Raw genomic sequence first — 72089 nt, forward strand, 5'->3', positions numbered from 1 at the left:
GAATAGAATGCTTTTTTCTGGATTTCCAGTGTCACCATTGTCAATGTCCATAAAGTTTTGGGAAGTTGATCTCCTAATCAAGTTTGCTTTACTAGTACACCAAATCATTTCTGATTTAGCAGCACCAAGCAAATAGATAAGATCATTAAGGGTCTTGTCATAGTCTATTTCATAGGAGTCCCAAAGGAATTCACTATGTGACTTAGAAAGTGATTGAGCCACTAACTCTCTCAAGACTTTGACACCCAACTCTCCCGGATTGTCAGTATGTGAATTCATCTCCAAGATGTGATCACACCTAGACCTTGCCTTGCCAATAGGGTGTGACAACCCCAAATCTATTCCCGTTACAAATCTCATCTTCACTAACGGAATGCGTCACTATACGTTATTTTTTGTAATATTTGGAATCGTCAATAACCGAATATCTAGTTATATGCATGTCTTGATATTATCATAAGTAAATATAACTTGTATGTGTTAACCCCGTTTAACCTAATAGAGTTATATTACTTTTTCAACCACTTCACCCGGGTAAAAAGTTTTAACCCTGTTAACTTTAAGCATCGGGTAGCCGTGTATCGGGTATATTACCCGAGGCATATGAAATGAGTGTAAACAACATTTGAACCCTCTTTTACCACACAATCACTCTCTCTCACTACTTTCTCTCTCTAGACCCGAAATCGACCCCGAATCCGCGAATTTCCGGCTTCCAAACGTAAGGATTCATTCCCTATCTTAATCTAAACATACTTTACTGCATTTAGAGTCCAAAATCATAGAAAACAAAGAACAAAAAGGGAGTTTACGGCCTAAGAAGCCCCTTAGGCCGTAAACCCCCAAAATCATGCCAAAGACCATGTTTTTCCTTCCTTTAAGATTATGGACTAATTAAGGCATATACCTAGGAGAGTTTGGACACTAAAACACAAGAAATTGGAGCTTAAAAAGGAGTTTACGGCCCAAGCTTGTGCTTAGGCCATAAACACCCCAAAAAACCCCACAAATCCTTGTTTAAAGCCCCAAAAACTCATCTAAGGTGTTTGGTAATTTAGACTTGACACTAAGGAAGGTTTAAATGCATCAAACAACTTCATTTGAACACAAAAAGAGGAGTTTACGTCCAAGGCTAAGCTTGGGCCGTAAACACCCAAGTTTTTGTGACAAACAAGTCCCAAAACTCCTCTAAAGCATGTAAGGAATTTAGCTAAGGCCCTTGGATGTGTGTTGTACCATTAAACTTCACATTTTGAGGCCAAATGAAGAGTTTACGGCCAAGGATATTCTTGGGCCGTAAACTCCCCAATATTTATGCCAAAATGTCCCAAAACTCCTTATAAGGCCTTCTAGTATTTATCTAAGATGAAGGAAGGGGTGTTGTACCATTTAAACAACCATTTTGATGGATTAAATGGAGTTTACGGCCTAAGAACAAGCCTTGGCCGTAAACTCCCCAAAATGTCACAAAAATAAGAGTTTAATCCCTCCATTTTGGTCCAAGACACATACCATTAAAGTAAGGAAGTGAAATAAGGCCTTAATCATACAATTTGGAGGACCACATGAGTTTACGGCCAAGCCTAGGGGGCTTACGGCCGTAAACTCCCAAGGAGTGGCCTTTGGGCCGTAAACTCCAAGGGAGTGAGCTCATGGACCCTCCCGTAAATCATTCTTGGCCTTGTACCACTCCCGGGAACCCTTTCTAGGCCCTAAAACCCCGAAAACGATGCTAGAATGTCCAAATACTATAACGAAAAGCATAAGATGATTAACTTCTTGTAAAATACACATTTCATATGACATTAGGGTCTTAAAAGGTGCTCAAGTCGTTATTTGGTACCAAACGCTCAACCGACACTTTTACCCGATTTACCCGATTCACCCGAATTACGCGATTTCAGGTGAGTTCATACCCCTTTAATGAACCTTTCAAACGTTTTAAATGTTTTAGGGGGGAGATACAAGTTGCTTATAAATGTTTATGGAAAGTTTTACAGAACGATTTCCGCGTTACAAGGATTAATCACATGTGATTCACTATCCTTAATTCAAATCACATGTGATTTATCACTATGCCTTATAAACAATTTTTTTACATTCTTAAAAATATTTTTGGACAACAAGCCAGATTTTAAATGTTCTTTTGGAAAACACTTTTATTAAATCAATTTACTCATAAATTGTAACCATTCTGATATAGCTATATAAGTAAGACTTGGAGGACTTAGGACCGATATCTCGCCTTATTTCCTGTTCTTGTTTGATTATGGGCTTAGGGTAGTAGTTATCTGTCCGACTGTCGTTGATTTCTTAATTATATAACTTGTATATTAGTATGGGATACGAATAATTCTTCTTTCACTAAAATACTAAAGTCACTAACAGGTCAAGAACCATCCTCACTAAGATAACTATAATAGGTATAGTTACGGTTGCTTCTACTACTACTCGCTAAAGTCACTACTCTCTACACTATAATACTCACTAATACCAAGCAATACACTAGTAAGAGAATACACGATGCTCAATACTATAGGATTTCTACACTATAACAAAAGAGAAAACTTCAAACAAACAATAATACACTAACTTATGGACTAATTAAGGCATATACCTAGGAGAGTTTGGACACTAAAACACAAGAAATTGGAGCTTAAAAAGGAGTTTACGGCCCAAGCTTGTGCTTAGGCCGTAAACACCCCAAAAAACCCCCACAAATCCTTGTTTAAAGCCCCAAAAACTCATCTAAGGTGTTTGGTAATTTAGACTTGACACTAAGGAAGGTTTAAATGCATCAAACAACTTCATTTGAACACAAAAAGAGGAGTTTACAGCCAAGGCTAAGCTTGGGCCGTAAACACCCAAGTTTTTGTGACAAACAAGTCCCAAAACTCCTCTAAAGCATGTAAGGAATTTAGCTAAGGCCCTTGGATGTGTGTTGTACCATTAAACTTCACATTTTGAGGCCAAATGAAGAGTTTACGGCCAAGGATATTCTTGGGCCGTAAACTCCCCAATATTTATGCCAAAATGTCCCAAAACTCCTTATAAGGCCTTCTAGTATTTATCTAAGATGAAGGAAGGGGTGTTGTACCATTTAAACAACCATTTTGATGGATTAAATGGAGTTTACGGCCTAAGAACAAGCCTTGGCCGTAAACTCCCCAAAATGTCACAAAAATAAGAGTTTAATCCCTCCATTTTGGTCCAAGACACATACCATTAAAGTAAGGAAGTGAAATAAGGCCTTAATCATACAATTTGGAGGACCACATGAGTTTACGGCCAAGCCTAGGGGGCTTACGGCCGTAAACTCCCAAGGAGTGGCCTTTGGGCCGTAAACTCCAAGGGAGTGAGCTCATGGACCCTCCCGTAAATCATTCTTGGCCTTGTACCACTCCCGGGAACCCTTTCTAGGCCCTAAAACCCCGAAAACGATGCTAGAATGTCCAAATACTATAACGAAAAGCATAAGATGATTAACTTCTTGTAAAATACACATTTCATATGACATTAGGGTCTTAAAAGGTGCTCAAGTCGTTATTTGGTACCAAACGCTCAACCGACACTTTTACCCGATTTACCCGATTCACCCGAATTACGCGATTTCAGGTGAGTTCATACCCCTTTAATGAACCTTTCAAACGTTTTAAATGTTTTAGGGGGGAGATACAAGTTGCTTATAAATGTTTATGGAAAGTTTTACAGAACGATTTCCGCGTTACAAGGATTAATCACATGTGATTCACTATCCTTAATTCAAATCACATGTGATTTATCACTATGCCTTATAAACAATTTTTTTACATTCTTAAAAATATTTTTGGACAACAAGCCAGATTTTAAATGTTCTTTTGGAAAACACTTTTATTAAATCAATTTACTCATAAATTGTAACCATTCTGATATAGCTATATAAGTAAGACTTGGAGGACTTAGGACCGATATCTCGCCTTATTTCCTGTTCTTGTTTGATTGTGGGCTTAGGGTAGTAGTTATCTGTCCGACTGTCGTTGATTTCTTAATTATATAACTTGTATATTAGTATGGGATACGAATAATTCTTCTTTCACTAAAATACTAAAGTCACTAACAGGTCAAGAACCATCCTCACTAAGATAACTATAATAGGTATAGTTACGTTTGCTTCTACTACTACTCGCTAAAGTCACTACTCTCTACACTATAATACTCACTAATACCAAGCAATACACTAGTAAGAGAATACACGATGCTCAATACTATAGGATTTCTACACTATAACAAAAGAGAAAACTTCAAACAAACAATAATACACTAACCCACTACGAGATACTCTATTCGCTATCCACTACGCCCGGAGTTTTCCAGCAGGGAGACGACTCTACATGTATAGATCTATACGGGGCAGACGCTATTATATCCCGACTGTTAATTTCAGTCCGCGCCGTACAGGCCCAGGGATGCCACTATTTCACTATACTGTGCATGACTGGGAAGGTCATGGGATCCTCTATTATCCTCACTATTAGTAATATACAAGGAATACACTACAACTACTCTAAAATACTACACTAAATGCTAAACTACATCCCGAAGTAAGTAAGTATCTATCACTAAAGGAAGCTTGCACCTCTATCACTGATTACAGGCTTAACCTATTCTATCACATTTACTATTTGGAGATTTGCTAATATACTTTTACAATAAACTGTTTCAAGAAAATGAAGAATGCATACTTTTCACAGATTTTCACTTACAATGTATTTTCTGGAAAATATGGGATTTTCTAAGTTTCTACTACTTATGAATATAAATGACACATTATTCGCACTAATGCTTTGTATACAAAATCTCACACTAAACTCTTATGAACTCACCAGCTTTATGCTGATATTCGTTTTCAAAATAACTTGTATCTTCAGGTCAAAGATAGACAGGTACAGACGCAACATTTTTGGAGAAGGTGGAGCACGCAAGACCCATCTCTTATTTTTGATTACTTTTGGGTGATTGTTAAACATTACAAAACACACTTGTAATTAAATTCACTATGTAATGCAATGGTTGTATGTTTCTTGTTTTTACTATTATGCAATTGTGATGATACCGTACACTACGTCATCCACCCCGAAACGTATTCCGCCGTTATCGGTTTTGGGGTGTGACAGATTGGTATCAGAGCATTGTTTATAGTGAATCAAGTATATCAACCTATAAAAGATATACGAACTATAAACACTTCGGGACTAAAATACTCTGACCAAGAATATATACTGTTAAGTATCTAAAAGATCTAACTAAGTATATATATACACACATCACTATAAAACACAGGAGTCAGTATTGTCCTAGAACAAAACGAAAGTATTAAGACTGTTGGGCAACACAATTGGGTTTAGAGACATATAGTCACATTCAGGGTGATGTAGCCTGATCAACTACGTTTTCCTGAGAGTGACTAGCATGTGCCTAAGTTTGATTGTGATGTTGCAACAAGTCTAAAACTTACCAACAATACCACAATAACGCTACCATAAGAATACTATAGGAGTATTCTGTATCTCTAGATTATACGTATGTGTTAACTAAAAGGGTCGTTACTAGTAGGACAATAGTTGCTAAGTGGATACACCACGATTACATGTGATTAGGGCGCTATAGACTCAGAATCTGCAGCCTTTGCTTCATTCCCTGTTCTTGTTTGATTGGGGGTCTGGAGTTAGGGTGGTTTATTCGAAGGACTATCTTGCTTCGGTTACATGTAATCGGTATGCACTATGCAAGTATTGGGTCAACTAGTAATGATTCCTCCTATAAGTATCTCAGAATAGTACGTCTATTAATCCTCTTTTTCCCCCCTTTCTCGCGTAGATAGCATGGCTGGCTTCCACCTACCCGGCGATCCGTACTTTCCGAACCAGGGCAATGGAGGATGGCTCGAAGAGGAGTCAGACAACGATCACCCTATTCCTTTGGATAATCATCATGCTGAAGGCTTCTTGGATAGCTCGAGCTCCGAGCCAGAAGTCAACAACCAACCTCCTGAAGCCTCGAGCCCTAACCCCGACCGGCATTTCAGGGCCCCACCCCTATGTGGGCAATATCCTTGCACCAATGGAGCGAGGAGCAAGGTCAGCCCTTGCCTTACAGTGGAGACCGAAGCTTCTACAACATAGGCGAAGGAGGATCAGATGATCGGGTTCTACCCATCATGATCCGAAGGATTGTCGGGAATGTTGAGCAAAGTCAAGCTGCTATTGGTCGAGTTGTAGAAGTGGATGCCAACTCAAATCTCAACACTGTTCGCATCCGTCAGCTCGAAGAAGCCGTGGACATGAAAAGGAGGACCAACGAGGCTCTGCATCATCAGCTGGCTGCATCCCGAGCTGAAGTTAGGGAACTCCGAGCACGCCAAAGGACTCATGAGCGACACCTTCAAGAAGTTATGCGTCAACTAGCGGATCTGAGGATTCGCCCAACAAGCAACCGTCGCCAGTAGAAGACGTCTAGTTACCTCACTCTTTTGTTTAAAGGACTAGCCTTTTATCCCTATGTTCCGTAGGTCTCTTGTCTGTAAACATTCCTAGTTTAAAAAGTACTCTAGTTGAACCTCTAAACTGCCAACATTTTCTCTATGGTATGATGTAAGACCTACTGCTAGGTCAATTTTCATGAACTTGTGTTGCATCATTAGTACCAGTATATTGGCAGTTGATTTCTCTATTGCTATAACTCTCACCCTAATCTTGGATCATGTTGATTTAATCCACGAAACACTCTATTCATATTTGCAATAGGCCCTTACTATTGCTATCATTTCTATGATCTTCCAGTGAAGGATGCCTCCACGAAAGCGTCCCAGCAGAGGAAGACCCGCAACTCAAACCCCTCCTCCACCACCTCCTCCTCCGCAGTTCGATCCGGTGTTATTCCAAACGGCTGTGACTGCGGCTGTAACAGCAGCCATGGCCCAAATGAACTCGGGAGATGCGAGCGGTGGTAACTCCAGGTTCGGTGAAGTCCCTCAGAGGGTGCAGGGATGCACTTATAAGGACTTCATGAATTGTAAACCTGCTTTCTTCGATGGTACCTGAGGAATTCTGGCATTGTCCCAATGGTTCGAAAGAACCGAAGCTGTATTCGAGATGTGCTCTTGTCCCGAAGAGAGCAAAATCAAATTCGCTACTGCTACCCTCACTAACAGGGCCTTGTCATGGTGGAACGGCCATGTCAACGCACTCTCCTTGGTCACAGCCAATGCCATGGGCTGGGACACTTTAAAGGATCTCATGAGAGGAGAGTACTGCCCTAGGGGCGAAGTTCAGAAGCTTGAGGAAGAACTTTGGAACCTCAAGATGAAGGGGACCGACATAACGGCTTATACGGCCAGGTTTTGCGACTTGGCGGCTATGTGTCCCAACATGATCCTCTCTGAAAGCAAGAAGATTGAACGATACATCTGGGGTTTAGTGCCCCCGTATCGAGGAAATGTTCTGGCCTCACGCCCTACCACTTTTGACAGCGCCAAGGAATTGGCCCAGAGTCTGATCAACCACGAAATCTCCTCCACTCCAGCAACAACAACCACAACAACCACTGCACCATCCGGATCGTCTGACAGAAAAAGAAAACGATGGGATAAGAAGAAAGGCAAGAAAACTCAAACCGCCTCCAAGGACCAACAAATTGTGGCGGTCCATGCTGCTACCACCCCAGCCACACCAACTGCTCCAGCCCCACCAAAATCTTACAGTGGAAACTTGCCTAAGTGTCCCAAGTGCCCTTTCCACCACAACGGACCTTGCCGTGAATTGTAGTGTTCCAACTGCGGCCAAAAGGGCCATACTGTCCGATTTTGCAAGGCCCCTCCCAAACCTATCACACAGGTTGCTGGTACGGGAGTGACTCCAACTTGTTATGGCTACGGTGAAGCGGGCCATTTTAAGAAGAATTGTCCGAAGGCTGCAAATGCTGGGGGAACTGGAAGGTTACTCGCTATCGGTCACAATGAAGCGGTAGCTGATCCCACGGTGGTCACAGGTACGTTTCTTCTCAACAACTCTTATGCCTGTGTCTTATTCGATAGTGGTGCAGAAAGAAGCTTCATAAATCAAAACTTTAAACACTTACTCAAACAAACCCCTCAATCACTAAAAGAAACATTCGTTGTAGAAATGGCTAATGGGAAGACAGAAAGCTCTAATGAAATCTATATAGGTTGCACTATCACGTTAGATGATCACCCCTTTTTAATCGATCTTATACCAGTCTCAATCAAAAATTTCGATGTCATTGTTGGTATGGATTGGTTAAGCTTTCACTACGCCGATATCCTATGCTCCGAGAAAGCCATTCGCCTGAACTTTCCGAATCGAGAGACCCTATTGATATACGGAAATAAGCCAAGTACAAACCTTCGTATCATCTCTAGTATTCAGGCTCAGAAATACTTGCGCAAGGAATATCGCGCCTTTCTTGCTCACGTTGTCGACACTAACCAGAAATCGAAAGATCCAAAAGACATTCCTGTAGTATGCGAATTTCCTGATGTCTTCCCAGAGGATCTTCCAGGCATACCTCCCAAACGACAGGTTGAATTCAGAATCGACCTAATCCCAGGAGCTACCCCCGTAGCTAAGTCGCCCTACCGTCTAGCGCCCGCCGAAATGCAAGAACTCTCCGGTCAACTCAACGAACTGCTCAGCAAGGGCTTTATAAGACTGAGCTTCTCACCTTGGGGAGTTCCGGTCTTGTTCGTGAAGAAAAAGGATGGATCATTTCGGATGTGCATCGATTATAGGGAACTCAATAAACTCACGGTCAAAAATCGCTACCCTCTCCCTCGTATCGATGATCTATTCGACCAACTCCAAGGAGCAAGTTACTTCTCCAAGATTGATCTTAGATCCGGGTATCATCAGTTACGGGTGCTTGAGGAAGATGTTCCAAAGACAGCCTTCCGAACCCGCTACGGGCATTTTAAGTTCGTAGTGATGCCCTTTGGACTGACTAACGCCCCCGCAGTATTCATGGACTTGATGAATAGGGTATGTCGTCCATATCTAGATCAGTTCGTCATCGTCTTTATTGATGACATACTCGTCTACTCTCGGAGCGAGGAAGAGCACGGAAATCATTTACGATTAGTCCTGGAAACCCTGCGATCCGATAAGTTGTATGTGAAGTTCTCTAAGTGCGAGTTTTGGATCCGAAGAGTTGAATTCTTAGGGCACGTGGTCAGTGAAGACGGAATCTACATGGACCCCTCCAAAATTAAAGCTATTGAGAACCGATCAGCACCAAAGACGCCTACAGAAATTCGTCAATTTCTAGGCCTCGCTGGCTACTACCGCAGATTCATCCAAAATTTCTCTCGAATTGCGAAGCCTCTCACTATGCTAACTCAGAAGGGTGTATCATTCGACTGGGAAGAGAAACAGGAGAAGGCATTTCAGACCCTGAAGCGAGCCCTATGCACCGCACCGGTATTATCCCTTCCCGAAGGGACAGAAGACTTCGTCGTATACTGTGATGCATCCAATCAGGGGCTCGGTTGTGTCTTGATGCAACGAGGCAAGGTTATCGCCTATGCCTCAAGACAACTAAAGAACCATGAAGTGAACTACACTACTCACGACCTCGAGTTAGGAGCGGTCGTCTTCGCACTAAAAATATGGAGACACTACTTGTATGGGACGAAAAGCGTGGTGTACACTGATCATAAAAGCCTCCAACATATACTAAACCAAAAAGAACTCAACATGAGACAGCGTCGATGGGTCGAGTTACTTAACGATTACGACTGTGAAATTAGATATCATCCGGGGAAAGCCAACATAGTAGCTGACGCCCTGAGCAGAAAGGAATATTCCGGACGAAGGGCCAAGTCGTTGACAATGACTATACATTCACATCTATCCACACAGATCAAAGAGGCTCAGCTGGAAGCCTTAAAGCCTGGAAACGTGACGGGAGAATCCCTGCGCGAAATGGATAAAAATCTGGAGGTTAAGGGTGACGGAGCCTATTACTTCATGGACCGAATCTGGACTCCACGCCATGGAGGTTTCAGAGATTTGGTTATGAGGGAAGCACACAACACTCGTTACTCCGTCCACCTGGGTTAAGATAAGATGTATCTGGATCTCAAAAAGCTATACTGGTGGCCGAACATGAAAGCGGAGATCGCTACCTTTGTAAGTAAGTGCCTTACTTGCGCGAAGGTCAAAGCCGAATATCAAAAGCCATCAGGACTCCTCCAACAACCGGAGGTACCAGAATGGAAGTGGGAGCGAATCACAATAGACTTTATCACCAAGCTGCTCAAGACAGCAGGTGGATTAGATACCATTTGGGTCATCGTTGACAGGTTGACCAAGTCTGCGCACTTTCTACCCATCAAGGAGACGAACAAGATGGAGAAGCTCACTAGAACATATATAAACGAAATAGTGTGACTGCATGGCGTCCCTATATCTATTATATCAGACAGAGATAGTAGGTTCACCTCTAGATTTTGGCAATCATTGCAAAAGGCACTAGGGACGAGGCTGGACATGAGTACAGCCTACCATCCGCAGACTGACGGACAAAGTGAGAGGACGATCCAAACCTTAGAAGACATGCTGCGAGCTTGTGTGATCGACTTCGGGAAATCGTGGGATACACACTTGCCTCTTGTGGAGTTTTCCTACAACAATAGTTATCATACGAGCATCAAGGCAGCTCCATTCGAAGCCCTCTACGGCCGGAAGTGCAGATCCCCTTTGTGCTGGGCTGAGGTGGGAGACACTCAGTTAGCTAAAGGAAGAGTTCCTGACAGCGCCCTCACTGGTCCGGGGATCATTCGAGAGACGACCGAGAAGATTGTACAGATACGTGAACGACTAAAAGCCGCTAGGGATCGACAGAAAAGCTACGCCGACAAACGAAGGAAACCCTTGGAATTCCTGGTGGGAGACCGAGTCCTTCTGAAGGTCTCGCCCTGGAAAGGCACGATACGCTTCGGGAAGCGTGGAAAGTTAAACCCAAGGTACATAGGGCCTTTTGAGATTCTTGCCAGAATCGGCCCTGTAGCTTACAAACTAAACTTACCCCGCGAGCTAAGTAACATACATCCTACCTTCCACGTCTCAAACTTGAAGAAATGTCTGTCTGACGAGACTCTCATGGTCCCCCTCGATGAGATTGAGATCAATGAGAGCCTCAACTTCGTGGAAGAGCCTGCGGAGGTTTTGGATCGTGAAGTAAAACGGACGAAACAAAGCCGCATCCCAATTGTGAAGGTTCGGTGGAACGCCAAGCGAGGACCGGAATTCACTTGGGAGCGCGAGGATCAAATGAAACTCAAATACCCTCATCTCTTTGCTTAGCAGTATTGTAATAACCTATCTGTTTGAATTCTAAATTTCGGGACGAAATTCCCCTAACGGGGGGATGATGTGACAACCCCAAATCTATTCCCGTTACAAATCTCATCTTCACTAACGGAATGCGTCATTATACGTTATTTTCTGTAATATTTGGAATCGTCAATAACCGAATATCTAGTTATATGCATGTCTTGATATTATCATAAGTAAATATAACTTGTATGTGTTAACCCCGTTTAACCTAATAGAGTTATATTACTTTTTCAACCACTTCACCCGGGTAAAAAGTTTTAACCCTGTTAACTTTAAGCATCGGGTAGCCGTGTATCGGGTACATTACCCGAGGCATATGAAATGAGTGTAAACAACATTTGAACCCTCTTTTACCACACAATCACTCTCTCTCACTACTTTCTCTCTCTAGACCCGAAATCGACCCCGAATCCGCGAATTTCCGGCTTCCAAACGTAAGGATTCATTCCCTATCTTAATCTAAACATACTTTACTGCATTTAGAGTCCAAAATCATAGAAAACAAAGAAAAAAAAGGGAGTTTACGGCCTAAGAAGCCCCTTAGGCCGTAAACCCCCAAAATCATGCCAAAGACCATGTTTTTCCTTCCTTTAAGCTTATGGACTAATTAAGGCATATACCTAGGAGAGTTTGGACACTAAAACACAAGAAATTGGAGCTTAAAAAGGAGTTTACGGCCCAAGCTTGTGCTTAGGCCATAAACACCCCAAAAAACCCCACAAATCCTTGTTTAAAGCCCCAAAAACTCATCTAAGGTGTTTGGTAATTTAGACTTGACACTAAGGAAGGTTTAAATGCATCAAACAACTTCATTTGAACACAAAAAGAGGAGTTTACGTCCAAGGCTAAGCTTGGGCCGTAAACACCCAAGTTTTTGTGACAAACAAGTCCCAAAACTCCTCTAAAGCATGTAAGGAATTTAGCTAAGGCCCTTGGATGTGTGTTGTACCATTAAACTTCACATTTTGAGGCCAAATGAAGAGTTTACGGCCAAGGATATTCTTGGGCCGTAAACTCCCCAATATTTATGCCAAAATGTCCCAAAACTCCTTATAAGGCCTTCTAGTATTTATCTAAGATGAAGGAAGGGGTGTTGTACCATTTAAACAACCATTTTGATGGATTAAATGGAGTTTACGGCCTAAGAACAAGCCTTGGCCGTAAACTCCCCAAAATGTCACAAAAATAAGAGTTTAATCCCTCCATTTTGGTCCAAGACACATACCATTAAAGTAAGGAAGTGAAATAAGGCCTTAATCATACAATTTGGAGGACCACATGAGTTTACGGCCAAGCCTAGGGGGCTTACGGCCGTAAACTCCCAAGGAGTGGCCTTTGGGCCGTAAACTCCAAGGGAGTGAGCTCATGGACCCTCCCGTAAATCATTCTTGGCCTTGTACCACTCCCGGGAACCCTTTCTAGGCCCTAAAACCCCGAAAACGATGCTAGAATGTCCAAATACTATAACGAAAAGCATAAGATGATTAACTTCTTGTAAAATACACATTTCATATGACATTAGGGTCTTAAAAGGTGCTCAAGTCGTTATTTGGTACCAAACGCTCAACCGACACTTTTACCCGATTTACCCGATTCACCCGAATTACGCGATTTCAGGTGAGTTCATACCCCTTTAATGAACCTTTCAAACGTTTTAAATGTTTTAGGGGGGAGATACAAGTTGCTTATAAATGTTTATGGAAAGTTTTACAGAACGATTTCCGCGTTACAAGGATTAATCACATGTGATTCACTATCCTTAATTCAAATCACATGTGATTTATCACTATGCCTTATAAACAATTTTTTTACATTCTTAAAAATATTTTTGGACAACAAGCCAGATTTTAAATGTTCTTTTGGAAAACACTTTTATTAAATCAATTTACTCATAAATTGTAACCATTCTGATATAGCTATATAAGTAAGACTTGGAGGACTTAGGACCGATATCTCGCCTTATTTCCTGTTCTTGTTTGATTATGGGCTTAGGGTAGTAGTTATCTGTCCGACTGTCGTTGATTTCTTAATTATATAACTTGTATATTAGTATGGGATACGAATAATTCTTCTTTCACTAAAATACTAAAGTCACTAACAGGTCAAGAACCATCCTCACTAAGATAACTATAATAGGTATAGTTACGGTTGCTTCTACTACTACTCGCTAAAGTCACTACTCTCTACACTATAATACTCACTAATACCAAGCAATACACTAGTAAGAGAATACACGATGCTCAATACTATAGGATTTCTACACTATAACAAAAGAGAAAACTTCAAACAAACAATAATACACTAACCCACTACGAGATACTCTATTCGCTATCCACTATGCCCGGAGTTTTCCAGCAGGGAGACGACTCTACATGTATAGATCTATACGGGGCAGACGCTATTATATCCCGACTGTTAATTTCAGTCCGCGCCGTACAGGCCCAGGGATGCCACTATTTCACTATACTGTGCATGACTGGGAAGGTCATGGGATCCTCTATTATCCTCACTATTAGTAATATACAAGGAATACACTACAACTACTCTAAAATACTACACTAAATGCTAAACTACATCCCGAAGTAAGTAAGTATCTATCACTAAAGGAAGCTTGCACCTCTATCACTGATTACAGGCTTAACCTATTCTATCACATTTACTATTTGGAGATTTGCTAATATACTTTTACAATAAACTGTTTCAAGAAAATGAAGAATGCATACTTTTCACAGATTTTCACTTACAATGTATTTTCTGGAAAATATGGGATTTTCTAAGTTTCTACTACTTATGAATATAAATGACACATTATTCGCACTAATGCTTTGTATACAAAATCTCACACTAAACTCTTATGAACTCACCAGCTTTATGCTGATATTCGTTTTCAAAATAACTTGTATCTTCAGGTCAAAGATAGACAGGTACAGACGCAGCATTTTTGGAGAAGGTGGAGCACGCAAGACCCATCTCTTATTTTTGATTACTTTTGGGTGATTGTTAAACATTACAAAATACACTTGTAATTAAATTCACTATGTAATGCAATGGTTGTATGTTTCTTGTTTTTACTATTATGCAATTGTGATGATACCGTACACTACGTCATCCACCCCGAAACGTATTCCGCCGTTATCGGTTTTGGGGTGTGACATAGGGCTTGAGTGACCTTGAACTTGTGGGCTAGGGAGAATAATTGGAGGAGGTGGAGGAAGTGAAGTTCCAAGATATTTGGGAAGATCATAGATGTCTGAACCAGACATCTTTTGGGAGATATTCAAGATAGTTGATTTAAAGTCCTTAATATAACACCCAATATGAAATATTAAGGCTAGGACCCAACACAGTACTTTTATAACTTGGAAGAGGGATGCCGTAATCCAAGCTATAAAATATTTGAAGGTAGGCGAATGATGATTCACCAATTTCCACCATGAAAAACAAAATAATTTATTAGGTTTTAATTGGATTTGAAACTCCTAGTTCTTTGAGATTCATTGAACTTTCAATGGCATGTTTCAATCTCGAGTGTGCCCTTCAGGTTTTGTGACTGGGATGCCGAGGATCACAAAACAAGGTGTGAAGTAACCATGCAAATTACTTGGTACCCTTAAGTGTTTACCCCTCAATCGATGTGCCGGTTAACCACACACGCTCCATCAATACTATGATAAACATTAAGTTACCCTTTGCCTACCTTGTTAAATACGAGTTAGTGTGCCGGTTAACCACACACGCTACACTAACCGACTTAAACAAAGTGCAAAGTGTAATTTCATGGATTAGCACCTTATTCACATTTTCCTAAGTAACTAAGATTGGGTATTTATAAAAGGTGTAGTTACTTAGTATTTATCATTGATACTTTTAATGAAGGGAGAATTATAATCCTTTTCCTACCCGTTTGGCGAACGACCCTCCACCGGTCAAGGAAGCGGTGGGTGAGAGTGGACACCCATTAAACTGCCATTTTATAGGCAGTAACCTTATGCCCCCTTATAGACCGGCTTCGTGAATGAGGCCTACTAACGGTAAGACTGACTTTACTCTTATACATATATATAAATATTATTAACTTATAATATTATAAAGTATAAGGGTTGAATTTTAACTTTTAAAATTCTAAGGGCTAACTTGGAATTAAAGTATTCATAAGAGAAAACTTTTCAAATTCCAAAACTTGAGGGCAAGTTTTGTAACTTTCAAAACTTTTCTATTCCATAACTTATGTGTTTAAAGTAGTTTTAATTAAAAAAAACTCTTCAAGTTCCATAACTTGAGGACAAGTTATGGAAGACTTTAAACTAATTAAGAATTAACTTTTCTTTATTTTATAACTTATGGAATTAATTAAGGTTATACATTTTATTACTTAATGAAGTGACTCTTGAACTTCCATAACTTGAGGACAAGTTATGGAGTCATAAAACCATTCAATGAGACAAGACTCTTCATTTTTGTAACCTTTGCCATCCTTCATGAGTTTTAACAATCTTTAATGTGACTTTTCATGTAACTTTTGGACAAGTTACACAAACACATTTTAGAATCAATTGTTAGATTAAAATGGATCAAAGACACATAATCAATCAACCTTTCTATTAATCTAAGCAACTCATATGAACAAGATAATTGGAATCAAACTTTTTCATGTAATTAGCATAACACTTAAACTAATACAAAAACATGAATCTATTGACAATTATCTTTGAAATTGGATTAGCATGAACATTACCACATCAAAAACAAGTTTATCAGTCCAAAAACATCTTAGGGTAATGTTCCTAGTCCAATTCCAGCCAAAACAGTCGAATTTATGCTGTCTGGGGGTCCAACTCGTCGAGTGCACGAACCAACTCGGCGAGTCCATCAGTGGACTCGGCGAGTCAACTGTGCAGACAGCATAAAAACTCGATTTTTCAGCCAATTTTGCAAGAATAACAAGAAAACAAACCTGGCACTGATACCACTATTGGGTTTTGAGCATTCTAACACTCTTATGGTGTACATGCAACCCTATAAACCTTGGATCTATGTTTTCTCTATTATACATGCAAATAAGAACTTTACAAGGCTTTAATCCTAACTAGCATATTATGAAGCCCTTTACTACAAAGTATTAGTTAGATGACATACCTTTTGATGTAGCTTGATGTCTTCAAGCTTTAAGAGCTTAGCCCCAATAGTGTGGAAGCCTCAAGTGGAATCACAAATCACCAAAACACCTTGGAAGACTTTAGAGAATATGGATAGTTGGTTCTCTCTAGTGAAATCGGCTAGCCCTCTTAGTGTACCCACACTAGTGCCCATTTCACCAACCAATGACATCTTTATATAGTATGGAGACTAGGGTTAAATCCACGACCTTTCATTTCATATGATCCATGGGTTAAACACTCCATGGACTATCCATGAAAGCTTAGCCCAACCTAAATGAACTTGGCCCATTCCATATATATAAGATTCCATATTTAATTAGTTCATTTTGATCACTTAATTAATTATAAATTAATTCTTGATCAATACTAATTAAATAATATGATTATATATTAGTATATTAGAACTTATAATATATTAATATAAATCATAAATATACTATTCTCAAAAGACTATCCATATAAATTGTGCTGGTGAAGTGCAACCCAAATGGACCATATCGGGTCGGGTCAAGTACATACCAAATATAGTTATGGACTTAGACATTAATCCAACAATGTCAACTTTCGTAGTTTGATTGAAGCGAAAGCCACCCTTATAGCCGTAATTAAAAGATGCCTTTCAATGTTTCTTAACAAACATTTTTTATCGTACTTCAACGGGAAACCACACAGACATTTCTAAGTCTCTCTTGACTTCGAAAGAAGAGATTCATGCCCGAGATCGTTAGTTTCATGTCTCTAATGACATCACTTAAATCCCTTAGATATAATTTGTTTTATTTCTTTTTCTTTGTGGTGATTATGGCACTTTCGTTTTACAAGCTCTTATGATATCTTGCTTCCACATGGATTTATTTAAGCTACAGGCTAACTAATGATTTATGATTGAGAACTGAAGCGTTGAAAACAAGTTATGGCTGACGTGGCAAAGAGGATAAGATTTCAAACTAAAAGGCGCATGAATTTGACTCGATTTGTATCATCACATTGCCTGACACCTTTTTCGAAGTAACACTTGGTACATCGCGCTTTTCCAGGCGTCGTTTTAGAGAAAATCACACAATCGTCATCAACGCTTTTCTCTCTCCTGGTAAATCGTATAAAGGGTTTTCTCAAATCCCTTATTTTTCTTTACCACTCTCAATACTCTCAAGAACTATAAAGGCGATTTCTCTCATTGTTCATCCTCTTCTTTATGAACCTGCAACAATGGCCGATTCCTCATCTGTTCAAGAACACACCGCTCAGTCTTCTTTTCTCACCATCAAGCCCAACCAGAACTTGATCCTCGACTTGGCTCCGTTCAAGTATGACGCATGCATGCTTTCCATTGTCGAGTGCCTGAACTAATCACCTTTGGTTAATTCCTTAACCAAGGTCGAGTGTGTTCCCATGTCCTTGTTGTCGAAGGCCTTCTCATCTGCTAAGTATGTCAAAGAGGAGGAAAATATCATCTTAGAAGTTCAAGATAAGAAACACTCGGTCTCCAAGTCCAGGGTTTCTTCTCTTCTAGGGCTACACTATGTTGAATCAATGGTGAATCCAGAGTCCATCTCCATTACTCAAACCTTCGAGATGTTTTATCACATGGGGTATACCAAAATTCTCACCACAATCACCAAGTTCAAGAATTCCTCTCTACCGCCACAATGGTATGGTTTGTTTAATCTACTCTTCAAAGTCTTTTCTGAGAGAGTTGCTGGGTCAGACTATACCAGGAAATTGTTCATGACAATCCTTTATGGCCTCTACCATGGGATTAACCTTGATTACGGCTCAGTGTTGTGGGCTCATTTGGTGCCGAGTATGAATTCCTCATCTCGACACAACGAGATATCTTGTGCACGTTTTTGGATGATAGTAGTGAAGAGGGCAATTGACAAGTTCAACATTCCGATGATGGCAGACTCATTAATGTCATCGATATCCACCTTCCATACTACGAAGATCATCATCGCTGGTAATTCAAAGTTCTTATTTGTGGGGTCAATTCCGGAGACTATGTACCGAAGCGTTTCTAGGGCTAATAAGATTATTACTGGGTATAAGAAGCGCCCTGTTTCGAATCCTAGGGACCTTATTCCTGAGATACAACACTCCTTAGACGAGGCTGATAAAACCAAAAAGGGAGGCAAGAAGGGAGATAAGAAGAAAAGGGTTTCAGAAGGTCCATTTACACAAGTTCCAACCCCCAAGAAGCAAAAAACTCAAGGTGCAACTCTTTCCACTCCAAAGAAGAAAAAGCTAAGAAAGATGACTCTGCAGCCCAACTCATCTTCTACAAGCGATACCGAGTATGTTCCTAAGAAGAAAACTATAGAAGAATCAAGCGAAAGTGAAGATTCTCAATCTGAAGGATCACTTCGTGGTGATTTGCCTCCAGCTTCTCCACCACACGAGGTACCTTTAAATGATTTTGTTCCAACTCCACCTCCTTTTACTACTCACACTACTATTCCAATTACCATCGCACCTTGATAAGGCGAACAAAGCAGTTGAAGGTTCTACTCTATTAAATCAGCAGGCGACCGAAAAAGTCGATAAACTAATCACAGAAATGAAAGTATTCATGATAGATCTCAATATTGTTGCTGAAAGTAACACTATCAAGGTGAATGAGGCTATTTCCAACCTTAACGATTCACTAAGGTCTGAACGTGAAAAATTAGAGAAGCTTCGCTCCAACATTGCCGACGACAATACTACCTTCCATTATTTTATTTCGACAAGGCCCACGAAATTCCAAGATGATTTGGCAGTCGAAAGTAAGATCATGGACGAGCTCGCTCTTCGCACTACTCAACTTCGTGCTCAAATAATAAAGCTCAAGCACGCGAAGTCTGAAATCGATGAGCTCAAGTCTGAGAGGGCGGTTATGAAGTCATGAGTTCGTGATGTTAATTCTCTCCTGTCCAATCTAATTGAAGCACACGATTCAATCTTGACCATCACCTTTCGAAGGAACTTAGCTGATAAGGTTCGTCCTGCCTTCGCTCTTCTTAATCAGATTGAAGGTGTTCCTGAGGCCCCTGTCCTTCCGAAACAAGGGGCAGAAGAAAACGCTGCTAAGGCAGGGGAGAAACCAAAGACATACGAACTGATGGTTAATGTAACTTCGAGTTCTAAAGGAAAAGGGCCAATAAGTGTCGATGATGATGAAGACGAAACTGAAGAAGCTCAGCTAAAACGAAAGTCATGAGAACATGAAGTTGTTGAAAATGAAAGAATTGAGAGGGAACTACAGGAGAAAGAATGATTAGAGAAAAAAGCTCATGTCGCGTTGGAATGCAAGAAAATGCTATTTCCTTTGTGGACTATGGAGAAGTTGATATATGAAGCTGTTGAATTTCCCAACGTTTATTGGTTGGAGCATGTGACGTCATTCAATTTGAACAACACGAGGGATAATCAATTTGACATGCTAATTAATAAGCGAGCCTTCATCTTTCACTGCTTTGATTCCGTTGCTGATGTTCCCTCACCAGATGCGAAAGTGGATAAAGCCTTGATTGACTTTTATCTCACTTATGTCCAGCCACAGTACCTGACTTGGAGTCTTCAGAAATTAACCACAGTCAAGGTCACATGGCCATTCATTACTGAAGGGTTACGCTTGCAGATCTACCCAACCTCAATCCATATGATTGGATCCTGCTGCTGAATCTTCTTTTAACTAAAGAACAAAAATATGAACCCATTCTGGCTCATCTGAAGCGAATGTTGGTCTCATATATATATATATATATATATATATATATATATATATATATATATATATATATATATATATATATATACGAGGTATCAAAGCTCGATATTGAGGTTGCAAAAGCCATGAAGCGAAAGCCCACAGTGAATCCAATTGAGAAAATGAGCGATATGAGCGAAATAAGCTTAGGCAAGATCGACACAGCCCATTTAACTATGATGTTTCAACGAGGGACTGATGTTCCTGGGGTGTTTCAAAAGTGTCTTTTCTCTTTGCCTGATAAACACTTGTTCTCCACATCCTGCCTTGAAAATGTTTTGGAGATTATCAACAACTGCCCCTTAAATGATGAAGCAGCGAAAAGGAACTTCAATGACATGCTTCGCTGGTACATTCAATTTCGCAGGACTATGCTTGCTGTGATTCCCAAACTTTTCAAGACAATCATTAAAACACAGCAGTGAAGTATCTCTCGCCTCAATTGACGCAAAGGGGAGATTGTTGGGTATAACAGATTGCGTCATTGGGCTATTTTATGGATGCTATTCGGGTCGGAACCGACCCGAACCCGAATAAACTGAAAACCGAATAAGGGTAATTGTATGAACCGAAAACCGAACCAAATAAGCAATACGGGTTCGGTTCGGTTCGGCTATTATTCGGTTCGGTTCGGTTCCGACCCGAATAACCCAAATAACATGTACAAGATGATTAACGAGCCGAATAACCCGAATAACCCAAATAACATTTACAATGTGATTATAAATATTGTATTTTGTATGAATTTTGTAGCTTATGATAAACACGAATAACACGGATTAACTATTCTTGATATATAAAATGTAAAATCCAACCACCACAATCTTAAGATATAGTTATTAAGCAACATATTAAATACTAAACATTAAACATTCAAAACACCTAAAAAACTATCTATAAGTATATAAGTTAAACATTAAACATTACGTGAGTATTTTGGGTAATGATTGATAGAACACAAGACCGAATAAGCAATCGTACAGGTGGAAAAAAAATATGACTTTTCATATTCGATTCGGTCCATTTGGACCGAATAAGCTCTTATTCGGGTAACCCGGACCGAATAACCCGAAAACCGAATAAGACTTATTTAATTACCCGAAAACCGAATCGAATTGCTTATTCGGGTCTAATTCGGTTCGGTTCGATTCGGTTCGGGTTTTCGGGCCAAATTCTCATCCCTAGGCTATTTTACTTAAGGCCATTATGTACACGGTTTGGGCCTGTCCAACTGTATTTATTATTAGGGTTATAGTATATATAGTGCATGCATGAAATCGTAGTTGTTAACGTTGGATTGATACATTCTAGTAAACATAGCACGCCTCCACAGTAGCAATTCTTTATAGAGTTCTTCTGAGGTTGTGGTTTTTAATCATTCGAAATCTTTTGATCCATCTCATATTCTTATTTTCAAATCGTGTTAATACTTTACTTGTTAGAATCTAATCGATCTAAAACGATTTTATTCCTAACATGATATCAATTTATTACTACATTTATTGTAATTATTATATTAAAATATTATATGGAATCTAATAAAATAAAAAAAAACTCATAAATTGACATGTGGAAAAAAAATCAATTCAAAAAATAATCACAAAAAGACATTTGGCAAATTGAATAAGAGTGTGACATATGACAAAAAAAACTTTCATTTATTAGAGTAAGATACTAACATGAGAAAAAAATGGTGCAACACTTTTCACAAAATAACAATTTTTTAAAATTTCTTGCAATATATTTAAACATTCTTCATTTTCCCCTCTCATTCTAGTATCAATAGTTCCACACCATCTAATCTCTTATTTCCAGCTTTCCGCATTGTCAAACTCAGGAAATGGTGGAAGAAGAAAATTAGCCAAATCAAGTTATTTTTAAATGTTTACTAGATACTTGTAATACTTGTTTTTCGTAAACTCGGGATCTATGTATACATGTGTGTATTGGTATATTATAAGTTCACGTTCTTTTGTTTAAAGATCAGTTTTTGATGTTGAAATTTGATAATGGGATGGAAATAAGAAATTGGCATTAAAGGTTAAAGTATTTGATGCATTACACGACATGTTGGGTCAGAGGTACACAACATGTAGGTGAGGCGAGAAGAGAGTTACGTAAAAATGAACAGTGACAACAATGTACTTTGGTACGCGACATGTCGAAATACTAGTCATGCGGCACCGAAGGAAAGTTGGTTGCTATCTATTATTGGCGACGACTTTCAACAAAGAAAGCAAAAAAAAATAGGACATAACGCCAAACAAGGTGCATAGGGAAGAAGGGTACACGAAACGTACTCATAATCCGAACAAAATAAGGTGCAACACAGAATCAGTAATTTAGCTCAAACACTCTCCAAAAGCACATACTAAGGTGCAATTTACACACTCAAACTCATGGGAAAAGTTTGGAGCAAAGATTCAACTAGGATTTAGTTATTAATCCATTGAATTAAGGTAAACTCTTTCTAATTTTCCATTCTAGTTGTACTATACTTGGTAGAAAATGGAGATTTTCTAAAACCCTAAGTGAATTCGAAAATATAGGGAAGGAATCCATGTTTAATGTGTTGTAGTTCTAATGAATTATTATCATCTATAGACATGATTTGATGATAGATTAGGGAAAATTAGCGATAAAACCTAGTTATGTAACTTCTTGAATAATGAAATTGAGTCCATAGCTTAATGGATTAAGTAGTTTAAATTATTTAATATGACAAATAACTTGTGTAAATGAAGTTATTAAGATGTATGCAATAATTTGATATACTTGTTTATTAAGGAGTTGTACCATATATATATATATATATATATATATATATATAAAAGAGTTGTACATACACATGAAATAGTGTTTGTCTAAATGGGATAAGTCTTATGAAATGACTTAATTATGAAATTCAATGAAGTACATGGGTGAAAGATTACATAATTTGTTATGAGGTGAATTTAGCAAAATGATACCAAGTTTTATGAAAGACTTTTAACATATACATGTATTTATGTATTCTAGTAAACAAAGGAGGATTGGGTAAGGCAATCGGAAGGTTGAAGCATCATCTATATAAAGCTTAATGGTGATAATAGAAAGATTTAGTATACATATATGTATGTATAACCTTAAAATGAATATTATCTATCTATGTAGTTTAAGTAGTACTTTGGATGATGTATATCCAAGTGAGTATGTTATATTCTGGTGATTACATTTGTGAGCCTTATAAGGTGTATTTAAGGTCATAACCAATTCGTGTTTAATATTTACTGATGATAAATTATATGTTACAAGAAGCTAATAACCATTGTTGTAAAATGGTATCAGTGATATTGGCAAGTCTCAGTGGTCTTTTGAGACGAAACTCATTTGATGTATTAATGTTAAACGTGTACAATTCTTATTAATATTTTATGTTTTAAAGAGTTGTTTATAAACTCATGACGGTTTAAATTTGTTACTCACTAAGCTTTTAAGCTTATGTTTGTTTGATAATGTATGCTACAAGATCTAGTAATGCTAATAAAGGGAAATATTATATGTCGTGATAAAGACTTGAAGTTTAAAATATTAGTTTTATGCGTGTTTTGTAATTTGTAAACTCGATATTGATCTTGGAAGTTTTTTGTATTTACAAAATTTGATAACTAGTTGTAAAAGTAGTTTAATGTAATCATACACCATGTTTACTTTTAAATTATAAAAATATTTAGGTGTACATTAAATTTTCGGATGTTACAATATTATACACTAGGTGTAACACCCATATATTACATGGGTTAATTAAAAAAAATAACTATAATTGTCTACATATTTAAGAAATTTAGATTTATAAGAAAATAAGAGAAATAATGAATTATTAAAATTGGTTTTTTATCTTTTAAATTTAAATAAATAAACAAAATAAACTAATGAGCTTTAATTTGAGAATTCTGAAATAAGAGGGTAAGTCCATTAATGAAATTGATATTCATTTATTACTACATTTATTATAATTATTACATTAAATATTGTTTTGAATTTATTAAAATACAAAAACCCATAAAATGACACGTGGAAAAGAAATAAATTCAAAATAACCACAAAACGATATTTGGCAAATTGAACGAGAGAGTGACATGTGACTAAAAAAACCTTCATTTATTAGAGTAGACAAGTTTATAACCCGTGAGAACCACGGTTATAAAATTAATTAAACTTTAATATTAAAAAATCAAAATTATTAATCAATTGTTTTAAATAAATTATTACTTAAAAGATATTTTTTGTTATATAAAATTATAATCGTTGATTTAAATAAATATGTGAAGTTACATCACCTTATAACCTGTATTAATTTTATTTTATTTTTTAATCTAATATTATTAATTTAATATAATTAGAGTGAAAAATATTAAAATTTAAAAGGGAGAATCAATTATTAATTTAATGTAATTAGAGTGAGAAATTTAAAAATTGAAAATTGAAATTGATAATTAATAGGTTGAAAAGTGGCATGATAGGTGACATAATATTAATGAAGAGTTCTAATAATATGACACTTGTCAATAGAAGAATAAACATATTCATTTATTAGAATTATTAGAATAAGATTAAATTTTTTTTATCCAACTTGGCGTGGTTTGATTAATATCATACATACTTATAAAGCTAACATTTTTTCTTGAATATCATGCATTTAAAACCCCCGTTTTTTTTTCCTTTCACCACAATCATTTGAAACTCCCATGACTTTTCAATTTCTTTATAATAATAGTTATAATTTGGTAATTAGGTTAAATAAATATCAAATCTAAAGTGTAATCAAATGTAAACTAAATTTCAATATTAAAATAATATCTTTACTTCTACTTATAAAATTATGTTTTTTTTTTTTTTTTTTTTTTTACTTTTAACATATTATACTTAATTTATTAGTTTTAATATATTGTTGGATGTAAACCATTATCATTTTAAAAGTATAATTTTTGAACAATTTGTATAAAGTATTTAAATTATTAATTAAAATAGAACATTAAAGGCTCAACTTAAATATAAATTTTATTTAACCTAAACAACCTAAAGAATATTTTATAAATAGTTAAAAGTGATAAATTGTAGTGTCTATATAATAATGATTATAAGTTGGTTAATAAAGTTAAATAAATATCAAACCTAAAGTGTAATCATAAATAGACTAAATTTCAATTTTAAAATAATATATTTACTTCTATTTATAAAGTTATGTATTTAAATTTTAACATATTATACTTAATTTATTAGATTTAAAATGTTGTTGTATGTAAATCATTACCAATTTAAAGCTACAACTTTTGAACAGTTTGGACAAAATACTTAAATTGTTAATTTAAATATCACATTACAGTGTCAACTTAAATATAAATTTCAGTTCCACTAAAAAAACAAAGAACATTTTTAAATCGTTAAAAGTGAGAAATTATAGTGATAAATGCAAAAACTAAATTATAATATATATTTAACTAAAATATTTCCTAAAGATATATTTATAATCGTTAAAATTTTCAAATAAGTAGCTTAAAATAACAATAGTTAAAAATAACTCTATATAAATGATTATATTGTTACCTTTTAAAATTAAAAAAAAAAATAATGTTTGATGTTTTAAATAATTATAATGATAGAAATTAAAACATTAAGCAAATAAATTTTAAAAAGCTATTTAACAATAACAACAACTATAAATAATATTAAATCATATATAATATTTAATTTTATTGATGTGTAACTCACGAGTAGAAGTCATTCAAACGATTGAGATTATGACGTTATAATAGATGTATATATTATCATATAATTCAAAATAATCAATATATTATATCGAATTAATATACGAATTATTATATCAAATTTAACAACAACGTTAGTGATATATTTAAAAAAAACATATATTTGTAAAGACTTTAACTATATAGGTATTTCTGCGCATTACAACGTCAACTCAAATATAAATTTCAGTTCCTTTTAAAAAACTAAAGAATATTTTGTAAATAGTTAAAAATGATAAATTATAATGATAAATGCAAAAACTAAATTGTAACCTAAATTTAACTAAATTATTTCCTAAATATATTTTTATAATCGTTAAAAGTTTTCAAATAAGTAGCTTAAAATAACTTACAATAACAATAGTTAAAAATAAGTCTATATAAATGATTATATTGTTAGTTTTAAAATAAAAAAAAACAATGTTTGATGTTTTAAGTAATTATAATGATAAAAATTAAAACATTAAGCAAATAAATTTTAAAAACTTAATTAACACTAAAAACAACGGTAAATAACATCAAATCATATATTATGTTTAATTTTATTCATGTGTAACTCGCGGGTAGAAGTTAGTCAAACGATTGAGATTATGAAGTTATAATAGATGTATATATTATCATATAATTCAAAATAATCAATATATTATATCAATTTAGTATATACAAATTGTTATATCAAATTTAACAATAACATTATTGTTATATTAAAAAAACATATATATGTAAAGGCTTCAACTATATAGGTGTTTCTGCGCAACTTATAAAGTGGGAAATGATTTTCTTAAATTCAAAACAATGTGAACCAGTACACTTATACACGCAAGATGATAACTAAGCTGTCAACTAACTAACCAACATTACAAATTTCAACAAACTAATAACTTAAATTACATAAATACTCTTTATCTCTAAATTACAATAATACCCTCTAATATTCCTCCTCAATATGGAGACGAAGAATAAATATTCTCGAGGCTCATCTTGTTGAGAAAAGGTTGAAGCTTGGCACTTGGTAAAGGTTTTGTAAACATGTCTGCAAGTTGTAATGATGAGTGAATTGGAAGAAATTTGATTGTTTGTCAACCATATTTTAATGAACACAATGGCAATCAACTTCTATATGTTTGGTCCTCTCATGGAGGATTGGGTTCATAGCAATTTGTAGAGCTGAATCATTATCATAAAATATAAAATTTGGTTATTTGGTGTAGATATTGAAGTCCTTTAGAAGTTGTTTTAACTATACTAATTCAGATGTTGTAATGACCATTGCCTTATGTTTAACTTCTGTTGATGACCCTGACACCGTTGGTTGCTGCTTTTATATCGAAGATACTAATGAATCCCCGAAAAGATACAAAAACTAGTGATAAATCTTTGAGAATCTTGGCATTTTGTCCAGTCGGAGTTACAAAAACCTTTTAGTTGTAACATTGAACACCCCAATGGTATTATGGCCACGTAGTCTACCACTATTGTTTAGCAATATTCTCCAACGGTATTACAGCTACAAAGGCTACCATTATTGTTTAACAACATAAAAGTATGGTATTACTACCACCAATGCTTCCCTTGACATGTGAATCCCCAACAAGGATATTACGACCATAAAGACTACCATTGTACCCCAATAAAGTTAACTCATGGTACTCAGACGATAATGGCTACCACTAGGATTTAACATTCCCAAATCATAGTATTACAACCACTAACACTACTAGATTTTATTATACTTATTTTGTTGATATTCTCCCCCAAAAACCACTTATAATCACATAATAAGACAGGCAACTACCAACTATCAAGATGGAAACATGTATAATTCCTTAATCATAAATGAGTGTTACATTATTCAAGAATGAAACGCTATAACTATAGTTGTACATAAACTCCCAATATCTGTAATACCCGTGTTTCTGGGTTACACATTAGTATAATGATGCAGTAGTCAAGGCCAACCATTGTAACCTATTTAGAAGTAATAAAGATGAATTACTTGAATATTATGTGAATTTATGTGCTTTATACTTGTTTATAATGATATAATAAATAAAGGATAAAAATAAGCGTAAAAAATAAAGTGTAAGATAAACCTGAGATCGATGAAGGAAGTTGTACTGGTCGTGACAAGGATTCCGGATATATAAAGAACGCCGAAATCCGAGTTATAACGAAGAAGTTATGGCTTGTCGAAGTTTCACGACAGAACCGACATGACACTGCGCGACGTAAATAGTGAATATACGATGGAGATTTTTAGCCTTAGCGATCTAAATGAAAGTCATAGTTTTCGTTAAACCGAGAGCGTGCATAAAAAGAATGCTCAAATCTGACTTCGTATGAGGAAGTTATGATTTTTCTAAGTTTCGGCTTAACAATATGCAGCCCGGAGTTCGAATATTAGATCGAGCGATTTTTAGCTGACACAACCTAAATGAGAATCTAAGATCTCGTTAATAGTAGCATAACGGTAAAAAGATAGATGAAAACGGACGTCGGATGAAGAAGTTATGAATTTTTAACGGAGTATTCCTGTCCCGGCCTGTTAAAAATATAACTTTAAAAATAAAATCAAAATTAGCCGACAGAGTCTAAACAAAAGTTGTAGAGTACGTTCCCGCCTACACGTGGATATAAAGAACGTCGAAAACGGAGCTTATATGCGAAATTTATGAATTTTAGAAATCGGGATTCGAATTTGCGAGTATTGATGACGTGGCACAATCTCAGCCGTCACTTGCTGCCCACGGCCTCACTTTGGATGGAGACACCTGGCCTCGCTGTGCCTCGCGTACAAGAAGAACGCCCAGCGTACGAGAAAGGAGCGTCGCACGGGCTCGCGATGCTTGGACCGAAAGCTAGCCACGATGCACCATCAGGAGAGCGACACGTCCCGGTACGAACGCACCGTGTCCGAAGCTACGCCCTGCGTAGACCGAGGACCTCCGGCCTATAAATAGGCTGCAAAGGCAGCTACGTTTTCACCAATTCACTATCCCTTTCTCTCTTTCCTCTCTCTCTCTCTCTAGACTACCCCGACCCCCCCCCCCCAAAGCCTAGGGTACCCCTAGCACTAGAAGGAAGCCCCGGAGCTCCTGAAGGCTCCAAGAAAAAGAGTTTTTCAGCTCGAAAACGCTACTCCAGTGAATCCCGGTTTTTAATAAAAACCTGGTGTAAGTGAGATACGCCTACCATACTTTAAATATAACTTATATATAAATATAATATTGTTATTATGAACCTATAAATAAGATTTATCAGTGATTCAAAGTCATTATACTGATTGAACTACTTGCGGGAAAGGTGTCTATACTGGTCATGTTGGATTTGGTTGTTGGATTTTAGAAAAGCTATATGTCGAAATGGTCCTGCCTCGCAACTATCCTGTTTGGTTGATCCTTACTTGATAGATCATGAAGTAGACTCTGAATTAATGACGAATCTAAACTAATAATTAGTCGCAATAAATATTAGACAAAAATCTAGTGGTAATAATACTAGGTTTCGTGGAAGGAAATCATATTGTTAAGAAGCTAAGCACTGCTCGAATTTCGAGTCGTCACTTTAACAAGTGAGTGCATAGTTACTTTCATCTTACACATAGATATGAAGTATTTTACATAAATTACGTGTTATGTGTGCATATTGTCTGAATACTTGTTGTTTATGTTGGATGAAAGATTTTATACATGTTTTAAATGATTTAAACTGTATACGTATTTTATATCTACAAAATGTGTTGGGTAAAACATGGGTAGATGTAGTAGTTGGGTGTGATGAAATAAAATGATGAGATGCCTCGACGTTGACGATGTTTCCAGTCATCTAGCGGAGTATAGATGACGACCACAAACTTTTCTAGACAATCCAGTGGAACACTAGCAGGCTCGCAACCTGTAGGTGTTTGTGAACGATGTGTTCACCGGTGTACTCCATCCCCCTCATGGTTGCCTTAAGGATATTTATTGCTGAGGAACCCCCTTAGCAGTAGTATCCATCCCGATGATGATCCTTAGGCTATGTCCCTTATGATAGGTGTTTTAGGGATGTAAAGTGAGGATAACGGGAATGGGTAATCGGGTTATTGTTGGTTGAAGAAATTAATAAACTTATTTATTGTGGGTTGAAAACCCTATGTGCTCACTAGACTCCCAAGCTTGACCTACTCAATTTTTTGTATTACAGGTAGTGGCACTCGAGCATAGATGTGACGTTTAGATGAGGGATTACGGATTGTTGGCCTGTAGATATGAGTAAATGTTGTAAGGCATATATTATATTCTTTATCATTTTGATATGTATCGAACATGACATCCCGAAGTTTTAATGAAATACATTTCTTCGGAAATGCTTTAATAAATCTTTATCATATTTTCTTTTCTGAACGAATTCCGCAACACTTTTTCTTAAAATGTTACTCTGATTTTTTAAACAAGCATAAACAAAATCGGTGTTTTATGGCCATGAAAAATGAGGATGTCACAATATCATTCAATAATGATAAGATATAGTTGTAGCTATACAAGCTTTCCTAATCTGTCAAAGATGATCATTAATGATATAAGTTAATTACTTCATGTGACAACCATCTACCAAGATTCTTAGTTGTAACGTCCTAATTTTTTGAAAAAATTTTTAATTCTAAAATGTAGATAAACAACCCGAAAACTGCTTTAAAGAAGATTGAAATTAATCAATTATTTTAAAACCACAAAAATTAAAATAAAAGAGAGTCATCTCAAAACAGTGGAAGTCTCAATATGTACGGTACAGTCACCCCAAACTCTTCTAGTTATCAGCAAAACTACCTGAAAATCATTTAATCAATAACTGTACACACAAAACTTAGCGAGTTTACCAAAATACCACATATTCTAATGCACATACAATGCATACAACCAAGCGGCTCGCGAACTTAAGTCATTCCGCTTGACTCACGACCCATCGTTGATCCTTCATCAACTAACGAATCATAGCTTATCGTCATTCCAATATCAACCCTTCAATAGTGATATGAACACATCATACAACAAGTCAAACAACATTCAAAAGACCACTCTAGTCTACACATACCAAAATATACTAACAATACACCTACATCCTATTACACAAGGATATATATATATATATATATATATATATATATATATACACACACACACACACACATACATATTGTCACATGTAGTATAATGGGAAAACTCACCTAAAATAGAGAGCTGAAAATCAAAAACACTTGTCCTCGAATGAATTAGCTACACGAACAACATGACGTCAACCAAAAGGTCAAACCTCAGTTTGATGCTCACATCCATCAAAGTTTGACCTAAAGTCAAAAAGGTCAAAACTGATGGGTTTTAGCTATAAGAACATCCTATGTGCTCATACAAACCCTAATGCTTGGATCTAGGTTTCTCTATTGTACATACAAGTTATCCAAGACTATAAACCCTAGATCTAGCATATGATAATCAATATAATATATAAATTAGGGTTTAGATCATACCTTGATTGTTATGTAGCAATAACAATCTCAAATCCTCCTTGTAATGACTTTAGAAAGCTTAGAGTCACAAATGTCACTCCTCTAATGGTTCACAAACACCAAGAGCAAGAGGATGAAGAAGAGAAGAGAAGGAGGCTGCCCAAAACATGTGGAAACCCTAACCAACAAGTTCTCCACGTTTTTAGGGCATAAGGGTTCTTTAAATAGTGAGGCTATTAGGGTTATCTAACAAGGAAACCCTAATTTGGATGCTTAAGCCCTAAGCAACCCATGGACCCCTTCCTTATCAAGCCTTGGACGATTTCTAATGGGTTTCCCCATAGAATTCGTCCAACCTTATAATATAAGGTAATCCATGGCCCAATTGCAATTATTTTATAATTACAATTCCAGTCCCTTAAGTTTAATTAATCTCTTTTAGTCACAAACTTAATTCTTATTAATTCTTGACTAATATTAATTAAACAATATGATTTCTCCTTTAATATATTATTCCCATAATATATTAATAAATCATATTAAATCCTTTCTCTCCATAATTCATCCTATCAAGTTGCTTTGGTGAAGGCAACCCAAAAGGACCATGCACCATCGAGTCAAGTACATACCAAAATAGTTATGGACTTAGACACTAATCCAACAGTCTCCCACTTGGATAAGTCTAATAACTATTCTGCGTATTGTTGGATTAGTGTCTAAGTCCATAACTATTTTGGTATGTACTTGACCCGATGGTGCATGGTCCTTTTGGGTTGCCTTCACCAAAGCAACTTGATAGGATGAATTATGGAGAGAAAGGATTAAATATGATTTATTAATATATTATGGGAATAATATATTAAAGGAGAAATCATATTGTTTAATTAATATTAGTCAATAATTAATTGGTAATTAGTCTTGTGACTAAAAGAGATTAATTAAACTTAAGGGACTGGAATTGTAATTATAAGATAATTGCAATTTGGGCCATGGATTGTCTTAAATCAAGAGGTGGACGAATTCTTATGGGAAGCCCATAAGGAAATCGTCCAAGGGCTTGATTAAAGGAGTCTATGGGTTGCTTAGGGCTTAAGCAACCAAATTAGGGTTTCCTTGTTAGATAACCCTAATAGCCTCACTATATATAGAACCCTTAAGGCTCAAAAACGTGGGGAACTTCTTTTCTAGGGTTAGAACACATTTTGGGCAGCCTCTAACCTCTCTCCTCTTCATCCTCTTGCTTATGGTGTTTGTGAGCCATTAGAGGAGTGACACTTGTGACTCTAAGCCTTCCAAAGTCAATTCAAGGAGGAATTTGGATTGTTATTGCTACATAACAATCAAGGTAATATCTTAAACCTAATTATATGTTAATATTGATTTCCATATGCTAGAATTAGGGTTTATAGTCTTGGATAACATGCATGTACAATAGAGAAACCTAGATCCAAGCATTAGGGTTTGTATGAGCACATAGGATGTCTTATGACCAAAACCCATCACGTATAACTTCAGATCCTGATCTGCAATCGTAGCTTTCTAAAGCCGCTGTGAACTCTGATCTTATCAGATACGCGTGTACTTTAGATAAGGGATCATATATTCCTCCATTCTAGATATCGTATAGACTGAGACATGGATCTAAATCATTCTCTCTGTCTATGTGCTGTTTCCCGAATTCAGATTTATGATGACTGACAACAGACTACAATTGAACACGTCAATTTATTCCCGGCTTGGCCAAGCACTTAGGTACCATCACTAAATCATCGAGGGGCCCAAAGAAATCACTTTTATCCTACTTTGGATAAAAGGAACGAGTAAAATTCGACTCAATGCTCGCTTACACTTACTCACCGAATTACACACAACAATATGTTTTATAACACCAAGTTACTGGTGCATTTACATATTATCAATGTGTAATCGATTCGCAAGATACAACTCACACATCTTGGTTTCAAGAATATAAGATATTATCGTCTCACCAATCACTCGTGATAAAATCCATGAAGTGATCCAAGTGAGCATGGGTTTAATCCAATGCTCAAATCATATTCATAAGCACTCATGAGCGTTGCAACAAACATTTGCTTATGTCTAATGCGCTTTAGACAATCCACACACCAATTCACGACAGTCTTCATTCATACCTACTTCCAACATATGAACGACTGTGGCCCGTTCGAATAATTTAACCGTTCTAAACCAATTTAAATTATTCAGGAAGTCAAAACATGCAAAGTGAAACACAAGAATAATACTAATCCCATATGGTCTCAGACCTTGAGTATAAGTAAAACACCTTTTATTTATCACCATATCGATTACTCATTATTTGTTGTTTCGGGTAATCAACTTCTTGAATTATTACAACACTTGTCCCATGCTCTCAGCATGCACACAATGTTTACCTACAGTTGTTACTTTGTGAAATAGATCAAATGAACACATTTCCAATCATACTCATTTCACAACTCCTAATCCTTTTCACAAGTGAAAGAATATCAAATTCTTGCCACTTATGGAATATGTTAGATTCTAACATTTTATGCAATGATCCTTTCATAATGTCACTGCACTAAAGCCACAATGACTATTGCTAATGAAATTACAAAGTCCTCTATCGGAGATTGTTACAAGACAATTCCATAGATGTGATGTTTCTCACTCAAGGTACATTCCTTTGAACATCCTTTTGCATAAAATTTCTAATCTAGACATTGATTCTCAATATCCAACTCCCAATATGGAAACATTTCCATATTTTCCATTAGACAACTCATTTTTAAGAGAATCTTATCTATTCATAATAATGTCGATATGGTCCATCCAATACTATACTTCCAACTACTCACAAGCGACCAATCCTCGGCGAACTTTTGGATTGTCCTTTGATAGTTGTTTAATTATCTTAGTCAAAACCGATTCTTGTCCTTTTTCCCTCTAAATGCGCTAGACATTTGGAAAATTTTAGAATGGTCAAATATTATAGCATTTGCAATTGATCCTATACCCGAAGCGTATGGGACACGATGCATAATGTCTTACATAAAGATTTGATACTTTATCAATCTTCTGCCATAATATTTTATGTGCTACATTCTCACAATTCGAACTATGAAGAGGAATGTCGTAATCATAATCGAAATTTAAGAATGCACTATGTATCATTGACTAATTTATTAACATTCCACAACCTATGCCTTTAGATTCGAAAAGAAGCATAATATTCTCTCCCTTAATTATAGCAAAACAACTATTCAACCCTTACAACTTTGCAAAGTATGACTCTTGTTTTTCTATAATTAATATTGCTAACTTGCAATACTTGCCTTAATAATCATATAATCATAACATTTATGCTCCCACTATCACGATGATTATTATAAACATAACACTTATGCTCCCACTAGCTTTGACATGTATTCAGAAACCAACTTAACTTCTAGAAAGACAATACTTATTGAATTTCTTAAGTTCATGTTTCTAATACCTAATGCTTTGATAATCTTTTATCAAGACTTCTTGAACTTATACACCTTTGTCTTAGATATCTCATATGTGTGTCTAAACAATTCATACTAATTTCCAAATCTCACAATTCGAATCATGGAAATGGATACCGTAACCATAATCGAGTTCGAGAATCCAATTTTCACAATCACTATCTTCTTAAAATCTCTCTTAGTGAAAGCATTTCCTCACAGTCATTTCCATGAAGGAGGGAATCTTATGACACTTAGATTTTAATGGTGTATGTGTTCCTATCCATGTGAATTTGTTAAAACCAAAGTTTATGACAAAATCAAACTCATCTGGACCGAACTCTTAATCTTGATTTCTTGCCTTGTGGTAACACGGCTGCCCACCATGTCTTCCAAGTAGTTAAGCAGCTCACCATTTCCTATCAATGTACTTTTCATTGATCAAGGTGCTTGCCTTTTATGTGTTCAAATGAGGACTCATAGAACTCATATGCATAATTAACTCGATTGGAACGACACATAAACAAGATAGTGTCTACACGATAGGTTGTAAACCTTAACTCGTGTGCTACAGATGATCGATAAGGTTTATTCTTGATTAGTTCTTCAATTTTTCAAGACCATTAAGACTCCCACTGACTCCTTGACATATAATATTCTCTTGTCAATAAACATTTCTCGACAACCAAATATTCAAGAGTTAGTGTAGCTTTTATCAAGACAAAACACTTCATAAAATTGGTTGTAGTTGGTCTTTGTCTTATCCAAGACATCACAACTCTCCAATTTCAAATGTGCAAGAATAAGAAAATCCTTTTTCCAAATTCTACATCTGATGAATGTTATAAACCTTCTTAAGACTTGTCACTCAAGGTCATAATCTTAAATTTAAGATTTGTTTTGGAACGAAGTGTGATTGACTTTCTGATTTAACCATTTCTTCAATTCTTGATTCCTCTTCTTAGACATACAATTGTACTAAGACTCACTTAGAGGATCAATCGAGATATGGTTCTTAATCATTAAGACATATCATTAAGCATAAAAGTACTCTCCCTTCTTCTTAGAATAGAGAAACTTTTATATTTCTCTCTACTTGATTCTTCTTATTCGTTCTGCTATTGATTTAAACTTTTTCAATAAATTCATAATTACACTTAATCTTGTAAGTATAATCACATTTACTAAACCTTTAGTAAATCATAACGAATATCTTTGTTACTCTTGTGGTGGACTTAATCAACACACAACTTTGTGCACTCGATCTCTTAGTCCTTCACTTGACACTTGGTCAATGAATTGATCTAATTTACAAATGTGAAATTTCTCATTCATCGTGCAACCAAGTTGCATGATTCCAAGTTTCTGTCCACTTGAAACTTGGGCGATGAGAAACTCTCCCTATTTGGTAAATTATCGACATTTCCACAAACAACATAATTAAGAATCATATCCACTTGTTGTATAAATCTATGAACATCAATTTTTCATAACGATTTTATTGCAAGGAAAGAAATAAATAAATGAGTCAAACCAAAATTTATTTTATTCATAAAAGCAGCGGAAAACATTTGTCCTTACAATGCAAAATCAACTGAAAAACTATGTAGTCAAAAAGAAAATTTTCTAACAACTCTATCATAACTTTCTAAGCTCAAAATCTAATCTTCAAATCCATGCGATCGAGATCCATTTCTTTGTGATTAGACTCATCATGCTCTTCCATCAAGCTTCCTCTCTTTTCACTGATCCTGCAAAACATTTAAATGCAATCTTATCACATTATGTATTAAGAATCAATGAATAGGAACTTAATGGAGTTAGATAGTGGATTTTACATGAAGCACAACCATACTCTTTGACTCTCCCATCTTCTGGACTCTTCAGGCTCTTAAGGCAGACTTGTATCCAACGCCCTTTCACTTGGCAGCAAACGCAGGTCGTTTCTCCTAGAACGTCCTCGAAAGCATGGTTGGTTGACTTTCCTAACAAATACGCTCCATTGCTTTGCCAAATCATTTCTGATTCAGCAGCAATGAGCATGTAAGTTAGGTCAATGAGGTTATCGTCATCATATAATACTTTCTCTTGAACTCATTATGTGATTCAGGAAGTGACTACAGAACCCAGTTCACAGCCAACTTATCAGGGAATGATGCACCCAACATTAACAACCTATCGATGTGTGATTTCATTCCCAGAACGTGGGCACACACGGGTTTACCATCTTCATGTTTCATTTCCAATAGGGCTTTAGTGACATTGAACCTTTCAATTTTTCGATCTTGTGGGTTAGGGAGAATAATTGGAGGAGGTGGAGGAAGTGAAGCATGATTTCTTGTTCCTCGATCGAATCGTGGAATATCATCTTCATGTGGAATGCTTGTTCCACGGGATTTGGGAAGACCATAGTTGTCGTACCTTGACATCTACAAAACGGGAGAACATAAATTCAAGTTAGTTGATTGATTGAGTCCTTAGTAAATCACCCAAATGAGATACTAATGCTAGGACCCAACACAATATGCTACAACCTAGAAAAGGGATGCCTAAATCTAGTTGCAGAATATTTGAAGGTAAGTGAATGACGATTCACTAATTTCCACCATTAAAAAACGAAAAAATAAATTTTAAGTTTTAAATGTATTGAAAAACTCCTAGATCCTTTGAGATTCACTGAACATTTCAATGGCATGTTTAAATCTCGATATGACCCTCTAGTTTGTGACTGGGATGCCGAGGATCACAAAGCGGGTGTGAATAACCATGCAAACTTACATGGTGCCCCCACATGTTACAGTCACCTATTCGATGTGCCGGTAAACCACACACGCTCCACCGAACTATGACAAACATTGAGTCACCCTTTGTTACCTTTGCGTAGAACCATTTAGTGTGCCGGTAAACCACACACGCTCCACTAACGTCTTTGCAAGGGTACAAAGTGTAATTTCATGGAATTGCATCAATTCACTTTTGCCTAAAGTAACTAAGATTGGGAATTTGTAAAACATTTACTTACTTTTGTACTTCATTATACTTATAATGGAAGGTTCTGTCCTATCCTACCCGTTCGGTTAACGACCCTCCACTAATCAAGAGTGCGGTGGGTAAGAGTAGATACCCATTCAATCGCCATTTTATAGGCAATTTCCTTAAACACCCCTTATAGACCAGCTTCGTGAATGAGGCCTACTAACGGTAAGACTGACTTTTACTTATACATATATATAATGTTAGACTTTTAATGTTATATATAGTATAGGGTGTATTTTACACTTTTAAAATACTAGGTGGTCAAAATTAACAATTATACTTTTAATTCAATTAAATTGTATACCAAAACTTTATGGATTTATTAAATCTCCTTTAATTATACACCTTAATTAATTAATAAAACCATAAGGGTGTGATATGAACTTTTCGAAACAATACTAGGGTTTTAGAATTTAACATTCCTAAATTAACCTTTAATCAACTTTTAAATTCCAAAACTTGAGGGTAAGTTTTGAAACATTTCAAAACATTAGGGTTTAGAATTTAAATATACATCAAAATTAAACTTTTAATCAAAATTTAAATTCCAAGACTTGAGGGCAAGTTTTGAAACCTTTTTCAAAACATTAGGGTTTTAACTATTTAAATTTCAAAACAAAACTTTTGAGTTTAAATTTAAACTATAAAACCTAAAGGGGAAAATTGAGACTTTTCATAACACAAGGATCAAATAACAAATAATATAAATTAAACAATTAATTTCATCATTATCTATATTTGACCTAATTTCAATTTCTTGCAAAATAAGTTACCAAATTAATACAAATAATCAAACTTTATCATATAAGGAAGTTATTATCTAATCAATTGGTAATTATCTTTTGTTTAATCAAGGATATACTCATAAATATGTATAAAGTCGGATTTTATTGACCTAGAATAGATAATGCAAGTATCCATGAGTAAAACAGCAAGAAATCCCGAAATCCCCTCTTTCTGACGCTCGAACTCGCCGAGTACCACACTGGACTCGCCGAGTTGAGGCCTACTCGCCGAGTAAACTGTGGTACTCGCCGAGTTCATCAGGCAGAATGTCCAAAAACGATTTTGCAACTTGAATAAACACACAATGCATCAATACAATAGAAACCAATCAAGGCTCTGATACCACTGATGGGTTTTAGCTATAAGAACATCCTATGTGCTCATACAAACCCTAATGCTTGGATCTAGGTTTCTCTATTGTATATGCAAGTTATCCAAGACTATAAACCCTAGATCTAGCATATGATAATCAATATAATATATAAATTAGGGTTTAGATCATACCTTGATTGTTATGTAGCAATAACAATCTCAAATCCTCCTTGTAATGACTTTAGAAAGCTTAGAGTCACAAATGTCACTCCTCTAATGGTTTACAAACACCAAGAGCAAGAGGATCAAGAAGAGAAGAGAAGGAGGCTGCCCAAAACATGTGGAAACCCTAACCAACAAGTTCTCCACGTTTTTGGGGCATAAGGGTTCTTTAAATAGTGAGGCTATTAGGGTTATCTAACAAGGAAACCCTAATTTGGATGCTTAAGCCCTAAGCAACCCATGGACCCCTTCCTTATCAAGCCTTGGACGATTTCTAATGGGTTTCCCCATAGAATTCGTCCAACCTTATAATATAAGGTAATCCATGGCGCAATTGCAATTATCTTATAATTATAATTCCAGTCCCTTAAGTTTAATTAATCTCTTTTAGTCACAAACTTAATTCTTATTAATTCTTGACTAATATTAATTAAACAATATGATTTATCCTTTAATATATTATTCCCATAATATATTATAATAAATCATATTCAATCCTTTCTCTCCATAATTCATCCTATCAAGTTGCTTTGGTGAAGGCAACCCAAAAGGACCATGCACCATCGGGTCAAGTACATACCAAAATAGTTATGGACTTAGACACCAATCCAACAAAAACCTCAATGGTCAACTAGTTAAAGTTAACAACTAACGGTTAATGGCAAACTGGTTAAAATACTAGGCCACAAAATAGTCACGACAACCCTTTAAGCTTCTCGTCGCCACCCTTCATTGGCCGCGTTGCGCTTTTCTAGGCATAAACCTTTTTCTTTCTAAGAACCTAATCTCTTATAACCAAAGCTAATACTCCCATTTATAAATCAAACAAGCGTCTTAATGGATAAATCCATGGTCCAATCAGGCAAAATACTTAGCCTTGACTTTAAAGGAGATCAAAATGACCAAAACCTTATGCATGGCTTTTAAAGGGTTCATGCAAGCTCTTTTTTTTCCATAACCAAAGGTCTAGAAATCATTCCATACAAATAATAATGTTCTAGAGTTCTCCAAACTCCAAGTACATCAAGAAAAAGGGACAATGAATGACCAAATACACATCCAACCAATGGATCTATGCATGAAACAACATGAACTTTAACAATACATCAAAGGCTTATTTCTTCACCAAGAATCACTCAATAGCTTAAGAATGCTCAAGAACACACAAAGGGGGTTAGGGTTTCGCTTTCAGTAAGGAAGCTAAGGATAAGAGAAAACCCTAAATTATAGTGATTTTAAACAAGGTTCCAAAGCCCGAGATTAGGATTTTCGTGAAAACAACGGCGTCGTGTTGCCACCCTTTTAATGACACATCTTTCCTTAGGGTTTCGCAGTGCTTCGCGACTAAGAACCATTCACCTCGCGCATATGCTTCCATTTCAAAACCATTTTTCCATGTACAAGAAATTTTATAATTGGAAATATGGCATATCATAAAGTAGGTGTTACATTATCTATATAAGCTTATTACTACTCTACAGTGTAATAATAAATTATAAATCTTAAGTGTACCACCTTATTTTCCAAACATCAATAATTTGGTGTAGTTTTCCATTACACCATATAATAATACTCTATTATTAGCTCATAAATCATTGATCAATAATAATCAACATATTATATATTTGACATAAGACAATGAAAATTACATATCTAGATACCAACTAACTAGAAATGAAGTATGGTTACTCACCTTGAAACCTTTCTAGTGTATTCGAATCAAAAGTGAACACATCATCATCGAATTGATTCGTACTTATTCATACTCTGACCCACTTTGTGTATCCTCTCGTCCAAATCCTACATTAAAACATTATAATTATTAACTAAAGGCGCCTTAACATTTAACAATTTAAATCATATTTGTAATATATATAATAACCTTTTCGTCTTCAATATCACCAAAACTTTTATTGGCATTATTTTTATTCATCGCCTCATCATCTAAAACCTACATTTTCAGCAATAAAATATTAACAAAAATTTACAAACTTGTTAACAAATTGTATCATAAATGTAGGGTGTCACTAACCTTTTCATCAAAATTTGTTTGGAATTCTGCAGGTTCCTCAAAAGTGATGTTGTTCCACATGCTTTCATTATCTACTTCTTCTACAAACACCTTAGTATGTTCTCGATTCATAAACACATGTTGCTCAAGTGCATGTAGCCGTTTCAACACCTCCTCTAAGCTTGGTTTCCCACTATGTCCACCTCTACTGTGAGAGCGACCACTAGAAGATATACTAGATGAAGATTCGTCTTGTCTCCTAAAATGGTCGCGTACTGGGTATGGAACTGAATTTCGTTCACCATATACATAATCTTGACATGACATATAATAAGAAGAAGCCATCTACTCATCACTCTGTGACATGATATGTATTGGTCGCAATCCCTCCTAAAACAATTTAACATATTAAAAATGCATATAAAACTGATATCATAATTATTTTTTAAAATTAAAATAATAATTTAAAAACCTTTGTCATGTCAAAAATCTTGTTCACATCAACCCATTTCAATTTTTTTAGTACCACTCAATCGTTTGATCTGAGGTGTGTCTCTGTTTTTTCGTAACGCAAATCCACCAGCATGAACAGCTTGAAGCATCTCATATAGCCATATCTACAATTTTCACAATTATAGTAATAAAAATTAAAATAACTAACATAGCAAATAATAATAAATTTATATACCATAAATGGCGCCGTAAATCCAGAAACGGAGTATCTAAAAATCTGGCGACGCTCCGACAGTGAAAAATATCTATCTATCTTGTTCCACGTATCTTCATTGTCATCATAGGTAAACTCCCACAGATAGATACCCCAAGAAAAACTAATTATAATATACATTAACATTAATAATATGAAACTTTCAAACTCGACAAAAAAATACATGTTCCACACATCCAAATTATCGGCCAACAAAAACCAGTCTTGCGGCATCCGGTCATTTATTTCTTTTCCCAAAAATCCTTCACATAAAACGTATATAAGACACACTCTAACTGCGTCATCGTCGGTAGCTTCTAAGAAGGGATGATTTAAAATAAAACTTTTTAAGTCACAGATTTTCACCAAACTATTTGTATGGTTTGGAAATGGACTTTCCCGCAATAAACATCTTTTTTGACTACTAACTTTTTTTATGAGACTTTTTTCCCAATCATTTTGGGATACACACCAAAATTAAACTCAGTTATCAAACAAAACTCTTTTGGGCCATAAACCATTTTCGTATCCCCCGAGCTAAAATATAACCGTTTTATGCCATCTGGGGATACTATAGCGTCCAACCGTAGCTGATGAAGAAACATTTCATGGAACATCAACTCGTCCCCTTGTAAATGAGGGACGTCTAACAAGTAACCAAACACAGTCTGTCTAAAACTTTTGCATCGTGCACCATGCAACACCTCCAGTACTTCCCAAATGTGGCACCCCGATCCTTTTAGGTTGACAACAACTTTAACATTTAAATTTCTATAATCATGTTGAAAAACAACAACATATTAACGATGCGTAAAACAACATGTAGACTAAAAATATGTAACCATATTTTAACCAATTATTTTCTTTAAAAATATCTGGATATTAAATGGAATAAATAAACCAACATTCAAATTACAACTATTTTCTTTAAATATATATGGATATTAAATGGAATAAATAAACCAACATTCAAATTACAACCATAACAATGCATAAACCAACATGCAAACTAAAAATATGTAACCATATTATAACCATTTTTTCATAGTAAGGACAAATAAATAAACACTAATTTAAAAAACTAAACCGCACGTAGACTAAAAATATGCAAATGTAATACTACATCAATCAATAAGAAGCATTATCTTATTAAAAAAAAAACTCATTTCACTAAACTTATTAACAAAAAATTACCATATGTAAAATAACTCAATGCACACTTTATGCATTGTATACTCGTACATTCATACAACTACTAACCAAATAGAATCGAAACTTCAAGGCTACTAATAAATACTATTCTATATGTCAAATACAACACAATTACCCAATAACACATAATATAGTTTGGTTTTTTTTTTCAAAAACTAATAGAATGAATCCTAAATAAACAAAATCTACACTTGATAAATGTTGATTAAAACACAAAATGAGTTAAGATCTTATTTTCGGGATTGTTGAAGAAATCATCCATGATAGCTCTAAGGAAATCGCAGATAGAGAGAGAGAGAGAGAGAGAGAGAGAGAGAGGTTCTCCAAGAAAGAGAGTGAAAAATGAAGAAAAAAACTTTTTTATACTAGATCCCATGAAATCGCAGATGGACTTCACAAAATCGTAGATGGAAGAGCAAAATCGTAGATGGGTTTAATCCATCTATGATTTTAAGCGCTATTTTTGTAATTTGTTTTTTTTTTTTGCTATTTTCCACAAAGTAATTAATGTATTTGCCTAAATTTTCAATTTTTTCTCTTTAATTTATTCAAATCTGGCTTTGCAAGCAAATTACCTAAACTATAAATAGGACCCAAGATACTTTAATTTTGTTCATACCTTTACCTAAAAGCTTAGGATCGAAATTTCTATCACTCTCATCTCTTTCCCCTTCATTCTAGGGTGTATAGGGTTTTGTGTAACGCCCGTAGATCAGGGCTAGTCAGTTTAGAGACGATAAGCATCAAAAATGACTTTTTGATGGAAGATTATTTAGAAGGATTAATCGTAACTAAGTTATAGTATATGTTACAAGGATTTCGTACATATAAAGAACGCCAAAATTTGAGTTATAACGAAGAAGTTATGACCTATCGAAGTTTCGCGAAAGAACCGGCACGACACATCGCAACGTAAATAGTGAATTTACGTTAGAATTTACGTTAGAGCGATATTTATCCAAAACAATCTAAATGATAATTAAGGATCTCATCGATAGTAGTGCAACGACAGAAAGACAGACGAAAACGGACGTCAGACGAAGGAGTTATGAGTTTATAACGGAGTTTTCCTGTCCCGGTCTACTAAAAATAATATATAAGTAATATAAATATAATATATTAAAAATAAAGTCAAAATTAGCCAATGGAGTCTAAACGAGAGTTGTAGAGCATAATCTCACCTTCGCGTCGATATAAAGAACGTCGAAAACGGAGTTCGTATGCGAAAGTTATGAATTTCTGAAGTTCGGGGCGCGAAACCCCAAAACTGTCACATACCACGACGTGGCAAGCAGTGCCACGACGTGGCTAGTCTTCTGACACCTCCGGGAGTCCCCCAGATGCAACTTGCGATGACGCATGCAGTGACGACCAAGCCCACGACGTGGCAAAGGCAGATTTTGCCTTATAAATAGATTTGAAGGGCCAGCCGAGTTTGGTTGCTCATTCTCTCATCTCCCACCTATATTGCATCGATTTACGTGCAAAGAAATACCCCCGAAGCCCCGGTAGCAACCCCGAGACCCGAAGCAAGTCCCGAAGCCCGAAGATCTTGAGAAGAAAAGAGTTTCCGAGCCGAAGCTCTGTCCGCGAGAAACCTGGTGTGTGAAGATACCCCGGTTTCACCGAAGAATATCTACTTGAAGAGCCATAGTGTTGTCCGATCATCTTCTGATCAAGTGAGTATATAGTCCCTTTCATACCACGATTTTAATACAAGTATTGTGTGAATGTATTAAGTATATGCTTTGGGTGAGTATATGATCACTTTCTTCTATATATATATATATATATATATATATATATATATATATATATATATATAAAGTATTTGCTATGAGATACGTGCTATGTGTTTATATATTGTTGTTTATTTGAGATGAGTGTGGAATGGATGTTTTATATAGGTTTTAAATGAGTTAATCTGTACATGTATTTTATATCTACAAATATGTTGGGTAGAACATGGGTAGATGAATTAGATGAGGTGTGATAATTAGGTGATGAGAAATAGGTGATGATAATTAGGTGATGATAATTAGGTGATGATAGATAGGTGATGATAAATAGGTGATGTGAGATGAGAGGAGATACCATATCCTTGACCGGCGATGTGGCAATTTATCTACCAGAGTATAGATGGCGACCACGGACTATTCTAGATGACCCCATGGAAACACCAGCAGGCTCATAACCTGTAGGTGATGAATTATGAGTTAAGGCGATGTTGTAACTACGTATTCATGCGATGATACTCTAACCCTTACTATGAATTACGAGTCCAAGCGATGTTGTGGCTGCATATTCATGCGATGATAGCCTAACCCTTACTATGAATTGCTAGTCTAGGCGATGTTGTGACTACGTATTCATGTGATGATCCTTAGGAAAAAGTCCTTAGGAACAAACATATAAGGAAATGTGATGTAAGGAGATGAGAGGTAAATACGATGTAGGAGATGACCCTTAGGATAATTCCTTAGGGAAGGTACTTAAGAAATAAATGGAGATAACAGGGATGGGTAATTGGGTTGATTGTTTGATGATTGAATATATGATATAATATTGTGGGTTGAAAACCCTATATGCTCACCAGGCTCCCAAGCCTGACCCACTCAGTTTAATTGTATCACAGGTATCGATACGAAGCTGCTTTGCACTGAGAGATTAAAGGAGATGTAAATCACTAGAGTAAATGAATGTATGTTCTGTTTATGCTTATGTGTCTGTATTGGAACATGACATCCCGAGGTTTTATTATTTAATGAAAATACATTCTCTTTGAGAAATGTTTTGATAAGTTTTTATCATATCTTGTTTTGTGAACAAATTCCGCAACCGTTTTCTTTAAACAATTACTCTGATTTTAAAATAAAGCATAAACAAACTGGTCTTTTCTGGCCATGAAATTTGGGGATGTCACATTTTGATTGTGAGCCATTACATGCATCATATTTTTGGTGCTTGCTTTCTAAATACATAAAGGAAATGATCAAAGATTTATTTTCTACAATAAAACTAAAGGTATGTAAACCCTAATTCATGAATTTTGAATTTCATAGAGATCCTTTAGGTTTCTTGAAGTTAATAGTATGTTGCTATCAATGAGAGAAAACATAGATTATTTATAGGTTGCATGTGAACTTAAGTGTTAAGATTTTATGTTTTACATGTTTTTGATAACCTATAAAATCCATCAAATAGGACGTTGAACTTTTTTGTTCGGTTTCATTGGTGCAAAATGACGTCGCCACTTTATTCAACTTGATATGTATCCCAAGTAAACAATCTGTCAACCCTAAAAAACTAGTATCGACATTTTGACTGTGTCGATTAAAAGTGTTAAAACCCTAAATTCAAATCAACTATCGTCGATTGAAATGTGCAATCGTTAATTGAAATCAACTATCTTCAATTGAAGATCTGCAATCATCAATTGAAATTAGCTATCAGAAATTGTAATCGGAGTATAGTCGATGACGTAGATTCACGTATTGGTTTGGTGTAATTAGAACTTAGTATCATCATATCAGAAATCAGAGCAATTGAATAAGATAAGTAGAAGATGATGAAGTAATTAGAACTATTGGTCAATAAAGCGATCATATCACCATCTAAATCAACAGAACCGATGATGTTAGAAGTACATGACATCACGATTCATAAAGAGACGCGACGATTAGAATCGTGAATTAAGAACATGAGGTAAATTGCTTTAGTGGCTGGATGGCTAAGAAGGACCGTCACATGAAGGTCGGGATTGTAGCTGGAGAATCCCTTGTGTTTTCTTAGCAACAAACAACCGTCACACCCTTTACTTCCACTCTTCTTTGCTCGGAATTTGGCTTAATGTTTGAAGGTAGTTGTTGATTTTGTTTATACATATGGTGAGTTCGAAGGTGGTTATTGGTGGTGATGTTCTCGGTATTTCTCGGTGGTATAAAGCTCGATGGTGTAAGGAAGAAATGCAATTAGTGTTTATAATTGTGAATACTGTGACAGTGATCGGCTAAGGAAAATAGTTTCACAGCAGGGGGATGCTCACGGTTGTTTGTAGGTGCAAAAAAAAGGTGGTTGATATGGTATAAGGGTGTGTGACAATGGATGATGAAGACGGTGGTTGAAGGTAGATGGCAGGTGGTATAAGGGTGGTGATGATGGTAACTGATTTTCAATGGGACAGCAAGGCCACACCCTCGATGCATTTTGAGTTTGGTTTCCGTCATTCAACCCGTTGTTAGTTAGGAGGCGATGAGAATTCTAGCGATGGCGAAATTCAAACAACATCATGATCAGTACCTTACATGATCAGAAATAAGAATAAAGAAGGGAAATTTTCAACAACCATGGCTCGGATGCTTAGGGATTTCTTGTTATAGATTTACAATTAAAGGGAGCTTCAATTCATGGCTAGTAAGCGGTAAAACCGGGTAAAAAACACATTGCTTGTATAATTAACAGGTCAAATATAAGTTTAATGACCAAGACAACTAAAAAAAATACATAAATAGTCTTTTAAACCAAAAATTCAATAGTTGGTTGGGTTAAAGTGACATTAAACCAAAAAATAAATATTTGCTTAACATTTTAATTTCTACTATTGTAATTACTTAATACATGAAACATTGTTTTTGTTTAAAGATAACAATATAATTTTTTATATAATGTTACTGTTAACTATTGTTGTTGTAAGTGATTTTTGAGTCTATTTATTTGAAAATTCTTAATGATTATAAAAACAGTTTTAAAGATTTTTCTAACTAATTTAAGATTATAATTTTGGTTTTGCATTTAATACTATAGGTGATAACTTTCAACTATTTACAATATAACATTTGGATTTTCTTTTTGAGTTCAATTAAAATTTCGATTTAAGTCAACCCTTTAATATTATATTTTAATTAACAATTTAAGCATTTTATGTAGATTATTAAAAAAATTATGATTGTAAATGACAATGGTTTCATACAACATATCCAAATTAATAGGTTAAGTATAACATATTAAAAGATAAAGACATAATTTTATAAATAAAAGTAAGAAAATGTTATTTTTATGTTGACGATTAGTTAATTTAGGATTACAATTTAAGTTTTGTATTTATTTAATATTATTAACCAATTTATAATCATTATTTAAAAAACTAAATATCATGGAAAGTTTCAAATGCTTGTATATTTTATTGCATAGTATAAATATAGATATATATAAACAGACCATATATAGTATAGTATAGATACATAAACAAATAGATGTGTAAAAGAGTCTTTTTGCAACCACTAACACTTCAAAGTATGTGACAACCAAAAAAAATATATTCAAACAAATAAACGTTAAAACATTTTCATATAAAAAAAACAGATCAACTACATGATCGTTAAGTTAAATATGATCAACATAACCAAATGTTGAAAAAAGTTCATCAATTGTTATATACAATGGATGAACAAACATCATATGCATACTTCTATCACACACAACTTCACAACTTCATAGTTACAATAATTAGAATAAGTCATAGTGAAAACTCAATATACGGGCCAGTGGCATACATTAACACTTCATAGGAGTCATTAATTAATAGTGGTGAAGTGCTTAAATTAAGTCTTAGCTTGAACCATCGGCGATTGAGGGAATGGTGAATGAGGGGACATAGGCGACATCAAAGTTTTTTCATCATATAATATTCGTGAGGAGAAACTAAGACGAAGATTCTTCTGCCATACTTTATTTTTCTTGTTCTTCATTGCCATCGCCTCATTCTCTTTCCCCTTTCTAACAAAAGCATGGATCCTGTCAAGTGCAATCTCAACCGTTAGATCATCCATATTTGCAAAGCAAACCCTAAACCATCCTGCTTCCTCGCAATGGAAAGAAGAACCAGGGGAAACGTTGAGTTTAACATCATTGATAATTAGTCTCCATAACACCATTTCCTCATCAAACGTTGGCTCCTTCATGAGCCTACGTAAATCCATCCAGACAAAAAGGCCAGCGTTACTGGGTAAGCAAGTAATCCCATCTTTTTCAAGCCCTTGAGTGAAAACTTTATGTCGCTTACTTAATCTCCTTGAATTTTCTGTTAGAAAATCCTCAACAAATGCTTCGTCAGAAAGAAGTGAAGCTAGAAAATGTTGAGTCTGTGAAGAGATCAATCCAAAACTCGACATTTTTCTTGCAGAACTCACAACTCCATCATTATATGAATATAGAATGCCAACACGAAACCCTGGGAGTCCCATGTCTTTTGACAAGCTATAAATAATGTGAACTAACTCTGGATTTATCAAGACAGTTGGATCGTGTTCCATTTCTTGTAAGACCTCTGAAATAGAGATGAAATCAGGTGTGTTAAAGACAGTGGCTGCATAAATTTCATCACAGATAAGATGGATTTTCTTTTCGTTGATGAATCTCAATAGGGTTTTGAGGGTTTCTTTATCCATGGTTGTGCCAAGAGGATTTGAAGGATTTGCGATGATCAAGCCTTTGACTTTAATGTTGGCTTCGATTGCATTTTCATAAGCGGATTCAAGTGCTTCTTGGGTGATCTGGAAATCATTTGAACTCATGCATATTATTGGAACTATTTGCGCCCCAGTTCTCCATCTTAGGTCTCGATCAAATCTGAAAGAAAAAAAGGAACCAAATAATTGGTTCAATCAATAATTAATTAATAATCATGATAACTAAATATGAAATTTGTCATTTCAAAGTTACGAACTAATAATTATTATAGAACTGATGTGACATCTGTAAATGAATATGATGCAAAAGAGAACATTATTTAAATTTACTTCTTTTGCCCAATAAAGAAAAGCAAAGCCGTATGTAAGCGATATTTTCTTTCATTACTTCAATGACTTGGAGACTACGCTCAAGTTATAATAAAATATCATAAAACATATAAAGCTAAATGACAAACAGTAAAGGCTACCAAATCACGGTGTGACAGTCTAAAAGTCAAAATTGTTATCCATATATTCTATAACAATACGAGTGCCTTAAACTGTTAAAGTCAAAGGATTGACTAATTTGAATATATAGGTTCTTTTAGGATTTCTTTGTTCCCTATGTTTCATTTTGGAGCCTTGACATATTTTTATTTTTCTTAATAATCTATCATTTGACTATTTGGTCAAAATTAATGGTTTAGTCATTCTTTTTTTTTTTTTAAAAGAAAATTAATTCCTAAAGTTGATTTTGACCAAGTCAAATGGACAAGTGGCGTTGACTAGTTGGTCTAATCTAAAATGGTAAAATGGTAAACCAAATTGACAATCCCTCTTAATAAGATTTGTTTTAAGTAGCAAAGTTTTATCCAAATTTGTGCACATGACATGGACTGTTGTTATTATGCGTATATATCTAACCTTTCGTTTTCAGATATACATGATAGCTCGATGTGTAAGTACGTATCTTATTAAAAGAAGGTTGTCTATTCAGTATATATACAAAACTCACAAAAATCAATCCTACATATATCGTAACAAACTATACATGGAGTTTTATTAAACTCTACAAAAATGCTAACAACGACAAATCTTTTATTTAAAACGTTTTTTTTTTTCTTTGATATGTTGTTTAGGAAGCTTTATGATATTATCTTCTTAGCATAATGTAATAATGGGTATCAATATATATATGTATTATACTATTATTCGGCATTACAATTTTATCATATAAGTCCACATTTTAGGGGAAAAAAAGTACAAATTAACACCTCAGTAGAATATATATATATATATATATATATATATATATATATATATATATATATATATATATATATATATATATATATATATATATATATATATATATATATACTTACGCTGGATAATATGGAGTTGGAACAAGAAATCCATCACCGGGATCTGCCAAACAGAACATTAAAGCTTCACTTGCTCCTGTCGCTCCACCACCCATCACAATGCGATCAGGATCAAACTTAACCCTATTTCCTCTTACTCTTCCCATAAAATCCGCTATTGACTGGAAAACAAACAAGTTTTATAAATTTTTGAAGCACCTTCATATATTACATTATAAGTATATAATGCAATAAAAAATTTCGAATGTAGTAAACTATATGTATTTCATAATGATTACCTTCCGAAAGTCGTATAAGCCATGATAGTCTTGAAAATTAGCAATATCTTTAAAACTGTCAGCACCATCTTTGGTACAAATTGATGCTTTCGGGTTCTTTGCAATCCATTTCTGAATTAAATCAGGAGAAAGCTGCAAGAATAATGGAATTAGTTTTTAGCTTCAAACGGAGTTCTCTTTTAAGTCGTTCGAAAAAAAAGAAGATATAGTATATACTTTTGTCATGCATTCAAAAAAAATTATAAAGAAAACAAACCTGGTTTTCTGCTAAACCCATTTGTATGACACCATTAGGGTTTTCAGTAGGATGAAACGGATCTAGATCGTAAGCTTTCCATCCATCAAAATAAGGTGAATTCTCACCATGTTGATCATTTGTTGCAATCTTTGACAGAAGGGTTTGGTTTCTGCTCGAGAAAACCATAGCTAGTGTGTGTCTTTCTGTGTGTGAAATGAAGAAGATATGGAGTGCTTTTCAAGGAAAATTTTCAAGAAACTATGCGTGGTTTCACACAAGATGATGGAGAAATTACAAGAGATAGATCCAGTATATATAGGCCTAGGGCTGCAGCATTCATAGAGTTGGCTGTGTGACTTAACGTAGTTACGTGTATTTTAGTGTAGAAAATAGAATTTAGAGAAAGAAAAGTTTCAACTTTTCAAATTGAGTCCATCGTAATTGCGTGCGTGAGCGAATAACATATAACCCAAAAATGGCAATTAAAATCAATACATAATCATGCTTTTTGAATTAATAATGTAGTCATCTATATAAAACGTTAACTATTATTATTATTATTATATTATATTATATAGACAATCGCTTTAACTTTTATCGACAACGCTTGTATTTTACATTTTCATATTGACTATGTATTTAATCAAATACTAAACTTATTAAAAAATAAAATTGTTTGCCTACAAAACGTATTTTTAATAATTTAATTAAGAGTGCAACATCTTTCTCAAATTATCAGTACGATCAAAATTGTTGCAATTTCTTTGTAATATTCTTTTGGAAATAGTTTTTTTTAATTACTCTAAAATTTAAAAGTAGAGAATTTTATGCTAAATAATGAATGAATTTCCATAATTATAAGTGAAATGTATTTCTTAATAGTGGGAACATAATATAGAAAGTATGGATGATGCTTTGTGGGGTTGTAATTCATGACTTAGAATTGTCGGAATTAATGTACAAGTGGGCAGCTGGGTCTAGTCTTAGATTCGTTGCTGGTTAGCTCTCTTTCCCCGTTTCTTTCCGCCCCCAGATGGCCAGACACAAGTCAAACACCACATCCGACATCCGTCAAAACCTATAATATTTTATAATTTTAACAATTCAATTCAATATAAATTTTATATTTATTTTTTCATATATGTATTTATATTTTAATATTTTATTTTATTATACTTTTCTCATTTTGTATATTAGGATACTCATAGAAGGTACCAATTAAATATTTAAGTGGCACCGATGTCCAATGGTTCAATTTGTTATACAATTGATATACCAGTTTTCTATAGTGTTTTAGGTTTTCATTAATTTCTGAACCTGACACATGAATCTGGTATGAAATGTTACATTTAAACTAGAGTGTTATTATATGTACTTTTTATTTATATAAATAGTGTTCACATACAAATAGGGGTACATATAGAATTTCTTTTGATATATATATATATATATATATATATATATATATATATATATATATATATAGTCTTGCAATGAAACATGTTTGTATACTTGTACATTTTTTCTAATTTTTATTTATTATATATGAAAAAAATGTAAAATTTTGTTTCATCTATATAGCAATTTATATATATTAACCTATTTGTTGGTTACTTTGTAAAATAAAGTACAAATGAGATGAAATGAATAGCTCAGCATAGAGCAATGGTACTTTATTATATACATTTATATCATATACCAAGGTTAGTTGTATGCTCTTTTTCAAAGAAATAGAAATAAATAAATTAAAGAAAAAACTCATTTCCTAGGAAAATATGATATATCTCGGTAACAAACTCGAGTGAATAATATATGCTCTTTTTTCTCCGTCGCCTTTTTTGTTTTTTTTTTTTTTTTTTTTTTTTTTTTTTTTTTTAAAGAAAAGAAAACTGGAAGGTTCAAATATGTTTTCCAATGTATAAAGAGAATTAATGGTATCAAATATTAAACAAAAGAATGAATCAACATTAACCAAAAAGAAGCAAATATTCTCATTATCTTCTTTCTACTTTTCCATTACATCACATGCATGCATACAAAGATTTTTGTTAAAAGTCTAAAGGTGAACACTGGCAACTAAAATTGAAATGGATGATTTAGTGAGTTAATTCTAACATAGTTTGGTTATTGCATATTAAAATGTGAAAAATCTATTGATAAAGGTAGAAATGTAAAGATGTTAATAGTTGGTGTTGATAAAACGAAATGCGATCTGTTAGCTGAAAAACTAGTTGATAGTTGAAAAATAAACTGATAAAAAATAACGTTTGGTAAACTAGTTGAAAAGTTAACTGAAATATATAAAATTACATAAAATGACATTTAAGAGTATTTGTTTCTATAATTAAATAAGGGGTAAATTTTGAAATTTTTTAAAAACCTAGCTTATAAGCTGTTTTTTTGTCTTGTAAAACACGACAACTTAAAAAAGTTCAAAAAATAAGCTAGCTTATCAGCTATTTGTGGCACGCAAAACATAGCCTTAGACTAGTTTTTTCGAAAAATAAGCTAGCTTATCATATAGTAAAAACACATTCTTTTAAATGTTCTTTTATATCATTTCACATTGTTTAGCTAGTTTTATCAAACGTCATTTTTTACCAGCTAACTTTTCAGCTATCAACTAGCTTTTGATTTAAAAACTAGTTTTTCAGCTATCAACTAGTTTTTCAACTACTACGCCAAACATAGCCTAAATACTTGAAATGGAAGCAACAGGGACCGAACTTGAAGTTCTCGAAGTATATGAACAAGAGAGACGGTGATTCTCTCTCGTTAATCCAAAAACAACAACATACTTATATTCTTTAATCAAAACAAAAACATGCTTTTATTTTAGAATAAAAACAATAATTATTTTAAACCAACATAGAAACATATTTTTTTAACCTAAAACAATGACATATCTATATTTTAAACAATGCCAAAATGTAAATTTATTTTTAACCCGAAAACAACATTGTCACAAAAACGCTTCATGAAGTTGACGGTCGAAGTTTTACTTAGGGGCTGTTTGTTTACCTCTTAATTGTAAAATTAAGAGGCAATGTCTTAATAATTCAAATTAAGATTGTTTGTTTGACTCTTAATTTTTACCTCTTAAAACTCTAAATACCTCTTAATTTTTCAGATATTAAACATCATCTGAATTTATACAAAAAAGACGCGTTCCCAATATACCCTAACATCGAACCTTCACCAAAACACGCCTCCTCTTCTCCTCCCCCTATGTGTGATTATTCTTCCTTTCACCCCCTGATTCGCCCGCGAAGCTGCTCCCCGACTACACCTCGACGCAACCTTCGCCTGCAGCAGCTCCGCCTCCAGCTCTGATGATTGCAGGTTTGCTTATCGTTCTTCCTTTATAAACAATTCCTTTGATTTTAATCAGATCTCTAACTTTCGATATCGATTGATTGATTATGCAAGTTTCTTATTGATTGATATGGGGTGATAATCTATTGGTTAAAATTACAGATTTTGATAATCGACTATCAGAATCCAAATTAAATAAACTTGTTTCTCTTTGGCAGGTACATGAAAACCAATTCTTAGAAATATATGGTTTTTTTCTTTTTTCTTTTTTGCCCTAGAACTCGATTACCAGTCCTCTGTTTTGATTTTATCAGTATTTCATGCCTGATTGTTTTGATTTTCTTTGTATTTCATGCCCGATCCTATACTGGGTCGTCATAGGATACATGTATTTGTTTCAAGATTTGTGTCTCAAATTGTTTATATTACATAGAAGATGATAAAATTTGATAAAATCTGTAATTACTAGTATCAAGGTTCAAGAAAATATGACTATTGTTTGAAATCTTAAGATAAGATGATAAAATAGCCAATTGTTAGGTGAATCTGAAATATACCACAAAGATACATACGTTTGGTGAATGAAACTGTATTATTTGATCTGTGAACTTTAAAAAATCAAGTTTGAAAAATATGTTGTTCTTTAAAGGATGTTTATACAGTGGGATACAATTGGTGAAGAAGGGTTCAAGACAATCACCAGTAGCTAACAACATATCATTGATTTGGAACACAAAGAATGAATAGGGTTGTATACATGTAATGTGATCCATATAAGCACAGAGTTCAAGTTGTTTTCATAGCTATTGTAAGATTGTTTTTGTAAGGGTTAAATACATGAACTAGCAATGTACTTTTATTGATTTATTTATTATAACATCATACTTTCAACTCTTTATATTAGAGCATTGTTTGATTTGATTTTTGTCAAATATTTATGTTTGATTTGATTTTTATTTAATTTGGATTTTGTATTGTGTTTATATATATATATATATATATATATATATATATATATATATATATATATATATTTTATAATTATGTAAGAAGTTGGTTTGGTTATTTTATAAACCTAAACTTTGAATTCAACAAAAAAAATTACACTGAAGGGTAAAATGGTCATTTTATAATGCAGCATAGAAATTCAGAGATTCCAACTAAACAACATGATAAAAATTCAGATCTTAAAGTTTCAGACCCTCTTAGAAATTCAGACCTCTTAAAAATTCAGATTTTAAAAATTCAGATCCTGCCAAACAGCCCCTTAGTATATATGAGACGTTAAAGATAAAAGAAGAGTAGATTAAATTTGTTTAAAAAAAACAAAAATCAAAAACAACTTTTATTTAAAAATAAAAAACTTATATTTAAAAATAACAAACGAATGAACTATTATTTTTAATCTAAAATAACAACATACATGTATATCTAAAAAAATGTCGTAGATTTATTTTTACACAAAACAACTTCATATTTTTAGATCAAATCCAATATATATATATATATATATATATATATATATATATATATATATATATATATATATATATATATATATATATACTACCAACCTGTTTACCTAAACCCTAATAGATAAAAATGAAACTATTTGTCGGAAAAAAAAATTATTCACGGGAAAGAAACTATTTTAGTTCTTTGCCCTTAGTCATCTATATTAGGTTGATATACCACTTGTGTGTGTGTCTCTATATATATATATATATATATATATATATATATATATATATATATATATATATATATATATATATATAGGGTTAGGTTATTTTGTCTTCACTATCTATTGTGTGTATGTATGACTGATTCTGGACCAATCATTTTAGTTATTTTAAGAAAGTAATTAATGCATATTACATGTTGAAGATATAATAGGTATTAATTACATCTTCAGCATTTAATAAGCATTAATTATTTTCTTAAAATAACTAAAATGATTGGTCCAGAATCAATCATACGGTCACACAATAGATAGTGAAAACATTTGAACCTAACTCTCTCTCTCTCTCTCTCTCTATATATATATATATATATATATATATATATATATATATATATATATATAGAGAGAGAGAGAGAGAGAGAGAGAGAGATATGAAAGTTTATTTTAGATTGCAAAACCGGTTAAGAATGTGCGAATGAATCTGAGGCACACATTTATAAAGTGCTCTGGTGTACCGGTATGACGTACCAATGCCACCATTTCCCCTCTTCTCCACCACCACAACTACAATCGTCACCTCCCCAACCACCAACTGCCACCACCACCTCCACTTCCAGCAAGCCACATTTGCCACCACCATTGTCACCTCTTCAACCGCCACCTCACCCCGACCATGTAACGTCCTAAAAATTACAAATAGTTTTCCATTTAAAAAAAGATTAACCGATTAAATCTGTTAAACTAATGAAAATAAGTGACATTCATTTGTTTGAAACTAGAATGTTATCAGCGTCGAATTACAAAGAGTGTGGAAATCATTATCTATGATGCGTGTGTACAGACCTGTCGAGCTCTTCTCACGAAAAACTTGCAAAATATTTTATCCATAGCTATAAGCATAAAGATTAGGGGTTGTTTGATTTCAATCTGACTAAGTCCAGTCAAAGTTTTTTCTCTGATTCGGCCAGCTCAATTTGTTTGATTTGCACATTTAAAGGTCTGAACCGATCATTTTTCTTCTAACCAAGTTAGTGAAAAAAGTTAGTTGACTGAGAACCTTCACATTTTTATCCTTTACATCAATCTCTTCCGGTCTTTGAACAAGCGATATTTCATCCAAATCCTCATCATCTCAGCGACGACAAGCGATATCTCAGCGTCGATCTCCTCGTCGTCGTCCCTTCCGTCCTCCATCCTCCACCCTCGTCACCATCGATGTCCTCTAAATCGATGGTAAGCTTCTAATTTCTCATCTCTAAAATTGATTCCATATTCTTCATCAATTTTATCCTCTTCACACTTGTATCGGGTCCAAATTCTTCACGCCTCCATCCACTCTGGTCGATGTTGTACAATCTCTATCACCTCTTCTGCTTCCACCAATTTCTCCTGCAAACCCTCATCATTAATTTCCCCCATCGATCCTAGACATCTCATGATAAAATCCTCTTTTAGTTTGATATTTTTTTTACAATATGTAGGATATTGATTACAATTGTGGTGAAATTCCTGATAAATTTTAATTCTATGAACTTGCCTTCATTCATTTGTACATGAAAAGTGTTAATTGATATGTAGTACTAAAAATTGATATTGTAACTATTGTTTTATGTGCTTTGGATAATCAAAAGATTTGGTGAAGGCCAAATTTAATTATTCAGGCGATATCAAAAGGATTTATAGTTGAAATTGATTTCATTTAGCTTAAAATTAAGAATCATATTGTTTTCCCTTTACACAGCAGACTTCATAGTTCGTTTAGCATCACTGGTTCTAAACATTTGCTTTCAGCAACTTATATTTGATTTGTACTTTTATTTTTTTTGTTTGAACCAAAAAAATGATTATTTTGTTTGGTTTTTATTTTAATTTTAGACCAAAGCTTAACCACTTATCTAAAGGGTTGTTTGATTTCAAGATGGTGATAAGGTTAAAGTCGGGTGAAGACGAAGATGATGTTGTGATAGTGGCGTAGATGGTGGTGGGAATGGAGAAGGGTGGTTGTAGAGGTGCTTATCAACGAGTGTGAGGTTATATTTTTATAACAAATATTAGTATGTTTTTTAATCTTTTAGCAACTTCATGCATCACTGTATATAGTAGTAGGGTAACAAATATTAGTATCGGCTAGCCCTCTCATTTGAATCCTTAAGGCTGATTTCTTGAGCTATGGGATCTTTATATATTGTGGCTATTAGGGTTACACCATGTAACTCATGACTTTCCATATTCCTCATGATCCATGGGTTTTAACCTCCATGGAGTATCCATGGGTTACCCTATGGGTTTAGCCCAACATGAAGAACTATGGATCATAAGCCCAAATATATAAGAATGAATGATTTACATAATCAATCCCCATATATTTATTTAGTCTCTTTTGATAAGAGAATTAATTCCAAATTAATTATTGATCAATACTAATTAAATAATATGATTTCATATTAATATATTAGAACTTATAATATATTAACAAATCATAAATATCCTTTTCTCACAAAAGTCTATCCAAATTGTTCCGATACCATGCAACCCAAATGGACCATGCCGAATCGGGTAAAGTACATACCAATTATAGTTATGGACTTAGACACTGATTTAACAAGTCTCCCACTTGGATAAGTATAATAACTATTATTGCGAGTATGACTCTGCAACCTGACTAGCAATCGTAGCTCTTAAAAGCCGATGTCGAACTCTGAACAAATCAATGACGCATCCATTAGATAAGGGGTCATATATTCCTCCATTATTGATATCATATTGACTGAGACATGGATTATAATCATTCTCTGTGTCCATATTTTGTTTCCTGATTTCTGATTTAGGACGACTAACTAATTGAACAAATCAAATCAGTCCAAGCTTGGCCAAGCACTTAGGGGTGTCATTACTAAATTATCGAGGGGTCCAAAGATATTGTTTTTATCCCTCCAAGGGTAAAAGGAATGGATAAACTTCGACCCAAATGTTCACTTATACTTACTTATCAAATTACACACAACGATATGTTTTATAACAACCAAGTTACTAGTTGCGTTTACATATGTCAATGTGCAATTGGCGCACAACTCCAGCTCACGCGTCTCTGTTTGAAGAATATAAGATATTATCGTCTTATGATCACTCGTGATAAAATCCATGAAGTGATTCAAATGAGCGTGGGTTTAATCCAATACTCGAATCTCATTTCAGGAGCACTCGTGAATGTTGCAGCAACTTTTGCTATGCGTAAACACTTTAGACATCTACAAGCCCAATTCATGACTATCTTGATTCATACCTACTTCCAAAGTATGATTGACTATGGAGATTTTGAATAACCCGGTTATCCGGGAAGTCAAAACATGCAAAGTGAAACACAAGAATAATCTAATTCAATATGGTCTTAGAACTTATGAATATAAATAAAACACCTTTTATTTATCACCATATTGATTACACATTATTCATTGCATAATGTTTGGATTTATCAACTTAACACTTGAATTGAAACCAATAGTTGTGCTATGCTCCAAGCATGCACACTATGTTTTCTAAACAATAGTTATGCCATACTCCAAGTATGCACACTATGTTTGTCTATGATCCTTACTTTGTGAAATAGATCAATTAAACATTGTTCCAATGATGCTCATTTCACAAACCCAAATCCTTACCGTAAATGTAGGAATATCAAATTATTGTTATTTAATGTAATCTGTTAGATTCTAAACTTGCATTGATCCTCTTGTCATGACTATGCACAAAGTCACAAAGACTTGTCATCAGACATTACAGAGTATTCCAATGGATATCAATTCCATGGAAATGAAGTCTCAAATTCAAAGTACATTCATTTGAACATCTTTCTTGCATTATGTTTCCTAATCTTACACATATTGAATAACTTCCACCTATGGAGACATTTCCATATTCCCATTTTGACTATTACTTCTGAACAAGAGTTGCCTCTTTTCAGAATATGTCAATATGGTCCTTCCAAAAATTTACACCATCCTTCAAACTGTCCATGAGAAACTAATATATGGTAAACCTCAGATTGTCCTTGACAATCGCTTAATCATTTTAGTCATATCCAGTTCTAGACCTTTTCCCCTTTTAATGCCCTAAGCATTTGGAAAATTTAGAAAGGACAAATATTATAGCACATGCCACATGTAATCGATCCTATACCCGAAGCATATGGGACACGATTCATGATGTCTCACATAAGGACATGATCCTAGACCAGTCTTTTGCTACAATATTTTTTATTTGCCATGTTTTCATAATTCGACTATAAAGAGGGATGTCATAATCATAATCGAATTTTGAGAACGCAATATATATGTTGAACCATTCCAACATAAAAGTCATATATATATATATATATATATATATATATATATATATATATATATATATATATATATATATATATATCCTTGACTAAAGACGAGTAAAATCTCAATCTAAATCTTAATCTAAGCTTTTAGAATTGAAATGAAGTATAATTTCCTCTCCCTTAATTATAGCAAAACAACTTTTCAAATCTTGCAGAGTCACAACTAAAACTTTTGTTTTTTATAATTAACACTTAACATAATAATCATGCTCCCACTAACATGATAATTATGCTCCCGCTAGCTTTGACATGTATCCAGAAATCAGCTGGACTTCTAGAAATCAATACTTTATTGACTTTTTTACCAAAGTTCATATTTCTGATACGAGATGCTTTGATAAGACTCTATCAAAATCATACACCTTTCCTTAGATAGCTCACATGTGTGTCTAACAATTTTAGAACTATGAAAAGGGATGTCGTAATCATACTCTCAAATGTTTAGACCTTTGACATTTCTCACAAGTCCATGTTAGTGTGTCAGTTAACCACACACGCTCCACTAATGACTTTGAGAATGAAAATATCACAATTGCTATCTACTTAAAATCTACTTAGTGAAAGCGTTTCCTCACCATCATTTTCATGAATCGGAGAGAAACCTTATGACACTTAGATTTTATGGTATATGTGTTCCTATCCATGTGAATTTGTCAAAACCATAATCACAAGACAAGGTTAGTGACAAATTCAAACTCATATGGACTAAACTTGTTTAATCTTAATTTCTTGCCACCTGGCAACACAAGGGCCTACCGTTGCATCCAGGTTGTTATGCAACCTATTGAGAACTCGCAGAACTCACATGCATAGTCAACTTTAACTGGAATAGACATAGAAACAAGAATTATGTTAGCACGATTGGTTATAAACCTCAAGTCGTGTGCTAGTGATAAACTACAGGTTTTATTCTTGATTAGTTCTTGAAACTCTTTCAGGATCTTTTAAGACTCCCACTGTCCTCTTGACATATAAGACTCTCTTTCCAAGAACCATTCCTTGACAAACACATATTCAAGAGATAATGTGGATTATTATGAAGACAAACACTTCACACAATTGGCCTTAGTTGGTCTTTAAGATATGTCACTCAAGTTATCTTTGAGTATGACTCTAAGAATTGTTTTGGAATGAAGTATGACTCATCTTCTGGATTTAACCGTTTCAACAATTCATGATTCCTCTTCTTAGCCATAGGAATGCACTAAGATGTCCTTAGAGGATCAATTGTAATGTGGTTTCTTAATCATTAAGATGGTCATAAAACATGATACTAAAGTACTCTCCCATCTTTTCAGATTTGAGAAACTTTTTATCTTTCTGCCTAATTTGATTCTTCTCATTTGTTCTGCCATACATTGAAACTTTTCCAATGTTTTAGAATTGTACTTAAATTTGTAAGTATAACCATATATACTAAACTTTAGTAAATCATGACGAATAGTCTTATCAATCTTTGTGGTTGACTTGACCAGTGCACAAGAATGTATACTCGATCCCTTAGTCCTTCACTTGACTCACATATACATGTGAACAAGGAATTAGTCTTAATTTTCCAAAGATGAAAGGTTCTCATTCATCATACAATACCAGTTGCATGATTCCAAGTTTCTATCCAACTGAAGCTTGGGTGATGAGAATCCTTTCTTATTTGGTAAATTATGACACTACCACGAAGGAATCAAATTCATTCTCCAACATTGCTATTAATGGAATCATATAAACAACAATTTTTCATAAATGCCATTGTAAGGAAACTTAAAATAAATAAAAACAAAAAAAATTCTTTTATTTTAAAACTTGCGGAAAAAACTTATCCTTACAAGGTATTTACAAATGAAAAACATGTTGTTATCTATTCCTAAGCAATTTATCATAACTCTTAAGCAGCAACTCAAATTCTGATCTTCGAACCATGCAATCGAAATTCATCTTCATGATCAGAGTCAGCTTACTCTTCTTTTGAGCTTCCTCTCTTTTCCTTTGATTCTACAAAACATAAAAATGTGACCTAGTCACATCATGTAATAAGAATCTCTAAATAGGAACTTAATAGAGTTAGATAGTGGACTTTACCCGAAGTAGAGTTAACCTTTTGACTTTACCATCCTTATGATCTTTTCAGGTAAATAGGGCAGCTTCACAACCAATGCCTCTTCTTTTGGGAAAAGAAACATATGGACTCTTTAGGAACGGTACATGGGACTATCTCAGACTTAACCTTTCTCTTTACCTTTTGGTTAACCGGGTTGACTATGGCCAATCCCTTTCCATTGGGAAGAGAAAGCTTTTCTGGATTTCCAATGTTACCATTGTCAATGTCCATGGAAGTTTGGGAAGTCGATCTTCCAATAAAATTTGCTTTACCAGTACTCCAAATTATTGCTGATTCAGCATCATCAAGCAAATAGTTAAGATCATTAAGGGTCATGTCATGGTCTGTCATATAGTAATCCCAAAGGAACTCACTATGTGACTTAGGAAGTGATTGAAGAACCTAGTCAACAACCAACTTCCTCAAGACTTTGACACCCAACTCTCACAGCCAGTCTATACATATGACTTCATCTCCAAGATGTGAGCACACACAAACTTTGCTTGCCAATAGGGCTTGAGTGACCTTGAACATGTGGGTTAGGGAGAATAATTGGAGGAGGTGGAGGAAGAGCAGTATGATTGCCATGATCCAATCGCGGGACATCATCTTCATTAGGAAAGCTTGTTCTAACAGATTTGGGAAGATCATAGTTGTCTGATCTAGACATCTACAATGGGAGAAATTCAAGTTAGTTGAGTTAAGTCCTTAATATAACACCCAATCTGAAATACTAAGGCTAGGACGCAACACAATATTTTATAACTTGGAAGAGGGATGTTATAATCCAAGCTATAAAATATTTGAAGGTAGACGAGTGACGATTCACCAATTTCCACCGTGAAAAACGAAATAGGTATTAGGTTTTTATTGGATTGAAACTCCTAGATCTTTTGAGATTCATTGAACTTTTCAATGGCATGTTTAAATCTCAATTGTGCACTCTTAAGTTTGTGAGTGGGATGCCGAGGATCACAAACAAGGTGTGAATGACCATGAAAATTAACTTGGTACCCTTAATTTGATCACCTAATTGATGTGTCGGTTACCCACACACGCTCCACCGATCTATGATAAACATTAAGTCACCCTTTGCCACTCTTACTAGTCCATGTTAGTGTGCCGGTTACCTACACACGCTCCACCAACGACTTGGTAAGGTACAAAGTGTAATTTCATGGGTTAACACCAATTTCACATTTTCCTAATGTAACTAAGATTGGAAATTTATAAAAGGTTTAGTTACTTTATATTTATCATTATACTTTTAATGAGAATTATAGTCCTTGTCCTACCCGTTCAGCTAACGACCCTCCACCAGTCAAGGAAGTGGTGGGTGAGAGTGGACACCCATTAAGCTGTAATTTTATAGGCAACAACCTTATACACCCTTATAGACCGGCTTCGTGAATGAGGCCTACTAACGGTAAGACTGACTTACTCTTATACATATATATATATATATATATATATATATATATATATATTAAACTTATAATATTATAATAGTATAAGGGTTGGATTTTAAACTATTTAAAATTCTAGGGTTCGAAACTAAAGTATACATGGGGGGTAGCTTTACAAATTCCAAAACTTGAGGGCAAGTTTTGAACAATTCAAAAAAAAACATTTGAAATCCATAGCATATGAGTTTAATATGGCTTTTAATGACAAGACTCATGAAAATTCATAACTTGAGGACAAGTTATGGATGTCATAAAATAATTTATGGAAAAAGACTCTTCAAGTTTATATAACCTATGGCTTTAAAACCTCTTTTAAAGAAAAAATTTTGGTTTTCCATAACTTGAGGACAAGTTATGGAATCCATTAAAGACCATTTAGATCATCTAATAAACAAACAAACATGTTAAGAAAAACTATGATCTAGAATAAACTCATATAAACAAGACAATTCAAATCAAACAATTTTCTTGTACTTAGCCTAACCATTAAACTAATACAAAACATAAATCTATTGACAATTATCTTTTGAATTGGATTAGAATGATCATTACCACATGAAAAACAGGTTTATAAGTTCAAAAACAGCTTAGGGTAATGATTCTAGTCCCATTCCAGTCTTAAAAGTCGAAAATCTGCACTCTGGGCCTCCTACTCGTCGAGTGTATGAACCTACTCGACGAGTAGGATGATTTTGTTCATGGACTCGACGAGTCCCCCCGTGGATTCGGCGAGTCCAGATTTGGCGAGTCCATAGTCCAGACAGCCAGAAAATCGATTTTTTCAGCAATTTGCATCAAGTATAAGTGAAAACAAGTCTTGGCTTTGATACCACTATTGAGTTTTGAGAAATCTAACACTCCTATGGTGTACATGCAACCCTATAAACCTTGGATCTATGTTTTCTCTATTATACATGCAAATATTCAATATTCCAAGGTTTCATCCTAACTAGTATAATATAAAGTATATATAATACAAGAATCTAGCAGAATGACATACCTCTTTGTTGTATCTTGATTCCATGGAGCTTAAGAGCTTAGTGCCCCAAGTGTGACGCCTCAAATGGCTCACACAACACCACCAACAACTTGGAATAACTTGAGAGAAAAGTTCTTATGCTCAAAATCGGCTAGCCCTCTCATTTGAATCCTTAGGTCCGATTTCTTGAGCTATGGGGTCTTTATATATTGTGGCTATTAGGGTTACACCATGTAACTCGTGACTTTCCATATTCCTCATGATCCATGGGTTTTAACCTCCATGGAGTATCCATGGTTTACCCCATGGGTTTAGCCCAACATGAAGAACTATGGATCATAAGCCCACATATATAAGAATGAATGATTTACATAATCAATCCCCATAAATTTAGTAAGTCTCTTTTGATCACAGAATTAAATCCAAATTAATTCTTGATCAATACTTATTAAATAATATGATTTCATATTAATATATTAGAACTTATAATATATTAATAAATCATAAATATCCTTTTCTCATAAAAGTCTATCCAAATTGTTCCGATGCCATGCAACCCAAATGGACCATGCCAAATCGGGTCAAGTACATACCAATTATAGTTATGGACTTAGACACTAATCCAAAATTTTCATCATACATGCATCCACACAAAGTCTTCATCTCTAGCGCCAACCTGCCAACTCTGCTAATGGCATGCCACACAAACTCTTCAGCTCTAACGAGTCTATTCCAACCTCAAGTGGAAGCTATGGGCCAAATCATAGTCTTACTGCACATCCTGCCATATGCCAAATCATGGTCTTACATACAAGTGTCAGGGGCCAAATCCTAGTATTTCATACAATACATTAAGTAATATGTAGTCAGGGATCAGATAGATAGTCGAACAGGTGGTCCACCCAAAAGCAATAAATTAAAAAAATGAAACATTCACTACGGCTTTGGACCGAGAGTTTTTAGGCTATCTAACTTAGAATACATAAGACTCCTATGGTAACCAATCAATGATCATTTGAAACTATCATTACCCTGACCATTCAAAACTATACAAGTGTTGTGGTTCAATCATAGTCTTTCATAAATTTGTTGTGATCCAACCACAGTCTTTCATACAGGTGTTGTGATCCAATCATAGTCTTTCATACATGTGTTGTGACCAAACATAATCTTTCATTCAGAAGTCACAAGGACAGTCTAGCATAACATGACAACAAGTGTCCTACACTGTACATACATATAAATGAATTATCCTAGTCAAATATAATGACATCTAACAGTATCATACAATCAACATGCAAGATACTACCAGTCTAGCATACCATGACACCAAGTGTCCTATACTACACATGCATAACAAGGACTTATCTTAGTCAACTAGCATGCATATACTCTAACAGTACCACCATCCTAACATGCAAAGGATATGCAATAGCATACGTGGAATAGTGAGAAGACTCACCTAAATCACAAAATCATAAGAGCACAACAACACTCTCACTTCCTTACACCGATCAATCTCATGAACCAACTATCACTAAATAAAGATAGACCCTTAATCGACCACCAAAAACCTTCAAGTTTGACCCAAGGTCAAACTAGTCAAAAGTCAACAGTCAACAATTAACAAAAGTCAATGGTTAACAAAGTCAGCAATCATCACGTCGTGGTGACCTTTTAGCAACATCGTGGGCATGTCAGGAAAAAACAGTCGACATGGAGGATACCACCACGTCATGGGCCTTCCTTGGCCACATCCTGGTTTCTAAAATAATGTTCCTTTCTTCACAAATAGCTTAATCCTTACAAATCTAAGCCCATAACTTCAGAACTGGTCCTTTACAATGACTTGATGGATAAAGTTTCCAACTTTATCAATTAGGCCCTCATAATAACCAAAACTTTTGCATGGTTCATAGGGGACCATAACCTAACACATTTTCCACCAAGTTAAGACTAGAAATGGTTATTAAGTAAGTCTAAGGTTATGGAGTTGCTTAAAATTCCAAGAACATCCCTTCTAAGGAACTCAAAACATGATATTAGAAACAAGAATGATAAAGGTGGAAGCTTTATACCTACCAAACATCCACAAGATGTAGGAGATGCAAGATCTGAATTAGATACCACCTTTCAACCAACAAGCACACCGCCTTTTTCTCTTAAGATATAGTTCAAGGAATAAAACTTCAACAACATCAAACAACCATAAAGAACACTCAAGTGGGGCTAGGATTTCGAGTTAGTAGAATGGTGGCTAAAGTAAATGACCTATACCAAGAGTTAGAGTCTTTAAATATGGAGGAAACCCTAAATTTCATGGGCTTGGGATGCAACAACCACCACTTTATAGCCAACATCTTATCGCATTGTGGTACCCATCCGGACACGATGCTCATTTAAGTGTCATGCCACATAGAGGTCATTAATATACCACGTTGTGGCATAATGTTTTTCTTCAAAACCGTATCGTTGACTCCTTCATGTCATTAACTGATCAAATTGAAAAAACAAGTGTTACACACCACCTCCGCCATCAAGTAGTTACAACATTTCCACCTTCGGTACTTCTACCACCAATGTTACTATCACCACCGCCGCATTCTCAACCTTTTTTATTCTTATTTGAACCTTTCTCTATCTCTATTTATCTCTTTATCTCTCTATCTTTCTTTCTGTTTCTCTTTCTCTTTCTTTCTCTCTCTCTCTCTCTCTATATATATATATATATATATATATATATAGAGAGAGAGAGAATTATGTGTATTTGTGTGCTTATTACCTATTTATAAATGTATAATAAATAAATGATAAAAATAAGCGTCAAAATTAAAGTTTCAGATAATCCCGATATCTTTACATAAAGTTGTAGTGGTCGGAAAAAGGATTCTGGGGATATAAAGAGCGTCGAAATCCGAGTTATAACGAAGAAGTTATGACCCGTCGAAATTTCGCGACGGAACCGACACGATACCGGGAAGCGTAAATTGTTAATTTATGATAGAGCGAGATTTAGCCTTAACGATCTAAAGAAAATTCAGAGAATACGTTAAACCGAGAGCGTCCATAAAAAGAACGCCCAAATTTGACTTCGTATGAAGAAGTTATGATTTTTCGAAGTTACGGCTTAGCAGTGTACAGCCCGAAGTTTGAATGTTAGATCAAACGGATTTTAGCCGACGTGACCTAAATGAGAATCTAAGATCTCATTAATAGTAGCGTAACGCTAAAAAGACAAACGAAAACGGACATCGGATGAAGAAGTTATGAATTTTTAACGGACCAATCATGTCTTGGCCTGTTAATAATATAACTTTTAAAATAAAGTCAAAATTAGCCGACGGAGTCTAAACTAAAGTTGTAGATTACGTTCCCGCCTACGCGTGGATATAAAGAACTTCGAAAACGGAGCTCGTATGAGGAAGATACGAATTTTTGAAATTGGAACTCAAATTTGCGAAGCTGGTGCGAGGGTGATGACGTGGCTCGATCAGGGTCGTCGCTTGTTGATCACGGTCTGGTCTTCGGATTTGGACACTTGGCCTCGCTATGCCTTGCGTACGAGAGGAATGCCCCGCGTCCGAGTACGCCCCGTGTCGGAAGAAGGTTACGCCCAGCGGTCTTCGGTTGAGCGGTTTCGGAGCATGCCACGATGACCCATCCGAGGAGCACCACATGTTGTTCTTATCCGAGCTTTAAGCCCTACGTAGCCAAGGACTACGCCCAACGTAGTCCAAGGCCTCGCAGTTTATAAAAAAGCAGCAAGGGCAGCCGGTTTTTCACACCAAAATTCATTCTCTCTCTAGTATCTTTCTCTCTCTATGTGCCCTAAACCCTCCGAAACCCTAGGGACCCCCCAGCACCCAAAGGAAGCCCCGAGGCTCCCGGACTCCCGAGAAAAACGGTCTTTCGGTTTCGAAACGCTGCTCCGAGCAAAGCCCAGTTTTCTTTAAAATCCGCTGTAAGTAAGCTACGCTTACACAATTTTTAATATAGCTTTCAAATAATTATAGTAATGTTATTAGGTCCTTAAAATAATTATTTGGACTATTATTATGAGTTATATAATAGTAATAATAGTCAGACTATTAATTTGTCACGGTTATCGATAGACTAAACCCTAGTGGTATTGATACTAGGTTTTATCGAAGGAAAATTGTTTTGAGAATATCGAAGCATTGTCTGAGTGCTGAGTCACCACCTTTCAAGTGAGTGCATAGTTGCTTTCATCTTACACATAGATATGAAGTATTTTATATAAATTACGTGCTATGTGTGCATATTATCTGAATACTTGTTGTCTATGCTGGATGAACGTTTTATACATGTTTTAAATGATTTAAACTATATATGTATTTTATATCTATGAAAATGTTGGGGTAAAACATGGGTAGATGTAATAGACGATGTGTGATAAAATGAAGAGAGGTCTCGATGTTGTTGTTGTTGATTCTGTCATCTAGTGGAGTATGGATGACGACCACGGAGTCTTCTAGACAGTCTAGTGGAACGCTAGCAGGCTCGCAACCTGTAGGTGTTTGTGAACGATGTATCCACCTGTGTACTCCATCCCCCACATGGTTGCCTTTAGGACATTTATTGCTGAGGAACCCCCTTAGCAGTAGTGTCAATCCCGATGATGATCCTTAGGATAGGTCCCTTATGATAGGTGTTTAGGGACGTAATGTGAGGATAACGGGAACCGGTAATCGGGTTATTGTTGATTGATGAAATTAATAAACTTATTTATTGTGGGTTGAAAACCCTATGTGCTCACCAGACTCCCAAGCCTGACCCACTCAGTTTCAAGTATTAAAGGTAGTGGTGCTCGAGCATAGATGTGATGTTTTGGATGAGGGATTACGGATATAGGCATGTAGATATGAAATACTGTAGTATTGCTTATATTGTACTGTTTATGCTTTTGATCTGTATCGAACATGACATCCCAAGTCTTTTAATGAAATACATTTCTATGGAAATGCTTTTGATAAATCGTTATCATAAATTGTTTTAGGACAAATTCCGCATCACTTTTATTTAAAATGTTACTCTGATTTTCAAACAAAGCATAAACAAAATCGGTCTTTTCTGGCCGTGAAAATGAGGATGTCACAGTTGGTATCAGAGCACTAGTTTAAGCGAACTTGGAATTTGTAGGATTCCTGGACTTAAACTCAGAAGGCTAAGCGTTGATTGTGAGGTGTGAGCACTAGCTTATTTTTAGGAATTATGCCTAAAATGCTTTTATGTGCTAAATGTTTGTGCCTTATATGTTGTTATTTATTCGGATCTATGGTATGTTGCCGACAGGATCTGGAAACCTAATGTGTTTAGGATTCTAAACGTACGACTACGATATTAGAACTAACATGTAAACGTTTCGGAGAGATAAGGATGATTTAAACATCTATCCTAAATAAAGATCTAAATTCACCTTATTCGATGTATATATCAAGATGGCAAGGACCCGTAACGGAAACGTAAACGCAAATGGAAATAGGAACCAACCCCCTCAACCTCCAGTGATACAGCAAATAATTGTTGTCGAGGAAGTAGCACCTGAGCCAATAACAATGGCCGGAGTGTGAGCGATGATCCAGATGATGTTGGATCGCCAAATGGAGGAAACAAGGCGTTTAATTCAACAGAATCGAGAAGAACTTACGATACCAATTGAACAGCCTGAGCTGAATGATGGGCAGTCAGAAGGAGGAAACTACAGTGGGACTGTTGGTCAAGCCAACCCACCGATAGTTAGGCGAAACCACCAGGATGGAGGAAATGACGGATGTGGAAGCAAATACAAGGATTTCATGGCATCCAAACCACCGAGTCTATCTGGAAGCTCGACGCCGGTGGAAGCATTAAACTGGATCTCCGAGATGGAGATGATGTTTGAGAGTTGTGAGTGTAGCAATAGACAGAAGACCGCTCTCGCGGTTCCTCTGTTGAAATCTGGAGTACTAAGCTGGTGGAAGCTATTAGCTGATTCAATGCCCAAAGGTGAAGCAATCAAGATGTCGTGGGAGGATTTTCTGGTGCAGTTAAAAATGAAATACTGCTCTGAGCGGGATCTTCTGGAGATCAACAACGAGTTCCAGAATCTGAAGAAGGGAAGAATGAGCGTTACTGAATACGTTGTGAACTTTACAGAGAAAATGAAGCTTGTTCCTCACCTCGTCCCAACTGAACTCTCCAAGGTTAACAAGTTTGCCTTCGGATTACCCGCGGACTTCAGTCCAATGGTCAAGCAAACAACCACTCTGAAAGCTGCCATCTGGGCTGCTAAGAATGTGGAGACCCAGATACGAGAGAAGGGTCTGGAGACAGCGGAGGTGGGAGAGAAAAGGAAATTTGACGGATCTTCGAGGTCTGGTAAGAAGAGTAAATTCTTGAAGTCTGGTTCTAGAGGATGAGGAGCCGAAGCAAAATGGTGTGACAAGTGCAAGAAGAAGCACCAGGGGAAATG

General features: G+C 35.0%; 1 protein-coding gene across 1 annotated transcript; it reads right to left on the bottom strand.

Annotated features, from left to right (window-relative positions):
• Nucleotides 1-48749: 48749 nt before the first annotated feature.
• ACS1 (ACC synthase 1) lies at nt 48750-51984 on the bottom strand. The gene is made up of 4 exons (XM_079038823.1): nt 51710-51984; nt 51454-51585; nt 51176-51336; nt 48750-49968 (listed from the first exon to the last, which is right to left on the bottom strand). Exons 1-4 carry the CDS (start codon nt 51875-51877, stop codon nt 48942-48944), a joined length of 1488 nt encoding a protein of 495 aa, XP_078894949.1. The 5' UTR covers nt 51878-51984; the 3' UTR covers nt 48750-48941.
• Nucleotides 51985-72089: the final 20105 nt, after the last annotated feature.

This window comes from Lactuca serriola, chromosome 4, assembly GCF_051521515.1.
Source record: "Lactuca serriola cultivar US96UC23 chromosome 4, Lser_US96UC23_V15, whole genome shotgun sequence".
Lineage (NCBI taxonomy): Eukaryota > Viridiplantae > Streptophyta > Magnoliopsida > Asterales > Asteraceae > Lactuca > Lactuca serriola.

What these genes read in the sequence shown, in the direction of transcription:
- ACS1 (XM_079038823.1), bottom strand. Translation starts at nt 51,877, where the DNA reads ATGGTTTTCTCGAGCAGAAACCAAACCCTTCTGTCAAAGATTGCAACA. An exon ending in TGGGTTTAGCAGAAAACCAG is followed by an intron (nt 51,586 to 51,709) that starts GTTTGTTTTCTT and finishes TTATTCTTGCAG; the next exon opens with CTTTCTCCTGATTTAATTCA. An exon ending in GCTTATACGACTTTCGGAAG is followed by an intron (nt 51,337 to 51,453) that starts GTAATCATTATG and finishes TTTGTTTTCCAG; the next exon opens with TCAATAGCGGATTTTATGGG.